At 36.9% G+C, this 72,089-nt stretch overlaps 1 protein-coding gene and 1 pseudogene across 1 annotated transcript; one reads left to right on the top strand and one right to left on the bottom strand.

The window, feature by feature from the left end:
* The first annotated feature begins 23,852 nt into the window (after positions 1–23,852).
* On the top strand, positions 23,853–37,256 carry LOC110146424 (small ribosomal subunit protein uS15-like; annotated as a pseudogene).
* Positions 37,257–63,101: 25,845 nt separating this feature from the next.
* PDHA2 (pyruvate dehydrogenase E1 subunit alpha 2) lies at positions 63,102–64,445 on the bottom strand. Its single transcript, XM_020907429.2, has one exon. The coding sequence runs from the start codon at positions 64,349–64,351 to the stop codon at positions 63,176–63,178; it is 1,176 nt and encodes a 391-aa protein (XP_020763088.2). The 5' UTR covers positions 64,352–64,445; the 3' UTR covers positions 63,102–63,175.
* Between the last annotated feature and the right edge of the window lie 7,644 nt (positions 64,446–72,089).

Raw genomic sequence — 72,089 nt, 5'->3', positions numbered from 1 at the left:
TAATTAAATGTGAAAGTGTCGCTCATCAGGTGGCCATACCATTCATAAAGACCTTCCCAGCTCATTGCACTGGACTTCTTAATTTGGTTCTTAGAGGCAGTAAATTTTCTCTGTAATTGAAAGAACATCCATTGTGAATGATTTCCAGGGGCAAGTGAACATGATGATGATCTGCTCAACTGGTCAGTGGGTGTTGAACTATTTTCTTTTATTAATTTACAATGATTTCTTCATGTCCTCTGAATTTCTAACTTGATTTCAGAAAAGGTCATTCCTTCAAAAAGGGGTGTTGTAGCTGGCTGTAATCAGTCATCTTGCTGTCAGTTTTAAGGGGGAAAAAAAGACTGGCAGATCAGGTGCACAAAGAGGAAAATTAACCTAACATAACCTTAGGTTTATGAGACTGAAAAGCTAGTTAAGTGGGCTGTGGACTGTGCACTGTAGTAAAACACCTCTGTGAATTGTAAAGTAAAATAAAATTCTCCGTGGAAATACTTCAATTGTGCCTAAAGCAAGCTATTTTACATTTTCTCCTGTGGGAAAATGATTGTGATTAGGTTTATAAGACACTTAACTCAGCACAAGAAACATTGTTTGATGATGCTTTCCAAGGTTACTGACAACAGTGATGATTCTCATTTAGAATTGGACTTCAATTCTTTCAAAATTTCAATGAATACTTCAATCACTATAAGTTAAAGTTAAGTTTCCCAGTCCTTCAAATAATTACCTGACTCAATATAAGGACTCCTTGTATTGTTTTCTTAAATTTGCACAATACCTCTCTATGGAGCACAGAGTGGTTTCCAGACCATATCTCATTAATTTTTCTAAAAGCACTGCCAGGGGAGAAGGTCAAGATAAATTAGAAAATAGTTTTTCTATGTAAAAGGAAACATATCTTCCATCCACATGTACCATCTCTGTATATGTGACCATAGCTCCTATTGTTAAGAAAGTAGAGATTGCTCCCATGATAATCTTTAAGCTTGCTTTTTATTTATGACTATAATTTAAAATAAAAAAAATTTCCTTCTGACATATCCCTTAAAGTAACAAGAAATTGAAAGTAGCCTTGCTTATATTGAGTAAAATAAAGAACATGTGACAGTCTTGTGGGATTTGTTCAAGCTAGTACAAAGAGAAAAGAAGTGCATCATGTTTATGGGAATATGAAGTTCCTGGTGAGTTACTATTGTTGCAAACACCAGTGAGGTTTCAGTTAGCTTATTAAGGGACATATGCAGCAAGTGGACAGTTTCTAAAGTAGTTAGTGATGCAGCATGATAGTGGGATGCTATCAAAGACAATCTCTCCAAACACACTGAAAAGAAATGAGATGTAATCAGGAGTTTTCCACTTTTTTAATGCCAATATTTATTTATGGAGAAGAGATGGAGGCTTGAGGACAAACTCTTGATAGCCTGCCATCCACTTCTCATCAATTCTATATGGAAACAAGTTCCAAGAGCCATTGAAGTGCCAGAAATTTTGTGAGTTATCTGCTGGTTTCAATTCAAGCATAGACCAACACCCAGTCTGAGTGATCCAGTGCTTCCTGGGAAGGAACAGTCAGTCCTCAGCAGAAGTACTGGGGATAACTCTGGATCCCAGGAACACACTGAGTTTGGAGGATCAATGGGTAGAAAGCAACAGAAAAAGATAAATAAGAACAACATCAACAAGACCCACAGAATGAGAATGTTTTGAAATTCCTTTGGTTATTGATTAGACAGGACTCAGGCAATGTTAACAAGCTGCTGAAATAAGCAGAAAACAGGCAGACTGAGACTGCAGAAGCAAAGTTCTCTTACACAGTTCCCAACTCCTCCTCCTGGCAGTAGCAGGAAGGCAAGGATTAAGGCCTCAGTCAACCTGGAGGAGCAGGATGGTGAGCAGGTCCTCAAGGAGGTGAACAGCTCTTGTCTAGGGAAATCAGTCTATGAGAACCCCTGGGAGTAGCCACCACGCTCAGACACCAGCTGTGGCAGCCTTGAGAGAGGCAGAGGGCAGGCCAGCATCTGGGAAGAGGTTCAACAGGGAAAGTCATTCTTCACTGAGAGACAGCTGGCAAAGCACCTCCCCACCCTCCCAAGAGAAGTACAGGTCCTCCTACACTGAGGCAGATGCCCAGCAGTATGGGGCTGGCACCCAGCTCAACAACTTCACCAAAACCAAGGAGAAACCATGCAGAAAACAGATTTCCTGTCAAGACTGCCCATGGGCAAGTGCCCTCTAGGAAACACAAATTGAAACGATGACTCAAATGTCACAGATGTGGAAAGAGCGTAGAATTGAAAATTAGAAGACCTTTCTTAAAAAAGCTCCAAGCTTTTCATATGTTAAAATTCTTTATTTTCAATATCCTATGGAATGGATCAAAAGAGGTCTACCACCGTTTTAGGTGAAGAGAGCATCCTGGAGAAATTAATTCAACTGTTTCAGGCATTCAATTCCCTTTCAGAAATCCAATCTCTTATTATTCGACAAGGAGGGAAATTCATGCTTTTTTATACAGAACTTGAATCTCATTTCTTTAGAGATTCAATGATACCATGTATTATAATATTGGCTCCTGCTTACCCTTTTTTTTTTAAGCATTTTAAACATCCCTGTATACAAGTTAGTAGTTCCTATTCCTACATCACTACAATGTATAAATTATTATATTAAATTGAATATATAAAAATTATATTCACATTTAATTTAGACTTCTAATTAATGTGGTTGTGACTAATTTTAGCCTTATTCTTCTAACCTCAAATATTCCTTAACTAATCTCCTTCCACCCACTATGGGCCATGCTGTACAGTGGGCCACAAAGATGAATAGGAGAAAGTTGACCCTTTCAGAAATTCTCTAGAAGGGGAGAAAAAGAGATTAAACAATGTGCTAAAGGACACCTAGATGTAATGCGTTGTAGGGTAGTAGTGGTTTAGTCACTAAGTCATGTCCAACTCTTGTGACTCTATGAATTGTAGCCCACCAGGCTTCACTGTCCATGGGATTTCCTTTTAGGATCAGATAAAGGAGAGGAGAGATTAGAATTTCAAAGTTACTGGCTTGTTTACTTAGCTGATGACTGTTTCTTGGGGATAAAACATTTTTGTCATGGAAGGTATTCCAACAGGTTCTTCACAGCCCAGAGAAGGGGTGGGGGACCCTCACGGTACATTTGGCTCCCTGTTGTAGGGGATGTGGTCTGGTTACTTCCCAGAACTACAGAATAGCTGCTGACTTTCATGCCCAGCCCCCCTCACCCAGGGCACGGCTCCTGTGTGCAGTTTTTCAGGTGACTCATAACGGTTTACCTCTTTAGCCTCTCTCCTCCTCTCAGCCCTCATTCATCCCTGTCCAATAAAATGGTGAACACAGACACAAAAAACTCTATCTTTCCTGCCCTCTTTGCTCATGCTTTCATTTGTGGCTCAGTCCAGACCCTTATCATGTGTCAAATTCTTTCCATAAAATTTCTTACCAATCTTTCTGGTAACAGCATAGTACACACCTAACATTTTCTGCAGGTCGGCAGCATTGAATCCAGGTGTCAGGTGCTAGTCTACTCTTTTCATGTCTTACCTCCTTCTAGAGTCTCTTGTTGACCAAATTGACTTGGAGGAAAACATACTCTGACAAATCCTACTAAAGACCCCTCCTCCCAAAAAGCCCCCTGATATCTTTTCTGATGAGGTAGCAGCAGATGATGGAGAAGCTCTATACAGTCAGCAAAAACAAGGTCGGGAGCTGATTGTAGCTCAGATCATGAATTCCTTACTGCAAAATTGAGACTTAAACTGAAGAAAGTAAGGAAAACCACTAGGCCATGCAGGTACAACCTAAACAAAATCCCTTACAATTACACCGTAGAAGTGACAAATAGATTCAAGGGATTAGATCTGATAGACTGCCTGAAGAACTATGGATGGAGGTTCATAACTTGTACCAGAGGCAGTGATCAAAACCATCCCAAAGGAAAAGAAACGCAGAAAGGCAAAATGGTTGTCTGAGGAGGCCTTACAAATAGCTGTGAAAAGAAGAGAAGTGAAAAGCAAAGGAGAAAAGGAAAGATATACCCATCTGAATGCAGAGTTCCAAAGAATAGAAAGGAGAGATAAGAAAGTCTTCCTAAGTGAACAATGCAAAGAAACAGAGGAAAACAATTGAATGGGAAAGACAAGAGATCTCTTCAAGAAAATTAGAGATACCAAGGGAACATTTCATGCAAAGATGGGCTCAATAAAGGACAGAAACTGTATGGACCTAAGAGAAGCAGAAGATATTAAGAAGAGGTGGCAAGAATACACAGAAGAACTATGCAAAAAAAAAATAATAATAATCTTAATAACCCAGATAACCAGAACGGTGTGATCACTCACCTAGAGCCAGACTTCCTGGAGTGAAAGGTCAAGTGTGCCTTAGGAAGCATCACTATGAACAAAGCTAGTGGAAGTGATGGAATTCCAGCTGAGCTATTGCAAATCCTGAAAGACTGATGCTTTGCAAGTGTTGCACTCAATATACTAGCAAATTTGGAAAACTCAGCAGTGACCATAGGTCAGTTTTCATTCCAATAACAAAGAAAGACAATGCCAAAGAATGTTCAAACTACAACACAATTGCACTCATTTCACAAGCTAGCAAAGTAATGCTCAAAACTCTCCAAGCTAGGCTTCAACAGTATGTGCACCAAGAACTTCCAGATGTACAAGCTGGATTTAGAAAAGGCAGGGAAAACAGGGATTAAATTGCCAGCATCCATTGGATCATAGATAAAGCAAGAGAGTTCCAGATAAACACCTACTTCTCTTCATTGACTACACTAAAGCTTCTGACTGTATGGATCACAACAAACTGGAAAAATTTTAAAGAGATGGGAATGCCAGACCACCTTACCTGCCTCCTCAGAAATCTGTATGCAGGTCAAGAAGAAACATTTAGAACCAGATGTGGAACAATGGACTGGTTCCCAATTGGAAAAGGAGTACGTCAAGGCTGTATATTGTCACTGTCATCATGCTTATTTAACGTCTATCCAGAGTACATCATGCAAAATGCCAGGCTGGATGAAGCACAAGCTGGAATCAAGATTGCTTGGAGAAATATCAATAACCTCAGAATCACAGATGACACCACCCTTATGGCAGAAAGTGAAGAGGAACTTCAGAGCCTCTTGATAAAAATGAAAGGGGAGAGTGAAAAAACTGGCTTAAAACTCAGCATTCATAAAACTAAGATCATGGCATCTGCTCCCATCACTTCATGGCAAATAGAGGCGGAAACAATCAAAATGGTGACAAACTTTATTTTCTTGGGCTCCAAAATCACTGCAGATGGTGAGTACAGCCATGAATTTAAGACACTTGCTCCTTGGAGGAAAAACTACGACCAATATAGATAGCACATTAAAAAGCAGAGATATTACTTTGCCAACAAAGGTATGTAAAGTCAAAGCTATGGTTTTTCCAGTAGTCATGTATGGATGTGAGAGTTGGAACATAAAGAAGGCTGAGTGCTGAAGGATTGATGCTTTTGAACTTTGGTGTTAGAGAAGACTCTTAAGAGTTCCTTGGACTGCAAGGAGATCAAAATAGCCAATCCTAAAGGAATTCAGTCCTGAATATTCATTGGAAGGACTGATGTTGAAGCTGAAGTTCCAATACTTTAGCCACGTGATGTGAAGAGCTGACTCATTGGAAAAGACCCTGATGCTAGGAAATACTGAAGGCAGGAGGAGAAAGGGATGACAGAGGATGAGATGGTTGGATGACATCACCAACTCAATGAACATGAGTTTGAGCAAACTCCAGGAGATGGTGAAGGACAGGGATGCTTGGAGTGCTCTAGTCCATGTGGTTGTGAAGAGTCAGACACAACTGAGTGAGTGAACAACTACCATACTGACGTGGCATGTCTAGAACTCTACTTAAAATATGCACACATATACCCCATTTTCTCAGCTTTGTAGTTTAACTTAGAGACCATGAAGGAAGCAGTAAATGATGGACAAAAATAGTTAAAGCCATAATTCACCACAGAGCATTGAAGACAAAAAGATTACTTTTTTACTGTTATCTTATACTGTTATCTTATCTTATACTGTTAGTGAGGTCACTAGGCGCGTGTACAAAGTGAAAGGATTCATATCAAGTGGAGGAGAGATTACAGGCTTCCCTGAAAAAGCATGAAATATCATGGATTATGAGGTTCTGATTATGAGCATTCCAGTCTTCTTAGGTTTGGAGCACTGATGGCTGCTGACTTGAAACCGGACATGACCTCAGAAAGGCTGACTTGGATATGAATAGACAGTATCATCAAGAAATGGAACTCCTCTGTACACATCCCTCTAACATTTTTAAAACACTGTATTTGACATAACAGTTTTATCTTAATAAAATATTAATATGTACTTAGGTGGACATCTCACTCCCCATGAAATCACCTTTTATTCAACTGGATATAGATAGATGTTTAGAAATAATTATTGTCTATAAAACTTCCAAATTTCAAAGTTTACAAAGTAGAAATCTGTTCAAAAGCATACTATATATTTTAAGTAATAAAAAAAAACAGCAAAACACTTGATTCTTTTCTCCATGAATATTTTTATAAAATAATATTTTTAAACTTTAATTTTAATTACTTTCCTTATTCTATTACATGTATCTATTATAATTTGTTTAAGAAATCCTGACTTTTAGACATCTCATCTACATTCTTTTAATCATACATTATTATAAAAGATGCTTTACAATAAATGCTGGAGAGGGTGTGGAGAAAAGGGAACCCTCTTACACTGTTGGTGGGAATGCAAACTAGTACAGCTGCTATGGAGAACAGTGTGGAGATTTCTTAAAAAACTGGAAACAGAACTGCCATATGACCCAGCAATCCCACTTCTGGGCACACACACCGAGGAAACCAGATCTGAAAGAGACATGTGCACCCCAATGTTCATCACAGCACTGTTTATAATAGCCAGGACATGAAAGCAACCTAGATGCCCATCAGCAGACGAATGGATGAGGAAGCTGTGGTACATATACACCATGGAATATTACTCAGCCGTTAAAAAGAATTCATTTGAATCAGTTCTAATGAGATGGATGAAACTGGAGCCCATTATACAGAGTGAAGTAAGCCAGAAAGATAAAGACCATTAGAGCATACTAACACATATATATGGAATTTAGAAAGATGGTAATGATAACCCTATATGCAAAACAGAAAAAGAGACTCAGATGTATAGAACAGACTTTTGGACTCTGTGAGAGAAGGCAAGGGTGGGATGTTTCTAGAGAACAGCATTGAAACATGTATATTATCTAGCGTGAAACAGATCACCAGCCCAGGTTGGATGCATGAGACAAGTGCTCGGGCCTGGTGCACTGGCAAGACCCAGAAGGAGCGGGTAGAGAGGGAGGTGGGAGGGGGGATCAGGATGGGGAATACATGTAAATCTATGGCTGATTCATGTCAATGTATGACAAGACCCACTGCAGTATTGTAAAGTGATTAGCCTCCAAGTAATAAAAATAAATGAAAAAAAAAGATGCTTTAGCAAACATCATAAAATTTTTACAAACCACAACTATTTTCTCAGCATAAAATTTTAGAAATGAAGTTTGTCAGTAAATATGTGTGCATAGTATAAGGATTTTAGTACTTATTCCTAATTACACTTTAGAAATGTATCAATCTATAACTGATAGTTCATGTAAGATAGTTCATGTAAGGGGAAGGTAATAAGGCTATCTCATTATAGTAGATGGGAAAGAAAGAGCAGCATATGAGTATATAATATTTGAGAACAGAAATTCAAAGGATAAGGATTATCCTCTCCCCATTCGAGATTTTGTAATCTTCTTTATTGAAATCTCATTTAGGAAAACTTAAGACATTACATTTTTTTAGCAAATTAAATAATATCATTCTAACTCTTATGAATGGGGTTATAATTTCTCCTGGAAAAAAAGCAAAAGTGATAGTCGCTCAGTCATGTCCAACTCTTCGCTACCCCTTGGACCATAGCCCCCCTGGCTCCTTTGTCCATGGAATTCTCCAGGCAAGAATACTGGAGTGGGCAGCCGTTCCCTTCTCCAGGGGATCTTCCCGACCCAGGGACTGAACCTGCATCTCCTGCACTGAAGGCAGATTCTTTACCATCTGAGCTCCCAGGGAAGCCCTAATTTCTCCCAGGCTAGTTATATTAAATAGATAATTTAATTATGTTTTGTTTTAGTTTAGGAGTAAAAGTAGAGTTATTCCTTCCCTTGGATTGTTTTAAAGTATTAATTAATAAAGATCATTTTCAAGGAATAAGATTATGAGGTATTTTATTCTTTATAAATTCATGAATGTTTTAATTTTTATATTTAAACAGGCATATATGCTCTCCCAATCAGAAAACATAGCATATATTACCTTTGAGTTAAATAGAAATAGGTTTGTACTCTTAAAAATTGAAACATGCCAACAAAATTTTATTGAGAAAAAAGGACAATATTGTATAGACTATTTCTTCTCAGGTTTGATGTGCAAGGCATCACCTGGAAGATTCTAAAATACAGACTCTCATGAAATATATTTCAGGTGAACCCTGAGATTCTGTTTCTAACAAGTTTCTAAGTGATGCTGCAGAGCTGAAGGCCATGATTTGTAAAGCAAGCATATAGAGATAATTATTTATTTTGGCAGCAGGCAGAGTTAGACCTGCTTCTGTTGGAATTTATTTTGTGTGGGAATTCTGTTTTGCCTTTTTTATTGCTTTTTAATCTGCCAAAGTCTTTGACAATTAAATGAGATAGTGACTATAAAATCCTTAGCTGAATGCCTGGCATGGTAAGAATCATGAAGCCTGTGATGTTCAAATTACTTTGTACTATCAAACAACAAGAAAAAGTTTATTCTTCGACTATAATTAGGCAGGAGAACCAAAGGACTAATTAAATGGAGATGAGATAATTATTCACTAATTTGCCAAACATTTTTTTAAAAAGCCAATAAAAACTTCTACAAGATTGAAGGACAAAATTAGGATATTGATATTTTAATTTTTAATTCTCCTTTCTTGATGATTCCACTGATTGGTACTGAGAAGCTTTGAAAGAGTAATGTTCTTTATGTAATAAAATTCCATTCTCTTTTAGAAGCCCCAAAGGAAGCGGCAACAGCAAAATATGAAGTAAAAGAAAATATCAACTGCAGTATACAGTGTTAATGACTTCTTGTTCTTGAGATGGAGTGAGGAGAGATGCAAGAACAAGCAAAAGGCCTTATGGTGAGCCCCACTGATCTTGCAAGGTTGTCAATAGTTTTTGAAACAGAGTATATTCCCTTGTGTTTGGCAAAGCTTCAGATGATCAGTTAAATGTTGAGATGGATATCTGAATTGAACCTCTGAACTTTTAGAGGTTCACCTATCATCTGAGAATGCATATAATTAGATCCTCTCTTTCTCTCTCTGCTTTCCCTCTGGCAAAATCTCCAGCATTAATTCCTGCCATTTTCTCATCTTTCAGAATTTTCCCTACTGCAGGCAAGGCAGCGACAGGCCAATCAAGAGCTCATTTCCACTGAGAGTTCAGGGACACATGGCATCCTACCTTAATACTTAAAATCAAAATAGACTACCCATCATCGACCTCCTAGAAATAAAACTACTCTGCTATTCTTTCTGTGAAAATTAACATTTCTTAAGTGTTGAGCTTGGCGGGCAAAGCTTCTTGGCCAGCTCTTAACATATTATTATCTTCTCCCTGTAGAGTTGTTAGGCATCCTGTTAAAATAGCACAGAACTGATTCTGACTCCCTTATGCTAATAACTCTCTGATTTTCCTTCCCTAATGAATGGGAAATAAGATAAGGGACAAAGAGGTTTTCAGGGTTTTTTTGGTTTTTGTTTTGCTATTTTGGTCTGTGTGTATATGTGTACGTGTGTGTGTGTGTGTTTGTGTCTTTTTATCAGAATCTCTATATGTATATTAATTTAGTAATTCCATCTTTGGATAAATTGATAAAGTTTTCATAAGCTCAAAGTCTGCCAGCTTCTTCTTAGGTATTGGTCTTGATAGTTTCATCAAGAAAATGCATGCAAGCCTCTTTCCTCCTGCTAGGGACACATTCTTCAGCAACATGGAGTTGGACAGCCTGGTTTTCATCTGTAAACTTAGGAAATACTGAAACTCCTTTTTTTATTTCTGAACTAGTTGTACAGTGTGAAAAAGTAGAGGAAAAGCTATGAGTTTAATACTGGCTTTTAAAATAGTTTCACAATTTGATTACTAAATTCATAACTTTTTCTATAGCCAAAAAAACATGCAGCAACTCTCTTGAATGCATTGTAAAAGGGGACCCTTGATACAGTGACTAATATTTGAAAAATCTGCAATGCAGATATCCAAGGGCCATGCTATTTTAATTGCCTTGCAACATGTTTTGCAAATTTTTTACTGGGGTTCCTCAAGGGCAAAGCCTTTACTCACTGTATCTCAGCACTGAGCCTAATATATAAGGATCTCATCTCAAAATTTACTTTTTCCATGAAATAATTACTTTGGGAAATTATGAAACCCTGAACAATGCGTTGGTAGTGAAGTAGGGAAGGGAGAGAGAGTTACAGAAGTTCTCGATTGAGAAACTAAATAAGTGCTGTGAAACACCAGCTTCCTCACAGCAGTAGCAGATCTAGCCTACGTGCTCTTAAACTCAAGAGCAGCACAAGAGAGTGCACTGCTCTTCAATTCGTCATCACTTTAGCAAAAGTCTTTGATTCCAATGTGATTGGTTCTTAGTGACATGGCTTGAGTCACATGTTCATACCTGACAGGGGAGAAAGTTACGTCCTGACTCCAAGTTAAAGTTACATCCTGATTCCAGAATTTCATCACTGAAGAAATGCTCCATGTTAGAGATGATAGGTGGAACCCTCCCCAAACCACCTGGGTTGAGAATGGAGAAAAACAGTTTCTGTCCCCATAATGTTTTGAGGGTCACTCCTGGATGTGGGATTGCTGTTGTTGTTCAGTCGCTAAGTTGTTTCTGACTCTTTGTGAACCCCTTGGACTACAGCATGCCAGGCTCCTCTGTCCTCCAGGATCTCCCAGAGCTTGCTCAAATTCATGTCCACTGAGTCGCTGATGCTATCTAACCATCTCATCCTCTGCCAACCCCTTCTCCTTTTGCCTTCAAACCTTCCCAGCACCAGGGCCTTTTCCAACGAGTCAGTTCTTTGCATCAGGTGGCCAAAGTATGGGAGCTTCAGCTTCAGCAACCATCCTTCCAATGAATATTCAGGACTGATTTCTTTTAAAATTGACTGGTTTGGTCATCTTGCTGTCCAAGGGTCTCTCAAGAGTCTTCTCCAACACCATAATTTGAAAGCATCATTCTTTGGCACTAATCCTTCTTTGTGATACAACTCACACATCTGTACATGACTACTGGAAAAACCATGGCTTTGATGATATGAACCTTTGTTGGCAAAGTGATGTCCCTGCTTTTTAATATGCTATCTAGGTTTGTCATAGTTTTCCCATGTATGCACACACACTTACTCAAACACACTCATACACAAATGTCCAGTATGATTGACATTTATTCTCATGCTCTTTCCACTCCAGTAAGAGACTGTGTGATGTCTTAGAAGTTAGATGCTGCAAAAGAAAATTACAGTGCTTACTAGTTTCTGTCTCAATTTGATTGCCTGATTTAAAATTAAGGAGAATTTCTTATGTATCTAAAAATAGTGAGCTATATTTGATTTTAAGATGAATGTGAAAGATCTGAGCTACAAAATTCTGTATGTCTGAGTGTTTGTATTTAGATCCTCTTGTGGCAGCATTCTCCCAGTTATATTAAAAAATAAATAAGTCGCTATTTACTATTCTCAGCACTGTGCCAAGCATTTCAATCTTATTTAATCCTTACAGAAACCCTACAAAAGAGTGTATTTATTTTAGCGGTAATTTTTTCCCCCAAAATACTACCCCAACTGGCATAAATAACAAACCCATTTATTATCTGAAGGAGTAAAACATATAAAGGTCGAGTGTTGTCAGATATGCTATGATCATGGCTCAAGGGATTTTCTTAATTTGCCTCTGGGTCATCTTTATCTTAAGCTACCTGTGCTCATGGTTGCAAGAAAACTGCCATTAACTATTGAAACAATATCCATCTGTGTTTACTTTCAAAGAAGAAAGAAAACTTCCTCCCTTCCAGAATAGCGAAAGAAATAAATCTTTCCTTTTATTTTGAACCATATAACTCAGATTCCAACCCACAATTTGTTTAAAGTGTCTCCAGGAGAATGTATATGCTGATTAGACAAAGCCTAGCGCAAGTCCATAAATCAATCACTGGGCTAGACAAATCAGGACCCAGACCTGGAGATGGAGGTGGAATCACCTTTCCCCAAGTCATCTGGGTTGCTTGGGGACAGGGTAGGACCTGAAAAAAATCAGTAGAAGGCTTAAGAACTGTAGCAACCATGTTATTTGTCATCAATACTGGGATACTTTTGAGAGTGACAAATGCTAAACTGGACAGAATGCCATTATAACAGACATAAACTAAAGCTATCCCATGCAAACAAGGACATATGATTACCCTACTTTTTGTACTGAGTTAACAATAAACATTTTCTACTACAGAGAGTAGTAGTATTATAGCCACCTTAGTAATCAAGGCACAAACTGTAGAATGGTCAAGCACTTGCTTGTAATTACAAAGTATTGATCTGGGATTAAAATGATCACAAGTATTTCATATTCACTTCTAGATGACTCAGTTGACCACAGAGCAGTTTATTTACCTTCTGTTCTGAGAAGAGTAGATAAGCAGCACTTTTCAAATGATGCTTCTCAAATTGATTTATTTTCATTTATTGTCTTTTATGCTAATACTTCTGTGCTATTAAGTATTTTTACTTCTAATATTGAATAATTTAATCTGCACTGTAATCCTTTCTTCTCTAGAGAAGAGATACACCTTAGTGAGAGTCAAACACAAGAAAACCAAACTATAGATTAGTGGCCTCCTAAATAGCAGCACTGTGAGACTGTACCGGCACTCTTCAGCTTCTGAGTGCATCAGATATGAACTGACAAGTGTATATGCCCTGAAATGACACGCACACCAAATGCTAATAAAGTGCTTACCTTAGAAATCCAATTAGAAGTGAAATCATACTCCTTCTTTTAATTATTTGCAGGGAATGGGTCAACCAAATATTCTCTCCTGTGGAATATAAGAAATTATTATAAGATTCACAGTGTGAATTTTTAGTTTAATAACATGTACTGCTTCCTTGGTTGATGTTAGCAAGAGAGATTTAAGAGTTTACTTTCAAATATTTACTCCCAAATCTGTGCCTATGGAACAGCTATTTCCTATCAGATACAAATAGCAAAATTTCTGTAGTTGAGAGACATTCTAAACATCTCAGGACATTTCCAGTTCTCCTCTGAGCTGGAAAAACTGTTATTTGGAAACACTTTAAAGCATAACATGTATTTCTCCAAATATCGTGGATGTCTCTTAGGTCAGTTGTTTTTTACAAGCCATTGAACACACAATACATGCAGTCGCCCTTTCCGGTGCAGCACACTTGATGGGTTACAAGTGATATAAGGTAAAGAAGGCATCTCCTTCTTGCAACTCCAAATATACCTAAACCAGTACAAACAGGGTGAAATAAATCTCTGAATATTTTCAAATGGACTGTCTGCAAAAATTAGATCAGTGTTTCTTCTCTGTCTCTGGGACCTTATCGAGAGCATTGTGAATTTTTGAGATATTTGTGTGTGCCAGTATAGCAAAATTTATGCGCCCATTACAGGAAGGAAGGGGGGTGGGAAGAGAGGGAAAGAAAAAAGAAACACATGCACACACACACACACACACACACAGAAGAATGTATATTGACAAGGGGACATCCTACTGCTCACCACCCTGTTTCGTGACACCTGGTTTATTCTGTCAACTAACAGACCTCTCAATGTCATTCTTGATTCTCCACTAAACTTTCTTTCTGTGCTACCACTTCTTTGTAAAGCATAAATTAGATCACAACTCTTTTTTAAATTCCATTAGTGCTCTGCTATTACATCCCAATGTTGAGGCCACATGGCTGAGGAAGGCCCCTGCCTATTCGTTTTACCTTGTCATCTCCCCCTCCTCCTTCCACCTGGGTCATTTCCCCTCATTTGCCATGCTCCACATATTTTGGTCTTCACTTTCTCCTTCAATCATTACCATGTCCATTTCCAACACACGTCTTTTGCATTTGGTGATTGCTTTATTTTTTCCCCTGTTTCTTTTTCCATTGCATAATTTCTAAATCTTTGTGATGTTTATGCCAGCCTGCTCCTCATATCCAGGTTTGAACTTAAGTATTTCCATTTCAGTCTCTGTTCCTGACCAACCAATACAAGACAATCAACATCTTTAAAGCACACAAATCTATTTTATCTGCTTTGTAGCACTTCTCAGTTCCTGAAATTATCTTATTTTTGCTTGTGTTATTATCCCTCACCCATGAAAATGTAATTCACCTCATAGTAAGAAATTGTCCACTGTTATACCTCAGTCCTAGAATATGTTGTTGTTTAGATTAAGTCATGTCTGACTCTTTTGTGACCCCATGGACTGTAACCCACTATATTCTTCTGTCCATAGGATTTCCCAGGCAAGAATACTGGAGTGGGTTGCCATTTCCTTCTCTAGGGGATCTTCCCAACCCAGGGACTGAACCTGTGTCTCCTGAATTGCAAGCAGATTCTTTATCATTGTGCCACCCAATGAAGCTTAAAAAGGTTTCCCTGACTGAGAGAGGAACCGGGGCCATGTGGTGAAAGCACTGAATCCTAGCCACTAGGCCACCAGGGAACTCTAGAATATTACCTGGCACAAAATAACTTTTATGAAACACCTTTGGACTATTGATTGGCCACCCACTTCTCAGTCCCACTTGACAATTAAAGTTAGTATTTCAGAATATACTCTATCAGTTATTTTCTTAGACATGCTGTATTGTTGCTGTTCAGTCACTAAGTCACGTCTGACTCTTTGTGACACCATGGACTGCAGTAGCCTGTTTCCCCTGTCTCTCATTGTCTCCTGGTGTTTGCTCAGATTCATGTCCATTGAGTCAGTGGTGCTATCTAACCATCTCATCCTCTGTTGCCTGCTTCTCCTTTTGCCTACAATCTTTCCCATCATCAGGAGTTTTTCCAAAGATTTGTCACTTTGCATCAGGTGGCAAGAGTATCGGAGATTCAGCTTCAGCATCAGTCCTTCCAATGAGTAGTCAGGGTTGATTTCCTTTAGGATTGACTGGTTGCTCTCCTTGCTGTCCAAGGGACTCTCCAGAGTCTTCTCCAGCACTACAGTTCAAAAGTGTCAATTCTTCGGTGCTCAGCCCTCTTTACGGTCTAACTCTCACATCTGTACACAACTACTGGAAAAACCACAGCTTTGACTGTATGGCCTCTATTAGCCGTGATGTCTCTACTATGTAATATGCTAAGTTTGTCATAGCTTTCCTTCCAAGCAGCAAACATCTTTCAATTTCTACAGGCTTACAGATGAGTTTTCTGACTTTACATTAAATAGTATAGTGACCGTGTCACTCTATTTAACTGATACAATATCTGATTACACTATACATTATTTAACCATTCTCATGCTAGTGAGCATTTAGGTCAGTTCAGTTCAGCCACTCAGTCATGTCTGAATCTCTGTGACCCCATGGACTGTAGCATACCAGGCTTCCCTGTCCATAACCAACTCCCAGAGCTTGTTCAAATTCATGTCCATCAAGTCAGTGATGCCATCCAACCATCTCATGCTCTGTCATTCCCTTCTTCTCCTGCCTTCAATCTTTCCCAGTATCAGGGTCTTTTCCAATGAGTCAGTTCTTTGCATCAGGTGGTCAAAGTATTGGAGCTTCAGCTTCAGCATCAGTCCGTCCAATGGGTGCGCAGGACTGATTTCCTTTAAGATGGACCGGTTTGATCTCCTTGCAGTCCAAGGGACTCTCAGGAGTCTTCTCCAACACCACAATTCAAAAGCATCAATTCTTCAGTGCTCAGCTTTCTTTATGGTCCAACTCTCACATCCATACATGACTACTTGTAAAAACCATAGCTTTGACTAGATGGACCTTTGTCAGGAAAGTAATGTCTCTGGTTTTTAATATGCTGTCTAGGTTTGTCATAGCTTTTCTCCCAGGGAGCAAGCGTCTTTTAATTTCATGGCTGCAGTCACCATCTGCAGTGATTTTGGAACCCAAGAAAATAAAGTCTTTCACTGTTTCCATTGTTTCTCCATCTATTTGCCATGAAGTGATGGGACTGGATGCCATGATCTTAGTTTTTTAAATGTGAGTTTTAAGCCAGCTTTTTTACTCTCTTCTTTCACTTTCATCAAGAGGCTCTTCAGTTCCTCTTTGCTTTCTTCCATAAGGGTGGTATCATCTGCATATCTGAGGTTATTGAAATTTCTCCTGGCAGTCTTGAATCCAGCTTGTGCTTCATCCAGCCCAGCATTTCACATGATAAACTCTGCATAGAAGTTAAATACACAGGATGACAATGTACAGCCTCGACAGACTCCTTTCCCAATTTGGAACCAGTCCATTTTTCCATGGCCATTTCTGTTTCTTCTTGACCTGAATACAGATTTCTCAGGAGGCAGGGAATGTGGTCTGGTATTCCCATTTCTTTAAGAATTTTCCACAATTTGTTGCAATCTACACAAAGGCTTTGGCGTAGTCAAAAAAGCAGAAGAGATATTTTTCTGGAACTGTCTTGCTTTTTCTATGATCCAGTGGATGTTGGCAATTTCATCTCTGGGTTCTCTGCCTTTTCTAAATACAGCTTGAATATCTGGAAGTTCAAGGTTCACGTACTGTTGAAGCCTCCTAGCTTGGAGAATTTTGAGCCTTACTTTGCTAGTGTGTGAGGTGAGTGCAATTGAGCACTTAGGTAGTTTCTAATATTTTGATACTATAAAAATTTATTCTACAAACAATATTGGTCACCTACTTTGTTTTGGTCATTATTCTAAGCATTGGGGAAACTCAATAAAAAGAAACATCTACCTTTGTGAAGGTTATATTCCCATGAAGAGAGATATGTAATAAGCATTTTATAGTATGTAAGAAGGCAATAAGTTCTATGTAAAAATAAAACAAGGAAAGGAATAATGAGCATTTGAGGCTTATAAGTTTAAAAGTTTTGCTTACCCATTTTTTAAATGGTAAAAATAGGCTTCCCAGGTGATGTTATTGGTAAAGAATCTGCCTGCTGATTCAGGAGTCCTATGAGATGCAGTCTGATCCCTGGGTTGGGAAGATCCCCTGGAAGAGGGCATGGCAACCCACTCTAGTATTCTTGCCTTGAGAATTCTTGTGAACAGAAGAGCCTGGAGGGCAACAGTCCATGGGGTTCCAAAGAGTTAGACACAACTGAAGTGTTTTAGTACAAATGCACAGTAAAAATAAGGATAAATGTAGGAGGCTAGTTTTTTTTTTAAATCTTTTGGGGAGAGACCCCTGTAAAGCTTTGAATCTGCTGCTTGTAAATCTATTATTTTTTGTTTTTTTCATTTTTATTCTGAATTCTTTTAGGACTTTATTTCCTTTGAGTTATAACATTTTATAAGGCTATTATAAGTCTATCTTTCAGGGTTCTTGCATGGCTCTCAAATTGAAGACACTTTGTTTTGTTTATTCTACTGGCTCAGAGGTTTTTTTTTCTATCATTCTTTATTTTATCCCTTCCATTCACCATATTTTATCCGATTAGAAAACTTTTGAAAAACTTTAACAAAATTTGGAATTCTTTGCTGTATTATTCATGTTTTTCATCACTTTGGCCATTTAGTTCATATTCTAGAAGAGACTCTCAATTCAGTTTCTCAGGTCATTTATTTTATTTTCTGCCACGTATCCTCCTGTTATTTCACCCATGTATTGAGAGATTATTCTTCACACAGTTGCTTCTCACTTTCTGAATGAGATTGCAGAGTCACTTCCTGTGTAGCGCTGGGAACAGATTTTTTCATTTATAAATGGGAGTAGGATTTATACCTATATCTATGGCTGTTACATGTTAACACTCAGCAACCTATAAATGTTAGATTTCTTTTAAAAGGATGAAAACAAGAGCCCATCAACAGCTATCAAAAATAATAAAGTCTCTTTTGATATGAAACAAATTAGGCTAATTTCAGATTTCCCTAATGTAGCAATGAATACCAGAACACACATTGGAGCAATGACTTTAAAATCCTTAAAGAAAATGTGACTCAATGATTTTTATTCCCAGCCATTCAAGTATAAAGTCAAGATAAAAAAATTTTTGAGCATTTAACAACTCAGTTCCTATGAGTCTTCATGAATAAACTATTAAGGAATAAGTGTCAGTGAACTAAGATTAATGGTAAAAGCAAAAGACTGTAAATTTCTAGGACTAAAAGAAATGCAAGTACTTGTATGGTTAATATTATAATTAAAAACATTGATAATGTAATATTCCTGTGACTAGCAAAGTTTGAGAATGCAAAAGTGACAAGAATTTTTGCAGTAGTTTAGACATGCCAAATTCCTCTTTTCATAAACAAAAGGTATTCATTTAAATATGATAAATCAAATAATAAATAGGGTCTTACAGAGGCTAATAAGAGCAATTAAGAATATCAACAAAAAAACTTGGAGAAAAGCACAAAAGATCTAGCTATTTCAATGAGGTAATTTTTTTTTTTTTTCTAAAAAGGAGTTACTGCAAATGACTTTAAAAAATTCTTTGGATGTTATTTAGAATGGGATAAATAAAACAGACATTTATGTGATTAAAACAAGATTTGATATAGCTTCACTACTTAAAGTTGGCTTCCCTGGTGGCCCAGACTGTGAAGAATCTGCCTGCCAAAGCAGGAGACCCAGATTCGATCCTTGGGACAGAAAGATCCCCTGGAGAAGAGAATGGTAACCCATTCCAGTATTCTTGCCTGGAGAAATCCAAGGACAGAGAAGCCTGGCAGGCTACAGCCCATGGGGTCACAAAGAATTGGATATGACTGAGTGAATAACACATAATAATTTAAGGTATAGAAATGATTAATAAAGCAATACAAATAAAAGTAATATAATCTAATAAAACTGAACAGTGAAGGGAGGGTAAAGAGGGACAAGAAGTAGAAACATACAGAGTCAGAATTTACCCATGGTACAGAAACAATAAATGCTATAAATAAAGAGATTTATATACACATTCTGCCTCTGCCATAGCAGATGGTCTATAGTTCCTAATCAGCTAAAGTCCTCCTGTATTCTACTTAGTTACAGAGCATTAGTTAAAGATTGGTGTGTTACAAATGTATGGAAATTAATAGTTTTAAAAGAGACATAATCAAGTTTCTGTGGGGCAGGATGTTAAGAGCAGCGCAGTGGGCAGCAGTTCTGGGTTTCTCATGAGCTTGTATTCAGACATGACCTGTCGCTGCAGTTGTCGTTAGGCTGACTGGGTCTTAAGAATCTTTTCTCAGGGTAATTCAGCCTCATGGTCGTCAAGCTGATGATGGCAAGTTGGTTTCTTTGAATGGTGAACTCTCCATGAGCCTGCATGAGTGTCCTTATAACAATGGCTGGCTTACCCACTTCAGTACTCCCAACTGTCCAAGGCAGGAGTTAGAACACCCTGATGTAGTCTAGGTTAGACACATTCCCTTCCACTGTGCTCTGTTGAATACACAGGTCAGACCTTTTTTTTTTTTTTTTTTAAATGAGGAAAGGGCTGAGGTGAGGGTCACTGAGACCCACTTCAGAGAGTGAAAAACCTCTCGAGATTTGTTCAAACTGGGCACACGGTGAATTCTGTTGAATTCAGATCATGAGGCCAGCCCAGATTCAAAGTGTGGGGGAACAGGCTCCACATTCTAATGGAAGGATATCTAAGATCACATTATACAGAATGTAGATATCAGGAGGGTAAAAGTTATGGCCATTTTTTTGCCAAAAATCTATCAAAATTTCCTACATAACCTAAATGTAAATGAACTTAAGATGATACTTATAACTCAGCTGATAATTGTGAGAATTGAGAGAAGAGAGATCCAATGGTTAGTTTGCACAACTGTGATGTCTGTCTTATGTGACTTATGTTGTGCTTCTTAATGCACTTTCATTTTTCAAAAGTGTTACAATAAATTGGTGCTTTCACTATCTTCCACACAATGCTAGAGTAATTCCCAATTTGCCTCTTTGTGAAGATTAAGTTCCTGATCACAAATTTTAAGGTCTTTCACTAATTGGAAAATTGACAGTTCATCACTTCCCAATGGCCACTTAATTGACATATTGTCACTTTACTGTTTTGAAAGTCACAGAAAATAAAACACATTGAAAGTGAAAATGTTAGCTGCTCAGTCGTGTCTGACTCCTGGCAACCCCATGAACTGTAGGCCATCAGGCTACCGTGTCCACGGAGTTCTCCAGGCAAGAATACTGGAGTGGGTAGCCATTCCATTCTCTAGGGGATCATCCCTCTTCAGGGACTGAACTCAGGTCTCCTGCGTTGCAGGCAGATTCTTTACTGTCTGAGCCACGAGAGAAGCACATACAACACATTACTGAAACACAATCAAATATAAATATCAATCCTCCCTGACATATAATAAAACTCAAGCCTTTACTGCTAATACCTTCTTCGAATGAATGTACATACACATGCACACATGCCCATACATCTCTGTATGTAGCCAGATTTTGTTTTCTATGAGTTTATGAATTCTAGTTATTTATAGTTTCATTTTGTTTTTCCTCCTATTTGATTTTTAGGTGAAGGGTGTGACTATTTTAAACTTCCTAAAATGGATCAAATGGACCTTATGAATAAAAGTCTCCTAACAAATATCCAGATATCCTAGAGGGTGAAGTCAAGTGGGCCTTAGGAAGCATCAATACAAACAAAACTAGTGATGATGGAATTTCAGCTGAGCTATTTCAAATCCTAAAAGATGATGCTGTTAAAGTGCTGCACTCAATGTGCCAGCAAATTTGGAAAACTCAGCAGTGGCCACAGGACTGGAAAAGCCAGTTTTCATTCCAATCCCAGGTAAAGGCATTTGCAAAGAATGCTTTAAGTACCATACAATTGGCTCATTTTATGTACTATTAAAGTAATGCTCAAAATCCTCCAAGCTAGGCTTCAACAGTACATGAACCAAGAACTTCCAATGTTCAAGCTGGATTTAGAAAAGGCAGAGGAACCAGAGATCAAATTGTCAACATCTGCTGGATCATAGAAAAAGCAAGGGAGTTACAAAAAACATCTACTTCTGCTTCACTGGCTATGCAAAAGCCTTTGACAGTGTAGATCACAACAAACTTGTGGAAAATACTTAAAGAGATGGGAATAATACCAGACCACCTTATCTGTTTCCTGAGAAACTTGTATGCAATTCAAGAAGCAACAATTAGAACTAGACATGGAACAACAGACTGCTTCAAAATTGGGACAGGAGTATGTCAAGGCTGTATATTGTCACCCTGCTTACTTATAGGTAGAGTACATTATGAAAAGTGTCAGGCTGGATGAATCACAATCTGAAATCAAGATTCTAGGGAGAAATATCAACAACCTCAGATATGCAGAAGATACAACACTAATGTCAGAGAGTAAAGAGGAACTATAGAGCCTCTTGGTAAGGTGAAAGAGGAGAGTGAAAAAGCTGGCTTAAAACTCAACATTCAAAAAATCATGGCATCTGGTCCCATCACTTCATGGCAAATAGATGGGGAAAAACTGGAAACAGTGATAGATTTTTATTTTGGGGGGCTCCAGAATCACTGTGGATGGTGACTGCAGCCATGAAATTAAACAGCCTTTGCTCTTTGGAAGGAAAGCTATGACAAAGCTAGACAGCAGTATTAAAAAGCAGAGACATCACTTTGCTGACAAAGGTCCATCTAGTCAAAGCTATGGTTTTTCTGATAGTCATGTATGGATGTGAGAGCTGGACTATAAAGAAAGCTGAGTGCTGAAGAATTGATGCTTTTGAATTGTCCTAGAGAAGACTTTTGGACTGCAACGAGATCCAATCTGTCCTATCTTAAAGGTAATCATCCCTGAAAATTCATTGGAAGGACTGCTGCTAAAGCTGAAGCCCCAATACTTTGGCCACCTGATGCAAAGAACTGACTCATTGGAAAAGGCTCTGAAACTGGGAAAGACTGAGGGGAGCAGGAGAAGGGAGTGACAGAGAATGAGATGGTTGGATAACATCAACATTTTAAGTCGCTTATTTGTGTCTGACTCTTTGAAACCCCATGGACTGTAGCACACCAGGACTCCCTGTCCATCATCAACTCCCAGAGTTTACTCAAACTCATGATCAAAGTGTTAGGTAGGTAGAATAGGAAAAAGGAGTCCAGAATGGTGGTGGCTAAAAGACAAAGAAGGGAAAAGCCCAAGAAAATAGAACAAAGGAAGGTCTGAGGACTGGAGTGAGAACCTCAAGTAAAACAAAGCCCTCCTGGCTAGCCCAATTTACATAGGGTAGGCTCAGGGGGAGAAGAAAAAAACATATTAAAAAGTGGAGCCAAGATTGAGCCAGAGGCTTCTCTTCTCTTTGTGTCTTTTGGATCGGCCTGCCCTCATGCTCCAGGATGTATTGTAGCTCAGCTGGTAAAGAATCCACCTGCAACGTGGGAGACCTGGGTTCGATTCCTGGGTTTGGAAGATCCCCTGGTGAAGCCAAAGGCTACCCACTCCAGTATTCTGGCCTGGAGAATTCCATGGACTGTATAGTCCGTGAGGTCACAAAGAGTTGGACACGACTGAGCGACTTTCACATCACTTGCTATATAACACGGAGCTATAACACTGGTCCATCCATGGCTTCAAATTTTTGCTAGAGCAAGACAGAACTGAGGAAATTACAAACTACCCCCCACCCCTCAGCCCGACAAATGGATATGAATTTGAGCAAACTCCAGAAGATAGTGAAAGACAGGGAAGTCTGGCGTGCTGTAGTCCATGGGGTCATAAACAGTTGGACATGGCTTAGCAACTGATCAACAACAATAACAAATGTAGACTGATTGATTTTAGGCTGCATCTCTTATAATTAAGATGACAAAGATTGAAGCATTGGAAAAACTGAACAAATTGATAAAAATATGACTACTACTGGGTTTAGCACTCTGTCTTTATTCAACAGACTATCACTTGAGACAGTTCCACTATTTAAATGAACCAAGTTAACTTTTGTCATTTTGATTCATGGAGAAGAATTCTAGAAGAAAACAAAATAATTAAACATTTTTATCATCTTCCTTGTTAGACAAACTAAGATTTTTTTCTATCAAAATCCTCATGAGTGATAAACACATATACCTGGAAAAGACTTAATAGGTCATCAAGTCCAGGATTGACAAACATTTTCTCAAAGGTGCAGACAGTAAATACATAGGCATACAGGCTATATGGGCTCTGTCATAGCTACTCAAATTAACTGTGAATTAAGTTGTAGACCACATATAAATGAATGAAAATGGATGTGTTTCAATAAAACCTCATTTACCACACCAGGTCCAAGGGCCTTACTCTGCTAACCTATGACCTAGTCCAACATTTTCATTTTTCAAACGTGGAAACTCTCATACAACAGTGAAATGAGTTACCTAAGGGTACATAGTACTTATAAAAGAACTAGAAAAAGAACAGGCCTTTTGGACTCCTACCTAGGAAGATATCAAAGTTAAATGCCAAAATGTATAGTTTAAGAATGTATTTGGCACATGCCTATATGTGTATATGTGCCTGTATGTTTGCAAGTGAGTATACATGAGTGCCTGCTCAGTGGCGCCAGCAGCAATAGTAGCTTTAGCAGTAGTAATCGGAGGAGGTGGAGGAGGAATAGAAGAAGTAATCGTAGGTGACATCTAGCAAGAGCAAACCATAGGAGTAAAATATAAAAACAGTGTAACTACACGATCTGAGAATGCATTTTCCTTGTGTGGCAATTCTTTTGGAGAGATATTATAACTTGTCCCTGGAGATTAATATAGATACTCACTTCTTTATGTTGGCTTATTTGATGTTTTGGAAAGTACTGATTTGTTCTGCACACCAGAGTGAGAGAGGGAATGGCTCCTCCAGGGCTTCCATGGCTGCCAGTAGACTAATCCTGAGCCTTGGAGAAGCGTATTTTTTTTTTCTTTAGAATAAATGTTCAGATTAAAGCCCTTTTAGCTCTAGATATGGTAAAGATAAAAAAAGAGAAAGAGAGAGAAAATCTTCTTGACAGAGTTAAGTATACCAGAATCACAGATGAAGAGATTTTAGGTCAAATACCTACTACTGATAAATCAAAGGGAAAATGCTAATGATAGTAATTTAAAATTGGTGGATAACGTATTAGGTGATTGTTCCAGAGTCATATAATTTGATTAAGTTTGACCTGAGAAATTCATGTTTCAGTTATTCAGTGAATCTGTTTATGTGAAGAAAAATTTAGTAGTAGTCGTCGTCCCCACTTTTCTCCACAATTTGTTAGTGGAAACCGTGTCATATAAATGAAACTTATTTCTCATGGAAAAGTTATAACTAAATGTTGTCTTCCTAACCAATGTCTGAGCAACAAATAAATCATATATATGCCCAAAAGTGTCATAAAACTAGAACTATTACATTTATAAAAATCTTAATATTTTACTGAGTAAAATTATGCAACAAATATTATAAAATGGACACATGTTCAATGTACACATGTTGTTCAATGGTTTCTAATTTAAAGTTTGGATAACAGCCCATAAATACACAACTTGGTTACATTGGACAGGTAACCCCAAACTATTATGTTTCTGATAAGTAACATTAAACATTTGATTAACAACTCTTTTTGCCCTCATAGAGCTTAGAACTCTGTTGGAAAATTACTTATTATAGGTATATCTCTCCAAATAAAATCTATACTCTATTCCCAAGCTATATGTAATTACTAAAGGATACATTCACAATACTTTCAACATCTTCAGGGTTTCTGTCATTATTCTTAGCAAATAGCATATATCTCCATAAAAATATGTTTCTAAATATAAGTAATAATCTAATTTATATTCTCTTTACCTTTTCCTAACTCTTCATTTTATCCAAAACTGACCAATCTCATTCAAATAGAAGGCCCCAGTGAATAATAAAGTGGTGCAAAGCCTTGGTTTGTTGAGCTATCAGAAAACTTCACTTGAGCTACAGAAGCAAAGATCAGATCATCATCAGGGGATTTTCAAACCTGAAATAAATCTTGGAGAGCTGCTGCTTCTGCTGCTGCTAAGTCGCTTCAGTCGTGTCCAACTCTGTGTGACCCCATGAATGGCAGCCCACCCGGCTCCCCCGTCCCTGGGATTCTCCAGGCAAGAACACTGGAGTGGGTTGCCATTTCCTTCTCCAAGAGAGCTGCTAGTAGAGGGTTAATATATTGTTATAGAACTGCAACCATGCTTTAAAATTTGGTATTAGAGAAAACGTGAATGAAAAATTCAAATATTTAATGGATGGATGTTAGGCATTAAGTGCACCTGTTACATAGCTATTAAAATCAAATCATGAAAAGTAAATCTAATGGGACTTCTGTCCACAAGAATGCATAGATCTACTTCTCCTAGCTCTTTCCTGCTAAGCATAGCTGTAAATCCAAAAATAACTTACCTGACAACAAAGGGAGAATTCTGAAAGATAATGAAAATGCAAACGGGTTTTGGACCCTAGGATCAGAGGAAAAACACAGCAGCAGGGTGTCTTATGTTACTTCAACCAAACAAAAGGACCCTTACACTCAGCATTTGCCAACACCAACCTAGCAATGGAAGGCAGTGCAACTTGGCCCATTTTTCTTCTGAGATCAAATAAGAGTCCTCTGAGAATACTAAACAAGACTGACATCACAAAAAGGGATCAGTAAGTAACCCCACCAACAGAAAGCACCCAGAGGAAGCACTATCCTCCACCAGACTAAGACTCTCGTCTTCCTCTAAGCATGCTGGGGACAGTGGGCAGAACCAGCAGGTTCTTACAACAAGAAGCCGGGCTTAGGAAGACTCTTTAATCCTGAGATACTGCTTTTATTCCCAGCAATACTGGGTGGTGAAGAGAAACCAGTAGAAACAACGAGAGGGACCAAGCGATAGCAAGTTTTCCCAGAATGTCTCTTTTACCAGATTGCCACTGCCTCTCCCCTACAGGAGAAGTGAGGTCAGGTGGGCAAGAGACAGAAAGGACTTCTGTAAACTGAATGTTTGTAACCCTTCAAAATTCTTTGGTGAATCTCTTAACCCCAGTGTGGTGATATTTAGAGGTAGAACATCTGGGAGATAATTAGGTTAAATAAGGCCATGAAGGTGGAGCCTCCATGATGGGATTGGTGTCCAGACAAGGAGATAAAAGGACCAGCGCTCTCTCTCTCTCTCTACCCTGTGAGGAGACAGCAAGAAAACTGCCACCAATTAACCAGGAAGAAGGCCCTCACCAAGAACCAGACATGCTGGCACTGACGGTAGAACTTTCAATATCCAGAACTGTGAGAAATAAATGTTTGCTGCTTAAGTCACTAAGTGTATGGTGTTTTGTTATAGCAGTCAGAAAAGAAGAAGACAAAGGACCCAACCACAATAATCAGCTGGGCCCAGGAAACCCCTCCTTGTCCTGAGGCATTAGGTCTAGTGGGCAGGGTGAGCAAGATTCACCCAGTTACAAGTTGCCAGACCTGTGAAGTCTCTGTTACACTGTAGGCCTATAAATCCCTTTCCTTTCCCAGAAAAACTGGGAAATAGGAGGCATGAGTAGGGGATCCCATGCCAGCCTTGTCTATTTTGAGGTACCCAACAACTGGGATGAGAATCCCATTCTACACCCTCAAGCAGTATCAGCAGAGACAGTTGGGAACCCCAGTGGCACCAATAAACCAAGCAGACCAAATTAACACCACAAAGGCTCTGAAATTTAAACTGCCATTAGAAGTATAGCTCAAAAGAGTAGGCCAAAACTTAAACTACTTATTTAAAAATAAAAATTAAATAGAACTCAGAGTTTCCTCAACCCAGTTAAAAAGTGGGCAGAAGACCTAAATAGACATTTCTCCAAAGAAAACATACAGATGGCTGATACACACATGGTAAGATGCTCAACATTGCTCATTATTAGAGAAATGCAAATCAAAATTACATTAAGAAATCACCTTATACAGTCACAATGGCCACCGTCAAAAAGCTACCAGCAATAAATGCTGGAGAGGGTGCGGAGAAAATAAAATTCTCTTGCACTGTTGGTGGGAATGCAAACTGATATGGCTACTCTGGAGAACAGTGCAGAGATTCCTTAAAAACTAGGAATAAAGCTACCATATGACACAACAATTCCGCTCCTAGGCATATACCTTGAGGAAACCATAACTGAAAAACACACGTGTACCCCAATGTTCATCACAGCAAAATTTACAATAGCTAGGACATGGAAGCAACCTAGATGTCCATCAACAGAGGAATGGATAAAGAAGCTGTGGTACATATACATGATGGACTATTACTCAGTCATAAAAAGGAACACATTTGAGTCAGTTCTAATGAGGTGGATGAACCTAGAGCCTATTATACAGAGCGAAGTAAGTCAGAAAGAGGAAAATAAATATTGTATATGAATGCATATATATGGAATCTAGAAAGACTGTACTGATAAACCTATTTTCAGGGTAGTAGTGGAGATGCAGACAGAGAACAGACTTGTGGACACAGTGGGGGAAGGAGAGGTTGGGACAAATTGAGAGAGGACCATTGAATCATACATGACCATATGTCAATTAGATAGCCAGATGGAATTTACTTTATGACACAGGGAGCTCAAATCAGATGTTCTGTGACAACCTGGAGGGGTGGGGTGGGCTGGGAGGTGGGAGGGGGGTTAAGGAGGGAGGGGACATATGTATACCTATGGTTGATTCATGTTGATGTATGGCAGAAATGAACACATAATTGTAAAGCAATTATCCTCCAACTAAAATAAATAAGTTTAAATTAAAAAATTAAATAGAACTCAGAATTTCCTAATGTAACAGGTAAATTTTTCAGGATACAAGAAATCATGTGTTGCACCAAGAAATGAGACAATCACAACTAAAATGAGAAAGAATGATCCAATGTAAGTGTTAAGATCAGTAAGATGCTGAGATTATCTGATTAGAATTTTCAGTCAGCCATACTTCAATAGTCAATGACAAACTATTTTGAACCAAATAAAAAATGAAATATCATAGCAAAAGAGAGAGAGAGAGAGACCATGTACATGAGATTTTTTTTTAATGAAAACTATAGAAATAAAAAACATCATAATGTTTAAAAAAAAAAAAAAAACCCTCACTGGATGGGTACAGTAGTAGAGCAGAGATTAGAGATAGTAAATTGAGAACAGATCATGGAATTCTCCCAATCTGAACAACTAAGAAAAAAATAGACTAAAAAAGTTGAGCAGAGATTCAGGGCCTGTGGGACAATACAAAAGATCCAATATTCATATCATCAGAGTTCCAGAAGGAGAAAAGAAAGAGAGGCAGTCTAAAAGAGTACTTGAAAAAGTAATGACTAAAAACTTCCCAGATCTGGCAAAAGACACAAACCTACAGATCCAAGAAACTGAGCAAACTCCAACAAAACAAATCCAAAGAAATTCATGCCAAGACATATCTTTAACTTAAAAGAAAATAAAGACAAAAATATTGAAAGCAAAGAGAAAGATATGCAATATTAACTATACAGGAATATCAATTCAGATGATGCTAAATTTCTTATCTGAAATTTTGGAGGCCAAAGGGAGTATATTTTTTTAGTACTGAAAGAAAAAGCTGTAAACCACAAATTCTATATATGGCAAAATTATCCTGCAAGAACAAAAAAGAAATAAAAACATTCTCAAATGAAAGAAAACTAAAGAATGTATCGCTAGCAAATCTCCCCTTAAAGACTGGCCAAAAGTTCTTCAAGGAAATATAACAAAGTAAAGAATTTTGGAACATCAAGAAGGAAGAAAGATCAATGCAAAGAGAAGCAAGATGCATACATAGATAATCCTTTCCTCATGAGTTTTATAAATCATATTTGCTAATTTTTAAAAATTATAATATCTGAAACTCAGACATTGATATTTAAGACTGGGAAATAAAGATACTTAATTGGAAAAAATACTTCCACCCTTCACTAGAAGTAGTTAAAAGTTTATACCAGTAGATTATGATAAGTCATGCCTGTGTATGTGTGTGTATAGTAATGCTTAGAGCAACTCCAATAAAAGCAGTACAAAGAGATACACTTAAAAAAAACTACAGATAAATCAAGATTGAATCCTTTAAAATGTTAAAGTAATTAACAGGAAGGCAGAAAGGAGATATAAGGGAAAATGAATGAGAACCAAATGGGATACATAGAAAACAAATACTAAACAGCAACATATCAATAATTATTTTACAAGTAAATAGATTAGGACACTAATCTAAACACAGAGATTGTCACAGTGGATAAATAAACACAATTCAATCTTATGCTGCTTGTAAAAACTCTTCAAACTTAACATAAGTAAAAAGACAAAAAATATATGTATATGGTTAAACACCAATTACAAAAGGCAATAGGGGCTGTATTAATATCAGATAAAGTAAACTTAGGAGCAAAGAGAATTACTGGGGACAAATATGGACTAATATATACAAGCATATAAAAATAATAATATAATGAAAAATATCAAAATATCAATCTACTAGAATGAATCAAACAAAAAAGTCTGAAAATGCAGGAAGCAAAAACTGATATTGCTGAAAGAAGAAACTAACCCACAGTTATTATAGTTAGGGACTTACACAGCTCTCTATCTCAAGAATAGATAAAATTACCAGACAGAAAATCAGTAAGAAAAAAGAAGATTCAAATCATGTAATCAATCAACAGAATCTAATTCACATACATAGCACAATTCATGTAATAATAGTAAAATACACTTTTTTCATGCACTCATGATACAAACACTCACCAAGACAGACCATATCCTGAGTCATAAAACAAACCTCAGCAAATTTAAATGAAATGCAAGCATCCAGAATATGATCATAATAGAATAAAATTAGAATTCAATAACAGAAAGAAAACAGACACCTAGAAATTAAACAATGCAATCACTTCTAAATAATACATGGATCAAAGAGGAAGTTGCAAAGGAAATTAAAAATATGTAGAATAAAATAAAAACAAAAGTACAACTTATTATATTATATATAGCTAAAGAAGTACTGAAAGTGAAATTTATAGCAAAATATACATGAAAAATTTTAAAAGATCCTAAATCAGAAACTTTTGTTTCTGCCTTAGGAAACTAGAAAAATAAAGAGCAAAATAAACCCAAAACAAGTAGAAACAAGAAAACCTAAAAAGACAATAGCAGAAATTAAAAAAATGAAGATAACAATACAGTAGAAAAAGTCACTGCAGAGGAAAAAGCTTTTTTTTTTAAATCGAGAAAACCCTTAACAACAAAGACAAAAATAAAAAGAAGACACAAATCTCCCAAATCAGGAATCAAATAGGGGATATCAGTGTACATTATGCTGTCATTAAAGTGATAATAAAGTAATACTGTGAATGGGTTTTGCTCGTAATTTTGACAACCTTGAAAAAGAATATTGTTATTGTTACTACAGATACCATCCAGATTTTTGTGGAATTTTGATCAGTAAATATCTGACAAGTCCATTTCCTTCTCGCCTTCCCTTCTGCCATTACTTTGATCTACATGTCCATGCCTTCTACCTGCATTGCTGCAGTAATCTTCTACATCGTTCTCTTGGCTTTAGTCTTGACCTCCTTCCCTTGGTTCCCTCTGTCTCCAAATTACACTTCCTGAACAAGGAATAATCATTCCTTACCTTTCTTGATACTCTTCCGTGGCTTTCTTTCTCCCCTGTGATGAACTAAACAATATTTAAAATTTTATAAAGAGCTACTCATGGATCTTCCCTTAATTTACTTTTCTAGCCTCATTTCTTGCTACCTTTGAAAATCTATTCTGCCTTCTTTTTGTTGTTCAGTCACTCAGCCGTGTCTGACTCTTTGAGACTCCAAGGACTGCGGCACACCAGGCGGCCCTGTCCTTCACCATCTCCTGGAGCTTGCTCAAACTCATGTCCACTGAGCCAGTGATGCCATCCAACCATCTCATTCTCTGTCATCTGTCCCCTTCTCCTCCAACCTTCAATCTTCCCGGCATCTGCCTTCTTATCCAAAATAAAAATACTTCATTTCACTTTCTTGAACACATCATGCTTACTCTTCATTAGAGATTCTTCTGTGTGGAATAATTCTCTCTTCACATATTTCTTGGTTAGCTTCAGTTCAATACTTAAACATTATTTAATATTAATATTTAAACATTATTTCTCCAATACCAAACATGGGCTCCCATAGCCACATGTACTCTTCCCATTGGAATACAGATGGCAAGGCAGTTGCCTGTTTGCAGGTCTTTCATTGCCACTAAATTGGAGACTCTATGAAGGCAGGGTCTCCTAACCTAACACATTTTTAAAAATAATTGTATGTATTGATTTATTTTGGTTGTGTGGGTCTTCATTGCCGTTCAGGCTTTTCTCAAGTGGTGCGCAGGGGCCACACTCTAGATGAGGTGCCTGGGCCTCTCGCCACTGGCGCCTCTCGTTGTGGAACACAGGTGCTAGGCGCTCAGGCTTCAGTAGTTGTGGCACGTGGGGTCGGCTGCAGCTCCCAGGCTCTAGAGCACAGGCTCAGTAGCTGTGGCGCATGGGCTTAGTTATCCCATGGCATGCGAGATCTTCCCAGACCAGGGATAGAACCCGTGTCCCTTGCATTGGTAGGCAGATTCTTTACCACTGAGCCACCCGGGAAGCCCTCGCACACATATTTTGATCACAGCTCCTGGTGCACTAACTGGCACCTCGTGCAATAACTGGTGTCTTCAGTATGAACTGACCGACTGAGTGAATCCCCACGCACTAGGGGAAAATTTCACCTAAGGCTCCAATGAATCTGAAATACCACAAATCAAAGGAAGCATTAAATTAGTCATCGGAAGTGTGTTTCACTTATATAATTTACTCTTCTGGGTAAGAAGTGGCTCAGTCAGGCTGAGAAATAAAGAAAGGAACACAGGTGGATAAATTAAGTTCTTAGAAAACCATAACAATTCATTGAAGGAATGACATAATTTGAGGGGTATATTGGGATTTTCCATAGAAATAGCACCAATAGGCTATACACAGAAATAGATATGTGTGTGTGTGTATATATATACATATCTATACATATGCATACATAAAATAGAATTAATAATCACAAAAGTAAATAATGATGGTAGTTTCATTTTATAAATGCCTATTTGTTTAGGGCTTGTGCTTAACATTTTTTTTTTCCTCACAACAACCCAAAAACAGTTTCACTATCATCACACCCCTTTCAGAGACATGAAGACTAAAGACAAGGTTACTGAGTAGTGGGACTTGGACATAAACCCAGCTTTGGTCAGCTTCAACTTCTACACTCTTGACCCCCGTGCTGAAAGACACACTAGTGCTTGGTACATTCCTCACAGAAGCAGCTGAGTACAGCTAGCAAATATTCTGAAACCAGTTAGGCTGGAAAACTGAAGATGCTCCCCATTTAACACACTGACATCTCCCAATCCTAATTCTCTTCTATGCAAAATGTGTGCAAAACAGAGAGGATGGGTGGAAGAACAAGAAACTCTGCTTGTCACTTAATTATTAACCATAGTAAAAAAGGAAAAATTTTTCAAAACGTTAGACATGAAAATTTTGCCACATTTCAACAAAAAATTCAAGTCTGTCTATTCCAAAAATTGTTTACTTTCTGAAGAGCTTGGTAATCACACCATAAAGTTCTTAGTCCCACCATCCAAATTTACAATCGGGTATTACATAAATATATATGCACCCAAAACGTGGGGGAAAATCCATTGCATAATGCAGATTCGTTTAACTGTTCTAGTGACTACTTTATGACAGTGACCTACATGGTCTGAAAATGTAATGTGACAAAGAATATATCTGCTTTCCATCCCAAGGACATTCTTGAAAATGAGCTGTAATATTTCAAGAGTTTCATCCTTGTGAGTAAAATGTTAATAAATAGATAAATCTTTAACACTTGCCAAGTCATGAGCTTGTATTCAGTATAGCTAAAAGAACATGTCTTAGGGGACAGGACTAGAATATAACATTTTTTAATATTGTCACCACTATAGACTTTTCCCCAATCTGGGAAGTTATTCCTGGCCAAGTGTTGAAGGACATCACAATTCGAATAATTTATTGGTATGGATCTATTTAGAAAGAGTCAGACCAAATAAACCACTCATACCAATGATGCAATGTGAGATTCACAATGGATTTCTCTCTAGATTGACCTGGAGGAATACGGTGACTGGCTATGAGCCATTTTTCTGCTCATACTACATGACAGAGAATATCAATTAGGCTAAAAAGAACATCTCAGAAAAGAAATAAATGCTTTTCAGTAGGCTTACTGATGAATTATTTGAGATAAATTATTTGATTAATATTTTTAGTTGGTTTTGAAAATACTTTGTCTAAAAATTGTATTAGTATTTATATTCATCTTCATGTGAGATTTTAAAATGTTTTTGAAGTATCTAAAGTGTGTTTAGTTGGTGATAATAATAAGATAGCATGATATTTATTTAGATATTGCTATGTACACTAAGTGGGTTTCCTGGTGGCTCAGACCATAAAGAATCTTCCTTCAAGGAGGGTGAACCAGGTTCAAATCCTGGGTCAGGAAGATCCCCTGGAGAATGTGTACACAGAGTACTTTTTCTATACTTAGTCCTCTCAATAACTTTATGAGGTGGGTGCTATTATCATAACCATAAGATCTTTACCCACATGAAATCCCATAATAATCCATGACATGATCTTATTTTCATAGCCAGTGTTTTAAAGATAAGGAAAGTAGATTAAGAATAAGAAAGTTGCAACAAGACTCACAGTAAATGATGAGATATGACTCCAAACCAGGATCTCCTGAACTCAGAACTTCTGCTCCTAACTATGCTGCTTTCCATCTCTTTATCCTATATATTGTTTAAATAGTGACATTTTCTAGGAAAATACTGACCATAAGAAAAACTAAGGGGCTGGGCCATAGACTCAGCATTCTTCAGACAAATGAGTATTTACATATTTCTCCTGAATTGCTTGTAGGAACTCACCATTCACCATACACACTCACAATACATACACACACAATCCACATACTCTCTCAAAGGAACCACCATATTATTTAATTATTTCTAGGACAATAGTCATTCAGTCATAAAACAAGCCCCTTTAAGTTAAATCCTTATTTCCCATAGTCACAATATTATATATTAAAGTTGCAGTACTCCAAACCCATTTTGAAACATAAAATATGTTTAAATTGTCTCTCCAAAATAAATGAGTAAAATCACACACAAATACCTGTTTTTAAAAACATTTTAAACACCTCATTTAATTGCTACAGTAGAATATTTTAGCTTAGACTTTAGTGGTTCAGATTTCTTAAAATAGTATAGTTCATTGAAGTTTGTTCTGATGACACAACCATTTCTGATAAATCATACAGTAACTGTAAATCTCTGTTGTTCCAAGAACCAAAAATCTTGTTTAGTATAAGCATCATCAGGTTCAAATTTCCTTTGTTTCTGATTCAGTGAATGTTGATGCATTTCTCTATATTTCTTTGAATGCTAAGCATAAGAGTATAAGTTCTTTCTGTGAAGATGTAGAGAATAATTTCCTCAATGAAAGTTAGTTGATTATCCACTGACTTACACCAGTTTCTCCTTATTTCCAGACTCTTAGTTCACTTCACTGTTCAAGTGTTTGTTTTACTGAGCATCTACTGGATGCCAGGCACTATCCTTATACTGGGAATACAGGAAATAAAGGTGTCTCTTTCTTCTTATAAATGTTATGTTGTTCCTGGTCAGAGATTTGTAAATATTTGCTACGAGGAGTTTTTAAGTATCATCATTTCATGACATTTTCCTCAAAGCAAAGATTACAATCACTACAGAAGCACATGTGTGTGTGTGTGTGTGTGTGTGTGTGTGTGTGTTGCTCAGTGTGTGTGACTCTTTGTAACCCCGTGTCCTATAGCTCACCAGGCTCCTCTGTCTGTGGAATTCTCCAGGCAAGAATTCTGGGGTGGGTACCATTCCCTTCTCCAGAGGATCTTCCCAACCCAAGGAATGAACCTGGGTCTCCTGCCTTGCAGCAGATCCTTTACTATTTGAGACACCAGGGAAGCCCTTAACAACTCTTTTATTTAAGGCAGCCAGCCGTAATCTAGCACAAGAAAGCAAGCAAGAGTGCGTGCCCAATCGTTTCTGATTCTTTGCAACCTCATGGACTATAGTCCACCGGGCTCCTCTGTCCATGAAATTCTCCAGGCAAGAACACCAAAGTGAATTGCCATTTCCTACTCCAGAGGGACTGAACCCCATCTCTCGCATCTCCTGCACTGGCAAGTGGATTCTTTACCACTAGTGCACAGTAGAATGTGAAATACAAAGAAACATATCTGAGCAGAGAATGAGGCACCCTTAATATCTGAAAAAAAAATACTATATTTCTTTTTACTCTAACAGTTTAACGAAAATCTGAGTTCAGAGACATATTTACCATCTTTTAACCATGTTTTAGACAGTCTGTGCTTTAGTAATCACATATATCATCTTCATGTCATTGCAAAAGTTAGGGGGGAAACATATATTCATCAGCAATAATTATTAGAGCAAAGATTAATTGCTACCAATAATAATTAGTCAAGTTGATAATTAATGACCATGGTATACCTACCACAGCATTAAAAAGGCAATTATGTTACTCATTGCTACATCTCATCTGTATCATCTAGCAAATTACAATTGTAAATGATAATACATATTGAGGATTTTATTGCTGCATAATTAATTGTAGAAGTGTTACCAGGCCATGATTCACCCACTAATTGTTTGCAAAAGATATAATGCAAATAAAGGATGTAATGTAAACTTACTGTAGTAAATTTACTCCAATAAAATTCAACAATCCTATCTTGTTTAAGGAAATTTATATAAATATACTTTATAAAATTAATAGATGTAGCTCTTATTCCATCTGTAATTCATAATCACAGAGATGAGCAAGAGTATAATTCCATGTAATTCAATTCTTTTTTGTAAAGATAAATATGGAAGCAAGTAGCATTTGAAAGTTAAGAACATTGAGAAAAGCTATATTAATTAAATCTAAAAATAATACAACTTAATAAAATCTCATAAAATATGTAAAAGTCAAGCATAAAAATAATAAAATATGTAATATATCTCTTATCCCTTCACAAATACATATTTTACCAAGAAGAGGGAGAAAAAAGTCCTAATAGACTTCAAAATGGAAAGAGCATGATAAATATCTATTTTATTTGAAAATACAGACATGAAGAAAATAAGCAATGACAAATGGAAAATTCCACCATCAAAAAAGGGAGAAAAAAACTCAGAGTGGGAGAAAATATTTGTAAATCATATATTTGACAAGTTACCTGTATCAAGAATAGAAAAAGAATTCTTATAGCTTAATTATAAAAGACAACCTCCTTTTGCCATCACGTCGCCGCCATCGTGGGTCTCATGCTCGCTCCCGGGAAGGGCTTGTCCCAGTCGGCTCTGCCCTGCCGCAGCGAACCCACCTGGCTGAAGCTCACTTCTGACGACGTGAAGGAGCAGATCTACAAACTGGCCAGGAAAGGCCTGCCTCCCTCCCAGATCGGTGTGATCCTGAGAGACTCTCATGGTGTGCACAAGTACGTTTTGTGACAGGCAACAAAATCTTGAGAATTCTTAAGTCCAAAGGACTTGCTCCTGACCTCCCCGAGGATCTCTATCATGTAATTAAGAAAGCTGTTGCTGTTAGAAAGCATCTGGAGAGGAACAGAAAGGATAAAGATGCTAAATTCCGTCTGATTCTGATTGAGAGCCGTATTCACCGGTTGGCTCGATACTACAAGACCAAACGAGTCCTGCCCCCCAGCTGGAAATACGAGTCATCCACAGCTTCTGCCCTGGTTGCAGAAATTTGTCTATTGTACTAAAGCAATAAAATCATTGTTTAACAGAAAAGAAAAAAAAAACAACCCAATTGAAAAATAAAAACATATTTGGATAAACACTTCTCCCAAAAAAGGTAAGAACCAAAAACCACACGAAAATATCCCCAACATCATTAGTTATATATTCAAATTAAACCCACAATAATAGATTATTCCATACTCACTAGAATTGCTGTGAAAATTTGGAGAAATGGAACCCTCCTACAATCCTGATAGGAATGCAAAATGGCCCAACTGCTTTGGAAAACTCTGGCAATTTCTCAAAGAGCTATCTAAGGAGTTACAAAGTGACCTTGCAATTCTACTCACTCTAGGCATATACGCAAGAGAGCTAAAATCATATACTTACAAAACACTAGTACATGAATGTTCCTGGTAGCATTGTTTACAATAGCCAAAGTGGATACAACTTAATGTCAATTGGGAATGGATAAATATAATATAGTCATACAATGGAATATTATTAAACAATAAAAAGGAATGTGTTCCCAATGCATGCTATACATGGATGAGCCTTGAAAATATTATCTAATTGAAAGAATCTAGTCACAAAGATCACATATTTATATGATCACACTTACATGAAAAGCCCCAATTTGGCAAGTCTATAGCTAGAGAGCAAATTAGTTGTTGCCTAGAACTGAGGGTTGAAGGAGAGAATGAGGATAGGAGTGACAGTAAAATGTGAGGAATTTCTTCTTGGCATGAAGTAAATGTCCTAAAATTAACTTGTATTTATGATTGTGCAACTCTTTGCATATACTGAAAATCAGTGAAATACATACTTTAAATTGGTTCATTTTACAGTATATGAATTATATGTTAATAATGCTATTAAGAAGAACTCCCCAAACAATAAGAAATTATAATGTAAAGACTCAGAGAAATAATTTTAAAATACTGAATGTGTTTTAAAAAGTGGACTAAATAAGTAATGAATAATGTGTCATAAACCCTTTGTCGGCATTGAAAACTCATAGTCATCCACTAGTATAACTGAGCAAATTGTGTCCCTTAAATTATTTAGAAGGAGAACATTTAGAAATTCAGAAAGTATGCAACTGAGGGAGAGAAGGATTTTCTATTTGGTGTTTGGTGTCTTTAGAGAAGAGTTTCATGTAAGAAAACTCTAATTGTTTCTGTGTGCTGCATGTTGCTAAAATGCTGAGTGGTGGGGTTTTTATACCCATGACTCTTTCTTTTCAGAAATAAATAGACCCAAATTCCCATTTCCATCGTCCTTGTGATGGGAGGTAGGCCTCTGACAGGTTGATTGAGTTCAGGATCGTAAAGGACAAAGGGAAGAAAATCTGAAAAATGAAAGCCTCCTGCAAATTTTTTTCTATCTAAGTTCAGCACTGAGTGTCTAAGAAATTGTGATAAGCCACCAGTGATCCATTTAGAATGGGCAGGCATTGGCCTTAGCATGCACAGATGATTTCCAGTTCAATTTGGTTTCCAGGCTACATTAGAATACTGCATATCTAACCTTATGATAAATCCCTTCAGCTTTTGTAGTGTTTCCAGAATAGTTTTCAAAGAACAAAGAACATCAAGGTCAAGTTGATAGTGGCCTCACAATGAGAAATACAAGCAGGACAAACGAGAAGGCATGTAAATATAACCTGAATTTGAAATCAACTGATTTGTATCCCCTGTTTGTGTCATTTACTCTCTCTCTTCACTCTCACATGAATTTTGGAACTATGTTCCCCAAGTTCTTCCTCATACAAAAGGTTACAATAATAAATTCATTCAATTTCCATTATGCTAAATGACCCTAAATCCTTTCAGCAACCTCTTACTGCCAGTATACACCTGGGATTCATTTATCATGTTATTTAATACATTATGAAAATAACTGAGTTACAGACTTTGTATAGAAATCAATTCCAAATGCAGATCATTTCTGTGGTGGTAACAGAACAAGATAAGACATGCTTGTAATCCACAGTGCAATAATACACAAAAGAAAAGACTGTTATTGGTCACCAAAAGTGCCCCCACCTACAAAAGGATGATGAAAATGATAATTTACTTTGTGCCATGCCTTATCATAAGCTCTTTATAAGTATGAGCTAATCCTATAATAACCTTAGAAACTAGGATGATACATAAATCAGGAACTGAGACACACAGTTTCAGTAAATTGGTCAGATTACTCAGTATGTTACAAAGCCAGAATTCCAGTTGGAGCAGTTGGGCAAGAGAGCCTGAGTTCTTCACCATGATATCTAGTTCTGTGTAATAAGAACAGATGGTGTATATTTCAAAAGAATAATGTTAATCTATTTTTAAAAGTCTATCAGTTGCACATAGCTAAAGGTCATTCTATGTCATCTGCCATTTCATGGAGTAGTCACAGAGTGGTATATATACGTGACTATATATATGTGATTATATATATATATATATATATATATATATATATATATATACATGCTGCTGCTAAGTCACTTCAGTCTGACTCTGTGCAGCCCCATAGACAGCAGCCCACCAGGCTCCCCCGTCCCTGGGATTCTCCAGGCAAGACACTGAAGTGGGTTGCCATTTCCTTCTCCAATGCATGAAAGTGAAAAGTGAAAGTGAAGTCGCTCAGTCATGTCCAAATCTCAGCGACCCCATGGACTGCAGCCTACCAGGCTCCTCTGTCTATTAGATTTTCCAGGCAAGAGTACTGGAGTGGGTCGCCATTGCCTTCTCCATATATATATATATATATATATATATGTATATATATATATAAAATTTATACACAGGTTAAAACAAACCAGATCAGGGTAACTTAGTTACTTAGTAGAAACAAATGAATAAATAACATAATTTTTAAAGCATTTGTGGAGAGGAAAAAGATTTAACTTTTATTATGTATTTCTAAAGTTTCCTCATCTATACATGAGAGAACTGGAATATTTGACTATATATTAGCTATAAAGTTGTTTCTATGATTTACTTCAAGATCCTATATTCATATCCTCTACTTATTTTTCTAAGGGCCTGTTTATTTCTTCTTACACATTTATAATTAATATATTTAAAAGTAGAATTAGTTATTAATAGCATTTATGCCCCATTTGTTATTTTTCTTATAATTTACTTTGTGCTCCTTTGCCACTTAAAAATTTAAATAATTTTACATAATCATGTATATCATTTATTTCCCTTCTTCTGGTTTTCCTGTATTATATTTTCACAGACATTTCAAACATTAAAAAACAAGCTTTACCCAGTCTTTTCTTCCACTTTATAAGGTGATTATGTAAAGCATTTGATCTTTTATTCATTCAGAATTTTTGATACAAAATGAAAATCAATTGTAAATCAACTTCTCTTTCAAGGAGTCAGTAAGTTATCCCAATATCACTTATTAAAGCTTCTACCACTTTCCCAACTGATAATCTTCTAAGGAAACCCAAACATGGTCATAAATTACATTCGCAAAAGAATTGAGGTCACTTTATAAAGTCTTTATTCTGTCTCATGGAACTGTCCATCTATTCCTGCACCAGTAATACACTGACCAGTAAAAATAAGGAAAGATTCTTACCTTCAGTTATGGTAAAAAGGTAATAAATTAAGGTAACTAGACTACCGCACAATTGCACTCGTCTCACACGCTAATAAAGTGATGCTTAAAATTCTTCAAGCCAGACTTCAGCAATACGTGAACCATGACCTTCCAGATGTTCAAACTGGTTTTAGAAAAGGCAGGGGAACCAGAGATCAAATTGCCAACATCCACTGGATCATCGAAAAAGCAAGAGAGTTCCAGAAAAACATCTATTTCTGCTTTATTGACTATGCCAAAGCCTTTGATTGTTTGGATCACAATAAACTGTGGAAAATTCAAAAAGAGATGGGAATACCAGATACCTGACCTGCCTCCTGAGAAATCTGTATGTAGGTCAGGAAGCAACAATTAGAACTGGACATGAAACAACAGACTAGTTCCAAATAGGAAAAGGAGTACACCAAGGCTGTATATTGTCACCCTGCTTGTTTAACTTATATGCAGAGTACATCATGAGAAACGCTGGGCTGAAGGAAGCACAAGCTGAAATCAAGATTGCCAGGAAAAATATCAATAACCTCAGATATGCAGATGATATCACCCTTATGGCAGAAAGCAAAGAAGACCTAAGGAGCCTCTTGATGAAAGTGAAAGAGGACAGTGAAAAAGCTGGCTTAAAGCTCAACATTCAGAAAATTAAGATCATGGCATCTGGTCCCATCACTTTATGGCAAATAGATGGGGAAACAGTGGAAACAGTGGCTGACTTTATTTTTCTGGGCTCCAAAATCACTGCAGATGGTGATTGCAGCCATGAAATTAAAAGACGCTTACTCCTTGGAAGGAAAGTTATGACCAACTTAGATAGCATATTAAAAAGCAGAGATGTTACTTTGCCAGCAAAGGTCCGAGTGGTCATGTATGGATGTGAGAGTTGGACTATAAAGAAAGCTGAGTGCTGAAGAATTGATGCTTTTGAACTGTGGTGTTGGAGAAGACTCTTGAGAGTCCCTTGGACTGCAAGGAGATCCAACCAGTCCATCCTAAAGGAGATCAGTCCTGGGTGTTCATTGGAAGGACTGATGTTGAAGCTGAAACTCCAATACTTTGGCCCCCTGATGTGAAGAGCTGACTCATTGGAGAAGACTCTGATGCTGGGAAAGATTGAGGGCAGGAGGAGAAGGGGACGATAGAGGATGAGATGGTTGGATGGCATCAACAACTCAATGGACATGGGTTTGGGTATACTGTGGGTGTTGGTGATGGACAGGGAGGCCTGGCGTGGTGCGGTTCATGAAGTCACAAAGAGTCAGACATGCCTGAGCAACTGAACTGAACTGATGAACTTTTATCTCTCAGATAGGCAAAAATTTATACTTTCAATACGAATATTGGTCAGAATGTCAAAACCAGTCACGCCAAAAATTTGGGTCGAAGTGAAAATTGTTCAACCAGTCAGCATCTGCAAATATTTTAAATGTATATGCTCTTTAACTTCACAGAGTAATTCTCCATTGTGTGGTTTGAGGTTCAGTGTGATTCATGGGGTCACAAAGAGTCGGACATGACTGAATGACTGAACTGAAGGGACCCCCAAGATATTTTCAAGGGATTTTGTTACATCAAACGCTTTTCATAATACTAAGATATCATTTGCCCTTTTACACTATGTAAACATGTGCATTTAGAGTTTAAGAGCAATGATGGGTAAAAATGCTGTCACTTTAGCCACAATAAAGGCAGTGGCAACAAATGTTACTAATAGTCATTTTATTTTTCTCCCTAATGCACACAGTTACACACACACACACAAAAACACACACAGAGCCTCACTCATAATATCCTGATACGCACTAAAAATGATTAATTTTATTAAAACTTTACTGAATATGTTTGGTAAAATACTTTATACGATGAAATATGAGGTACACAGTAAGCACTTCTGTTGCCTAGTGAAGTATGATGGTTGACTTAAGGGAAAAGCTCTTGTATTAGTTGAACCAGCTCCTTATTTCATGGAACATCATTTTTACTAGAAAGAATGACTAACAGATGAACTATGGCTATTCAGACTTGAATATTGGGAAGATTTTTTTTTCCTAAAATGAACAATAGGAGTCTCATTTGAAGAAAAACAACTGACACTATTTGTTGCCAATGATAGAATTTGAGTTTTCAAGCAAAAATCAGAATTTTGGAAAATTATATCCATCACCAAAACTTAACAGCTTCTACATACTTAAAGACTTTTGTGTGGTGATATTAACAAATGTATTTTTTTTTCATATTATATATCAAAATGTGAATTGAGAAACCTTAATAACTCAGGGAATCAATATTTTCAAAACAATCCATGCATGGGTAAAAGTGTCATTCAAAATGCAAAACACAAGACAAATTTTAATGTTAGAGTATGAACAATTAATTTGGTTTAAGATTCCACACTGCAACTAATCTTTAAGAAACTTCCACTTGCCAAGTTTTAGTGTAGCATCAAAAAAGAATATCCAAAATTTTCTGTAAAGGCTACTAAAATAGTCCTCTTTTCCAACTTTCTATCTGGGTGGAGCCAAATTTTCTTCATGTACTTCACCAAAATTTCAGTACACTGATGTCATAATTCAGTTGTCTTATGCTGTCAGACATTAAAAGATTCACAACGTTTAACTAATGTCATTCTCACTAATTTTTGTTTTGGAAAATATAGCTATTTTTCATAAAAACATGTTATGTTGACATCAGGTTTGTTACTATTTTAAGTCAACAAATCAATAAGGATTTTGAATTTTTTTCCATTTTAATTTCTAAAGCAACAAACATTGATAGACATACCCTACATTTTAAAAAGTTCTTGGCTCTCCTCAATAATTGGAAACCACTGACGCTGAAAATCCACTAATAGAAAGTCACCTTGGATAAGTACATAAAATTACTAATGAACTAGTAACTGCTAGATAGTTCACATTTCGTTTTTCCTTTCCTCACTGGAAGTTTTTAATTGAGATTATTGTGGCTAGGACAGTAAAATATCTACCTACAACGCAGGAGACCTGGGTTCGATCCCTGAGTTGGGAAGATCCCTTGGAGAATGGGATGGCAATCCATTCCAGTATTCTTGCCTAGAAAATTCCATGAACAGAGGAGCCTGGCTGGCTACAATCTATGGGGTCACAAAGAGTCAGACATGACTGAGCAACTAACACACACTCTCACATCTTAACCCTACTCCATATTAGTGCTGGGAGAAGATATTTTGCTTTTTGGTCCATGGTTAACTTCAGAAGATAGAATGGGAGTTCAGGGCATTACACATGCAGGAACATTTTGCTAAAGGGTAGACTAGTGGTAGAGGCTACTAGCTATCCTCCTATCTGTTTTCACTTTCTTCCCAGTAATAGGCCCCATGAACTTAAGCTGGGCAAGTAGGTTGCCAAAAACACATGATTTGCTAGCTTTTTTTTGCAGTTAGATGTGACCGGTGAAATGCAAGCAAAATGTAAGCAAATTGCAAAATGATTTTTTGCAGTTATATGTAACCAGTGAAATATAACACAATTTTTATGAAGATGTGTATGTGGATACAGTATGTAGAATTATAATAGATCTCTTGCACAGCAAGGTAGAAGTCACATGCTAAAGATGGTAGTATACAAAAGAAGCTTCAGTTCCTAGGAGAACAGGGTCACCTTATTAGTCATGGTCTGCCAGTATTTTTGTAAGTGAAACAAATTTCTCTGTTGAGTAGGCAGCTATAATTTGAGATTTTCTGTTACTCATAATTGAACCTAATTTTAACTCAGAATGACTCAGCAGTGCTATTAAAGAAATAGGACTCTATTTTGTCTATTGATTTGTTCTCTTTTCCTAGTATAAGTGATTTTCTATTAGCACTACCCATGAAGTTTCTCAAGATAGTTAATTACTACTGAAGTGAGGGTAGTAACTCAAATTTTCTTGGAATATTTGGTAATCTTATTTCTAAAGCACGTGTCCATAAAAAGCTACTGATATTTTTTAACTGACGGGAATATTTCAGAACTAATTCACACTCTTATTTGCATGAGTTCATGATTGCTCAGTCATTTCAGTTGTGTCTGAATCTTTAAGACCCTGTGGACTGTAGCCCACCAGGCTCCTCTGTCCATGGGGTTTCCAGGCAAGATACTGGATTGGATTGCCATGCCCTCCTCCAGGGAATCTTCCAGACCCAGAGATTGAACCCAAGTCTTTTATGTCTCTCACATTGCATTGGCAAGTGGGTTTTTTGCCACTCAGCCCATCGGGGAAGCTCCTTATTTGCATATGCATGCACAATACCTTATTTTGCCTGGTTCAGTGAGCAAAATACTTTTTATTTTTAAGTTAATAATGATTCCAGTAGTAACTAAACTAAGATTACTAGCACAGGAAATGAGCTAGGTGATACCTCTCTATTATAGTGATATATCTATGTATAATATAGATCAGTATATATTATATATAATTATATATAATTATATTTAATATAATTTATATTATTATATATATATTTATATATTATATATTTAATATAATTTATATAATATATATAATTATATTATATATAATATAAATCACTATATATAATAGTGATACCTCTCTCTTATAGAACTATGAAATGTTTGAATTAGAAGATATCTTGGCAAACATCTAATTCAACTCATTCTTATTTTCAGATGAAGATACTCAGAGCCACAAAATAAACATTACAAGATCACAAAAGTATTTATAAAGCAGTGATTTAAGAAAAAAAAGCACCAATTAGTCTCTAGCACACTTATTGTAACTAGTAGGAACCACTGTATCAGCTTGAATACTAAATGAATGACATTTCCTTTCTTTTTTAATTTAATTACTGATGATCCTACTGCCTTTGTTAGGAAGATCATCAGTCTTTTTTCCAAATTGCTATAAAATTCCATGACTGGGGCTTCCCTAGTGGTTCAGATAGTAAAGAATCTGCCTGCAATGCAGGAGACCCAGGTTGCATCCTTTGGTCAGGAAGATCCTGGGCAGAATGAAATGGCAACCCACTTCAGTATGCCTGCCTGGAGAATTCCATGGACAGAGAAGACTGGCAGGTTATAGTCTGTGGGGTTCAAAGAATCAGACACAACTGAGTGACTAACACTTTCACTTTTCCATGATCATATTCTGCTGTCAGATTTTACTTAGCTCTCAGTGTGGGGAGAAGATTAGAGAACCTGATTAATTCACCCACCAGTTTCACATTTTCTCTTTGATACATGGGTTCTTGACTTTACATATAGCTTTTATACTGTGATAAGGATTTCAGTGGTAATTAGTTTATCTAATAACACTGTTAACATTAGTGGCAAATTACATTTGAAAATGTAAAATGCATAAGATGTAAGAAAAAATTCCACTTGTGTTTCTTTAATCCAAGCATAATTCTTTGATTCCTCCTTAAAAGTAAGATAGAAAGTAATTTAGATGATATTTTAAGACTGACTTTAGGAATTTTAGGAAACTTCTGGAATCTACCTTTTCTAAATTCCCTAAAGGACATCTCTCTAAGAGATTGCTTTACCAAAAAAATCTACTTATGCACACAATCCTTTAAGGGGAAGTTACACTTTAATTCATTATACCACTGGCCACTGCATTGATCTTTTGTCTGTTTCTGTGCAAGTTAACTTATTTTGATATTTTATGTCATGAATCACTATAGGAATTTAATTAAATTGATAAATTAACTGTGCTGTAATTGCCACTAAAGTATTGTAAACGTCATTCTGCTCTCATCCCAGATCATGACTGGAAATAAAATGCTGCAACTCAGATTCTGTTGAAGAGAATCTCTTGTACAAATCAAGTGAAGTCACTCAGTCATGTCCGACTCTTTGCGACCCCATGGACTGTAGCTTAACAGGTTCCTCCATCCATGGAATTTTCCAGTCAAGAGTACTGGAGTGGGTTGCCATTTCCTTCTCCAGGGGATCTTCCCAGCCCAGGGATCAAACCCAGGTCTCCCACATTGCAGGCAGACGCTTACGGTCTGAGCCACCTGGGAAACCCCATATCAAGAGATGTGTACAAAAAGAAATAACCTAGAGATATCCAGTTTTACCCAAGACTTGGAATTTGAACTCTACCTCTCACAAACAAATGATAAATATCTCCGCAGAATATTTGATAATTTATCTATACTTTTTTTCATTTTTTTCTAATGTTCCAATGTTTAATCCTCTTCTGTGTTCATGATCCAATCATTGGTAAATTGCTTGTCAGTAGGCAAGCTACTCACTTTTTAAAATTCTAATTTATTCAGCACTTTTTCGAACATAAGTTAATTTCATTTCTGTTTTCACTGTGGGTATATTCAAAACCTCTCCTGATAATTTACTTTTAAAAGTTTCATCCTACATATTATCAATGTAAAATTTGTATAAAAATGAAATATATCATTTAGCAAATTCATCATCTGAACAAACAGAAGCTATGATTGTACATCCTGAGGCATTTATCAATGTGGCAGCATAGATACTAAATGGTGGAATTAACTAGCCAGAGTGTTTAAGATAAATAAACTTGCAGTTAATAAGGGAGAGCACTTCATACACTACTGATAAATAGTTAGACTGAAACAGTAACATGTTACTTTGTGTAATAAATGTTTAAATACTTCAAATGTTTAATATTTTGCTTATTTAAAACTTATACTATTGTATGCAATCAGAAACAAAAGTCAAATCATATTAGTCTGGATCAACCACCTATACCAAAGGTCCTATTTACTTAAACTATATGCAAAATTAACTTAATTCCCTCCAAAAAATAGATGAATTATAAGCAAGCATTATATACAGTTTTATTTAATATTTTATTATAAAAAACTATTTAATATCCTAAATTTCTATATAGTTGGCATTTTCTTCCTCACTCTTTGTAACAGGCCTTATAAATCTGATAATTAAATAGTTGGATGGCATCACTGACTCAATGGACATGAGTTCAAGCAAACTCTGGGAAATAGTGAAGGACAGGGAAGCCTGGTGTGCTGCAGTCCATGGGGTTGCAAAGAGTTGGACATGACTGAGTGACTAAACAACAATAAATCTGTTAATGTTTCCTCTACTTTAACAACCCTCAAAAGTGTAGTATACAGCATCATAAATGAATATTTGGGAGAGAATTAATGCAATACTAGGATAAACACTAAAATACATTTTTGGATTTAAAGTTCAATAAAAAGGCTGATTCCTTAAATGTAGAAATCAATTATTTTATTCATTCTAAAAGATTTTTGGTTATCTTTATATACTTCATTGTTTACAACAGTGTTAGATTTCTAGAAAAGATCTGTAGTATATAAAGTTCCTATATACCTCACTCAATTTCCCCCATTGTTAACATCTTCCATTAATATGGTACACTATTAATGAATCAATACTGATCTATTAGTATGTATTGTTAACTTGCATTAGTATGGTCACAATTAATGAACCAGTATTGAAACAGTATTATTAACTTGCTTTTGTGCTTTATTATGATTTCCTTATTTTTTATCTAATGCCATTTTTCTTTTCCAGGTTTCCATTCAGGATATCATGTTACAAGTCTCTATATTCAACTCTTGGCTAGTATCAGATATTCCTTGTTTTGGATGACCTTGATAGGTTTGAGTAATACTAACCAGTCATCAAGATTGCCAGGAGAAATATCAATAACCTCAGATATGCAGATGACACCACGCTTATGGTAGAGAGTGAAGAGGAACTAAAAAGCCTCTTGATGAAAGTGAAAGAGGAGAGTGAAAAAGTTGGCTTAAAGCTTAACATTCAGAAAACTAATGAATGTGGCCCATCACCTCGTGGGAAATAGATGGGGAGACAATGGAAACAGTGTCAGACTTTATTTTTTTGGGATCCAAAACCACTGCAGATGGTGATTGCAGCCATGAAATTAAAAGACACTTACTCCTTGGAAGGAAAGTTATGACCAACCTAGATAGCATGTTAAAAAGCAGAGACATTAATTTGCCAACAAAGGTCCATTTCGTCAAGGCTATGGTTTTTCCAGTGGTCATGTATGGATGTGAGAGTTGGAATGTGAGGAAAGCTGAGCTCTGAAAAATTGATGCTTTTGAACTGTGATGCTGGAGAAGACTCCTGAGGGTCCCTTGAACTGCAAGGAGATCCAACCAGTCCATCCTAAAGGAGATCAGTCCTGGGTGTTCATTGGAAGGACTGATGCTGAAGCTGAAACTCCAATACTTTGGCCACCTCATGCGAAGAGCTGACTCATTGGAAAAGACCCTGATGCTGGGAGGGATTGGGGGCAGGAGGAGGAGGGAACGACAAGAGGATGAGATGGCTGGATTGCATCACCGACTCAATGGGCATGAGTTTGAGTAAACTCCAGGAGTTGGTGATGGACAGGGAGGCCTGGCGTGCTGCAATTCATGGGGTCACAAAGAGTCGGACAAGACTGAATGACTGAACTGAACTGAACTGTACCAGGCATTTTGCATAATGACCCTCAATAGGAATCTGATGATTTTCTCATCATCAGTCTAGTGTTGCAAGTTTTGGGAAGAAGACCCCAGGGTGAAAGTGCCATTTCCATCACATTGTATGAAGGGTAAACACTATCAACATGATTAATCATTGTGCATGTTGACCTTGATCATCTGATTTAGTTTCTCTAGTATAAAGTTATGATGCTTCGCTTTTATAATTCTATACTTTTTGAAGTGAAGTCACTATGCATAGCCTACATTTAGTAAATTGGGAATTATAGTCTACCCACGTGAATGTAGAGTATCTACAGAAATTATTTGTTTTTCTGCTCTGAAAATTAACCTATTCTTCTAGTTTGCCTGTTTGTTTGTTTGTTCAAGTATGCATTCAAATCAGAATGGAAGAAAGTTTAATTAAAATTGATAGCATCTAGTACCAATGATAACCATTGAAATGAAGGGATCATTCAAAAATCTTTGTCTAAAAAGAAAGTATGACTTTCTATATGTTAAGTAGTTAGAATAGGAAAAAGGAGTCCAGAATGGCAGTGGTTAAAAGACAAGGAAGAGGACAGCCTATGAAAATAGAACAAAGGAAGGTCCAAGAAATGGAGTGAGGACCTCAGATAAAACAAACAGCACTCCTGGCTACCCCAATTTACATAGGGCAGGCCCAGGGGGAGGAGGAAAAACATAAAAGTGGAGCCAAAGGGCCAGGGTTCTCTCTCTCCCTCTCTCTTCTCTTTGTGTCTTTTGGGTAGGCATGCCCTCACGCCTTGAGGATGTATTTTCCTTTACTTTCTAAATAAAACTGAGCTGTAACATGGAGCTGTAACACTGGTCCACCCAGGGCTGTAACACTGGTCCATCGCTTCAAATTTTTGTTGTGACGAGACAGAAGCGAGAAAATCACACACTCTCCTGACACATATATGCTTTTCTAGCATATGGTTTGCCAAGTTGCCTCTGGTACTATTATGTACTGTGTGGTGTGTGCTCAGTCACTTCAGTCCAACTCTGTGACTGCTATGGACTATAGCCTGCCAGGTTCCTCTGTCCATGGGTTTTCCCAGGCAAGAACACTGGAGTGGGTTGCCATTTCCTTCTTCAGGGGATCTTCCTGACCCACGAATCAAGCCCACATCTCTTTAATGATGGTTAAAATAGTCTTAGGTACTTCTTTGATTCTCCCTTCATCTTTAAAAAATATACACCTTTACCAGTATAGGAAGAAAATAAAAATCTTTTCTCAGTTCCTCTTTAGAACTCTTTAGGAAAAACCAGATGGAGAAAGCCAGTTTCACTTGAGTCATTTTTTAAAAAATTTTCCCCTTTTCTAACCTACATATTCAGTTTTCCTCCCTTTTTAGTAAAACTATATATTTTCTTTATTTACTCTTTATTTATGGAGCACATACCATGTGTTCTGTGCTGAGGATAATGAGCAAGTTTGCTATATTTGATTCTCACATAACATCTATTATAATTAACTTTGGTTCATTTGCAGTTAAATTGAGGAAAGCAATGATTACATATAATCAAACCACTGCATTTTTTTAACCATGTGGCCACTCTAAAAGTACTTCATTTTCCTTATTACTTTATGTAATTAAGTCGGGTAACTTGGTTCAAATATTATGCACCTTCTAAGACATGTTTGAAATCTTCAGTTCAATACCCTAGAAGGCCAAGGAAATCATAATTGGCCAGTCACAAGATAAATTTCAAGAGAATTTTCCTGCAGAGGTACAGATATTTCAATTCTCTGCAAGTGTAAGAGAGTTGTAGTGACCCCAGTTTCTGTATTATTTGCACATATAAAAGATTAACGTATGTATTGAAGGTTAGCTAAGGCAACGTTCTGATTAGTTTGTACTGTGTATATATTTGCTATCCTCAAAAAAAAAAAAAAAAGAGAGAGAGAGAGAAAGAAACCATAACCATGATTGCACACATTCATGTCAGAGACCCTGTTTTTTTATATACCAATTCAATCCAAATTTATTATACTTAAAAAAAACAAAAACTTATTTTAAAAAATGAATTAAGAGGCTACTGAATACTGGCCAGAGAAATTGGTTTTACATCAAGAATTAATGCTCACTATTATTTAACTGTGTTTACAAAACCATGCTGTGACATATGGTCATTAGTGTCAATTTACATTTCCAAGAATCCTCATCCAAAATTGTTATGAAGTTGAAAAAAAATGCAGTGAATTTTGCCTACACATTGAAACCGACTCTTTTGCCCTTTTCCGATTCTCCCATTTCTGTCCCTCTCTGACCCCAAAAGAACCTAATTATAGAAATGAGATCACTAGGAAGTTTAAACTAACTCCTCACTTATGCACTCCTGAAAGCACACTGTGCCTTACCTAACCTTTTGGTTCTTTTCCTAGATAAAAAGAACGAGAATGAAGAACAATGTAGTTAAAGAAAGGCTTGCTGTCTACCCCCACAACCCCTTTAGCAATCCTGAATGCAGATCACTTGGGCATGATAACATCGGAAGAGAGAGCCAAGACAGAGCTAGTCAATCCATATGTAATGGAAAACAATGCAGACCCCAAACTCCTACCTGGGTGATTCACAGAGATTCTCCATCCCCACCGCATTTCCGCTTTAAAAACTGTCATGGCTGGGCAAAACCTTTGGAGCTGGTCTTAGGACATCATGAGCCCATCTTCTCCCCAGATTCCTGGCTTGTCTGAGTAAAGCACCTATTCTTTTTATTGACACTTTCATCTTGAATTATTGGCTTTTGGACATTGAGCAGTCAAACCTGAGTTCAGTGACAACTTCAATGCAGTGAAGTTTGCCTATATTTCAGTTTTCAAAAACTAGTCATCAATCATTGGGTTGACCAACCTACAGTAAATTGAAAGAACAGAGAAAATTTCACATGTAATGAAACTCCAGAAATATCTTACTTGAGCAAAATATTTGTGAATCAAATTTTTTGTTGTATGTGTCGAAGCCAAAAATACTGCTTCCTAAAATACTGTTGTAGATAAATATATTGACCAGTATTTTATCCCAATTTTACTATATTTGATCATCTTTGAAATCCTGTGTGATCCAAACATGTGTTTCTTTTAACTGTAGTACAAGGCCTTTGTATATCACTTTCTTCTGAAAAATATTTTCTTAGGAATTTAGGTAAAGAAAATGAAAAAACAATTACTAAAAACATTTGATATTTGATTAATTAGGCTGAATTGAATAGAATATCAAATGGGAAAAGAAAAACTTTACCTGAATACCCATGTAATCATTGAGAAACAATTATGTGTGGCTACAAAAACCATAGTTTCTCATTTCTATTACCAGACTCTATAAGTAAATAGTGATATACTTTCTTTTACAATAGTGTGTTTTTAAAGATGAATGAGGTGACAAAAACAGATGTTTACATATCCTCAAGCCATCTATGTATAAATAAAGCTATCCTAAATACACATACTGTTTTGCTAGCATGCACATAGGTTAATTTATAAAAGAAAAGGCAGTCTTGAATCAAAATATGATTAAAAATGTAATGTCTGTCTCTTTATCTATCAAAATGCTGAAAGTTATTTCATCTTACAACTTTTATAGTGTTTCCCTAAGTATAGCTGCAGAGAGATAATTTACTCAGCAAACAAAGACTATAAATTCTATGGGACAGAATAGAGTCAGCAGGTTGACATCTGTGAATTATGCAAATAGAGGAGTAGAAAACAACCATATCCTAACAGGCAACTCCTATTCAGATGGAAAAGGAGAGTGGGAGAAAGACTCTTCTCAGATAATTATTAAGGTTGGGAGGGCACTTATTCCCAGGGTGCATCTCAGGGAGGACTAGTTTGTTTTGGCTTGCCTCCTCAAGTGGCGATTTAAGTGTAAATTAAAAAAAGACATGCTGAGTCTGAGGATCAGCTCCTTCTTTTTGCCAGAGAACAGCACTGGATAGAGGGCAACATGTCATTGATTTTGAAGTTCCAATGTGTGCTTTATACCCTTATGGTGAATAGTAAGTAGTGTAAGACTGTTTAGGATAGAAACTGTGAATAATGTTAACAAATAGAGTGTTCACACTACTGCTCTTTTAACTTGGCAGAATGTTGCCACCTGCTCTTCAATATTTTTGATGAACATGAAAATAAATCCTTAATATATTAAGGAATAAAAAGAGCAAATTTATTCTCTATGGAAACACTGACATATATGTAAAGCTTATAGTGCATATGACAAATTTCTTTCTAAATTAGCTAATATATGTAAGATTCACAGCATATTAGAGATTTGAAAGGTCTCATGCTAACAAGATCTTTGTGACAAGTGCTATGTTTCATATTGAAATCTGACAAAATAAAATGCAATAAGGTTATGAGAAAACAGAACCATTCAAAGAGAATAAGTAGTCTAGATAATAAGTATAGGTAAGCCACACTCTTAGCAGCACATGCCTACACACAATATGCAGTAAACTCAATTTAGAGACCAGGTGACATTTAAATTTTCCACTGATGACCTGTGTAATGCAATAAGAGCAATGCTTAGTGAATTTCTGGAATCATTGAATAAAAATCATGACTAAACTTTTGGAATGACACATTCAAAATCTAAATGACATGTGTGAAAGAGAAGAGACAATGTGTATGTGTGTGTTTATAAAGGTTTGTGATAAAAATCAAGCTTTTAACATAAGACAAGGGAAGAAGAAGAAAAAGGAGAAGAGAAGGGAAAATGTAAAGGACCATTTGGAACGCTTAATACTTGGCAAGGATTATAAAGACTTTGTGATGTTGTTTCTAATCTTCACAACAACACTACAGGGCAAGTGTGACACTTCCCTTTTCCACAGAGTAGTGAAGAGTGACTGAGAAAAGAACATAACTCAACCAAGATGACACAGCCAGAAACATCAAGAGTTAACTTCAGTTGGGTCTGACCTCAGATATATTTGAGAGTTTTTGGTTGAAATCTCAATGATTCAGGAGGATATAGGAAAATACATGAAGGATCAAGAAGAACATCAAAAGATATTGTGAAGACTGACAAAGGATTTTTGAAGATAAATTTAAATTACTACAAAAGTCACCTCTACAGGAACTGAGTTCATAATGTATTTTCATACTCGTAGTAAACTCTGGTGGTTTGGTTCCAAATTATGTGATATGCCACATGATTTCTACAGCCTTCTGTGTAAGGGAAGCTGTAGGATTTTACAAAATATCAGTGAAGTAAATCTCTCCAGTTCTTGGAACCCAGATATAGCCCCAAGGAAGTAATGAAGTGCTCACCTAGCAGCACAGCAGTCCATGTGGATGGTGAAGGAGAAATTCTCTGGGTGTGATTGGAAAGTTACTCAAAGTCTCTAATGGAAGCAAATTATATACTTTCTACAGTGACAGTATCACTCTAGCAATGTGCAGAACACTTTATGTGTTTCAGTGAAATCTAATCACTCAAACTCACCAGAAATATTATTCAAGTAATTGCTTCCTCCTACTTTTTTCTTCTTCTTCTTCTTTTTTTTTTTTTTTTTGGCAAGGTGCTACTTTGTATGGCAGTCAGTTTTTAAAGAGAAGGTAACATAAACTATAGCAGGACACAGAAACTACATAAGCAATGTTCTCCCTCTTTAATAATTCTAACATATGACTGCTGAAATAACACTGCAGCCTGGAAAGCTGCCTTCTAATAGAACATTTGTGGATAATTGAACTCCTGCTCATTGTTCAAAAGGTCAGGAGGTTTGAGTGGGCTCTTTTTCTTTTGGTAAATTATTCAGCTTGAGTATTTATTGGCCTGTCAAAAGGAAAGTATTGTATGAACTCTCTTTGTTGCTCTTCACCATTTCCTAATTTGATTGTGTTCTATTCTGTGCATAAAACTTGGCAGAAAATTTCCATCTCTCTTTCTCAAATTCAAGTACAGAGACCTCTCATCTTTGATCTTTGCTATACAGATCAGCCTCATGGATCAAATAGACATGAATTAAGTCAGTGAGATAGAATTATAATGCTGATTGAGAATTTTGGTTGGATTTTGTTTCAAGTCTGATGAGATCACTGTTTTCATTAATATCTGGGAGCATTTTTAAAAGGAATCTAAGATAGAAAGAGTGGGGTAGTTTTAAAGGAGTCACTAGTATTAGATTGGTGGTGGTTTAGTCACTAAGTCATGTCCAACTCTTGCAACCCCACAGACTGTAGCCTGCCAGACTCCTCTGTCCATGGGATTTTCCAGGAAAGAATACTTGAGTGGGTTGCCCTTTCCTTCTCAAGGGAGTCTTCCTGACCCAGGGATCTAACCCAGGTATCCTGCATTGCAGGTGGATTCTTGACCAACTGAGCCACCAGGGAAGCCCTCTATAGTCATTCATATAACAGAGTGGCAAAATCTGTATTCCCCAGGCCTGATTTGACCAAAGTAGTATCTTCATAAATAGTTCAGTTGCTCAGTCATGTCCAACTCTTTGTGATCCCATGGACTGCAGCAAACCAGGCTTCCCTGTCCATCACCAACACCCAAAGCTTGCTCAAACTCATGTTCATCGAGTCAGTGATCCCATCCAACCATCTCATCCTCTGTTGGCCCCTTCTCCTTCTATCTTCAATCTTTCCCAGCATCAGGGTCTTTTCAATGAGTCACTTTTTCACATCAGGTGGTCAAAGTATTGGAGCTTCAGCTTCAACATCAGTCCTGCCAATGAATATTCAGGCTTAAATTCCTTTAGGATGGACTGGTTTGATCTCCTTGCTGTTCAAGGGACTCTTGAAAGTCTTCTCCAAAAGCACAGTTCAAAACCATCAGCTCTTCAGTGCTCAGCTTTTTTTTTTTTTTTATGTTTTAACTCTCACATCCAAACATGACTACTGGAAAAGCCATATCTTTGACTATATGGACCCGTTTTACTGTAATTAATAGAGCAATAGTCTCCAATTCTGAAGAAAGTTTGGATGCAAATGGAGCAGTTCCATTACTCCTACATGATCTTACTGTCCAAACTCTCTGGCCCTTCATTACTATTTTCTATATCTACTGCTGGCTGACCCCATAGCTCAGTGGTAAAAGAATCTGCCTGCAATGCAGGAGACAGGAAACACAGGTTCGATCCCTGGGTCGTGAAGATCCCCTGGAGTAGGAAATGGCACCCACTCCAGTAGTCTTGCCTGGAGAATCCGACGTCAGCAGAGCCTGGCAGACCACAGTCCATGGGTTGCAGAGAGTCAGACACGACTGAAACAATTGAGAACACATGCATGCACTGCTGGCTGAAGGAGAGTGTTTGTCAAATGTGAGAGTGTCATGATATACCAAAGAGTGGCTAAAATTTCAAAAATATACTCTACATGCAGCTCTAGTTTTCTTCTAATCACTATAATCCTTATAACTAGCTATTTGTATAAAATTGAAGATCTAAAGTTTGTTTCAGATGAGGTCGAGTGACTCAACTTTTTGTCTTTTTTCTCAGTGAACAATTTTCTGTTGCTATGGACCAGAAATTTCAATTTATTGATCATCTTTGGTATAACTGGAACCATGTTAGATGTTACTTTGCTTCTTTAACCTTTACAACAGTCATATGGGTCAACCTTATTACAGATGAAGAAGTGGACATACAGAGTTAAGTCACTTTCTTGAGGCAGCATTTTTCATAGGTGACAGTGCCATGATTTGAACCCAGATGTAAATGACACTGAAGTCCAGACTTTATTTCCATGTCACCTAAAGACAGGGTTGCCTTAAGACCAAGTGATACTGATCAGACTGCATTAGGTTCTAAATGGCCTGTCATTACATGAGAGGCTACTGATTCAGTTCATCCAATGGATGTTGACTTCCATGATAACACAAGGTCACCAATGAGCAAACCTACTACTTATATTCCCCTTCACTTATTTGTTACATATCGACCTCCTTTTCCTGGCCTCTGGTTTAGTCTAATGTCTCTCTCCTTGTCTGTACCTACCAATCTGATTCAGTTCCTGACTTTACTGCAGCTTTGCCTCTCAGGTTCGGTTCATCTTGAGCCCATAGCTTCCTGGATTCTTCCCATTGGGTAGACTCATCATGAATAGCTGTGAACTCATAACAACTACCTCACATATTGCTTTGACATTTCAAGTGCTGGCTTTGCCTTATCAAGGCCTACTACTCACAAATCAACAGAAAACTTCCTTCTGAACTCTAGACAATCTCAGTTGATGAAATTTCAGGTTCAGTGCAGTGTGTTTATTGAACAAAGGTTGACAATATTTTACTGTAAAATCCTCAAAACCAAATGTTATACTTTAGTTCATCTAAAAACTACCCTTGATGGTGGAAAATATATGTTGAGCAGTTGTATTAATAATTTTGTTCCTAGACTTTATTTGTATTGAAGACTCATACCATTTCCTTTGCTCCTTCTAAATTGTGAAACTCTGCACTAATATATTCCATGGACTTTTTTTTATTCCAACTTGGTTTACTAATCCTTACCTGTTCTCAGACACACCTGAATTGGACTAAGCAATATAATAATAATAAGCAAACTATCGCACAAATGCATTCACCTCACACACTAGAAAAGTAATGGTCAAAATTCTCCAAGCCAGGCTTCAACAGTACATGAACCATGAACATCCAGATGTTCAAGCTGTATTTAGAAAGGAAGAGGAACCAGAGGTCAAATTGCCAACATCTGTTGGATCATAGAAAAAGCAAGAGAGTTCCAGAAAAACATCTACTTCTGCTTTATTGACTATGCCAAAGCCTTTGACTGTGTGGATCACAACAAATTGTGGAAAATTCTTAAAGAAATGGGAATACCAGACCACCTCCTGCCTCCTGAGAAATCTGTATGCAGGTCAAAAAGCAACAGTTAGAACTGGACATAGAACAACAGACTGGTTCCAAATTGGGAAAGGAGTACACCAAGGCTGTATATTGTCACCCTGCTTATTTAACTTATATGCAGAGTACATCATGAAAAACGCTGGGCTGGAGGAAGCACAAGCTGGAATCAAGATTGCCAGGAGAAATATCAATAGCCTCAGATATGCAGATGACACCACCTTTATGGCAGAAAGCAAAGAAGAACTAAAGAGCCTCTTGATGAAAGTCAAAGAGGAGAGTGAAAAATTTGTCTTAAAGCTCAACATTCAGAAAACTAAGATCATGGCATCTGGTCCCATCACTTCATGGCAAATAGATGGGAAAGCAATGGAAACAGTGGCAGACTTTATTTTGGGGGGCTCCAAAATCACTGCAGATGGTGACTACAGCCATGAAATTAAAATATGCTTGCTCCTTGGAAGAAAACCTATGACCAACCTAGACAGCATATTAAAAAGCAGAGATATTACTTTGCCAACAAAGTCTGTCTAGTCAAAGCTATGGTTTTTCCAGTCATGTATGGATATGAGAGTTGGACCATAAAGAAAACTGAGGCTGAAGAATTGATGCTTTTGAACTGTAGCATTGGAGAAGACTCTTCAGAGTCCTTTGGACTGCAAGGAAATCCAACCAGTCCATCCTAAAGGAAATCAGTCCTGAATATTCATTGGAAGGGCAGAAACTCCAATACTTTGGCCACCTGATGCAAAGAACTGACTCATTGGAAAAGACACTGATGCTAGGAAAGATTAAAGGCGGGAGGAGAAGGGGATGACTAAGGATAAGATGGTTGGATGGCATCACTGACTCAATGTACATGAGTTTGAGTAAACTCAGGGAGTTGGTGATGAACAGTCCGTGGTGTTGCAAAGAGTCGGACACAACTGAGTGACTGAACTGAACTGAATATAATTTTCATTTCTGCTGATTCTATTGCTATGTAACAAAGTACCTCAACAGTTAAACTGTTTAAAGAAACCATGTTGTTTTTCTTGTGCTTCTGAACATTCAGAATCTGGGCAGAGTTTGACTAGTGATCCCAGTGTTCCTCAAGACATTGTTGTCTTTCAGCTGGCAAATGGGCTATCTGGAGGGACCAAGAAGACCTTCACTCACATATCTGTTGTTTCTGTAGGTTGGGCTGAAGGTTGAGCTCAGCTGGGACTAGCAATCATTCTCTAGTAGGAGGTTCTCAGTGTATTTGAACTTCTTAAACAGAGAATCAAAACTCCTGGAGGGAGGTTCCAAGAGATGTGAAGCAAAATCTGCTTGATTCTTATGTCTTGGGCCCTGACACTGCACAGCATCATTTCTGCGGCTCTATTAGGCCGAGCATCCATACGCCTGCCACACTGAAGAGGAAGGAACACAGATCCCACTTCTCAGTGGGAGGAATACATTACAGGCCTGATATGTGCCATAGCAAAATGTAAACATTATGCTAAGTGGAAGAAGACAAAGAAAGCAGAGCACGTGTGGTATGATTTATAGGAAATGTCCAAAAGAGGCAAATCCACAGGCAGCAAGTGGACCTGGCCTTTCCAGAGGATGAATAGAAACTGGAAGTGACTGATAATGGGTGTGCGTTCTCTTTGGGGTGATAAAATGTTCTGGAGTTAGACAGTGGTATGGTTGCACAACTCTGTGAATGTACTAAAAGCCACTGAATTGTACACTTTTAAAAGGATCAATTTTATGGCATATGACTTATATTTCACATTTTTAAAACTAGCTTTCTCACAAAATATCAGATTAAATTTCACTAACATGTACTCTGTTTTTTTGTATACTGACATATCAATTTAAAAAAAAATTATTCTAACGTTGTAAATATTTCTTTTATCCATTTAAACTCCTTCCTTTCTCATCCTATCCCACAGATATGCATACTGTCCCTTACCTTTACAGAGTTATCACTAGGAAATCTTTCTTCTCTCAGATATTCCAGCATTGTTGTGACAGTTTAAGTTTTATGGCCATGATGGGGTGTATCTTCTAATATATGGATAAAATAGTCTAAGGGGCATAATACTTTAGACAGGAAATAGAATCCAAATGCTGGATTTCTACACCCCTCTGATTCACATCTTGATAAATAAACTGTTATTATAAATTTATTGCTTGACATAAATCAAAACAGGATTTTTTGTTTGTACTTTTTTTTGCATCCTTACAGAATTATGTGCAACAAGTGATATGATTAAATTACAGTCATGACTGTACCCACAAATGTCTATAGATTTTTTAATATAGAAAACATTCAAAACTCTTTGCCTTAATGGGATTTGATAATGTATATTGTGATAAATGTATCTTTTTATTCTGCTATAGTAAGATTGGACTTTTTTCCAGCACTATACTTGTTCTCACTTCAGTCTGGAGATACCTAAGACCTCCATGGGATCAGGACTTAGCAACTTAGCAAGTCTCACCTTGGAGCTAGATGGGGAGAAACGTGATCATTTCCTGATGTTCATTGTTTGCTTATTCCAGGATATTTCTTCTTCAGATTGTTTTACTCTGAGTGCTAGTGCTTAGTTGCAGAGTCGTATCCAACTCTGTGACCCCATGGGCTGTAACCCGCTAAGCAACCTGTCCATGGGATTCTCCAGGCAAGAATACTGGAGTGGGTTGCCATTTCCTCCTCCAGGGGATCTTCCTGACCCAAGGATTGAACCCGTCTCTTATATCTAACCTGCATTGGGAGGCAGGTTCTTTACTACTAGCACCACCTGGGAAGCCCACGTTGCTCCGAGCCATTTTGTTTATTTACCAGAGTACTGTATTAGGCTATTGGCAGTGTTTCCAAAACCAAATGTTTCTTTTTTGTGTTTTTAACCTTTAATATTTAGTGCAATAGAAGGTGCAAAGATGTGCCATTTTATCTACAAAATGGAGTTTTGGATAACAATAAATTCTAGTTTAAAGACAAAAAGAAAATAGCTTTGAGCATTTTATCTTTCACTTGCAAGTTTATGGAATTATAAGATGTCAAAATAAATAAAAGGTAGAAGACTTCTTTGTCATTCAAAGGATGTGATTATTTTGACCATCTGAAGAATTACTTTTTTAATGAAAGGGATTCAGTCAAGATATACGTGGACTGAAGCTGCATAACCAAAACACACTACCTAGCAATATCACTGATTAATAAACAAATTCAATGCTTATCTCTGATTTCTGAATGTAGAATGATTAGGATTACTTTTTAAAACTTGCTTAATTGAAGGTTTGGAGATTAAGCCACCACATGTATGTTCATATGTTCATGTACTCTCAGGCTGCTAAAATTGTGGTTTTTTGTTAGAGTTCTTAGAAAGTATCTACACTTTTCTTTGTAGAAGTAGGAGCTGTAAACAAAAGGTTTTAACCTTTCTGAAAAAAATTGAGATATAATTGACACATAATAGGATATTATTTTCAGGTATACAACATGATGTTCAACATCTGTATATATGATTAAATGGTAACCACAGTAAATCTTGTTAAATGCCATTATCATACACAGTTACAATTTTTTGTGTGTGTGATGGATTTTGACCTTTAACAACTGATTATTTTGGCACTGTCTACAAACTATCTTCAATCACAGGCAAATTCTGATTTCAGTGAATCTATCTCAAAGGAGTAAGATACGCCAAAAATCAGGCTCAATAGGACTCTAGGACATTAGTTAAATATAACCAAGTAATGATGTTTTCACTGTCATCTCTTGCTAACTGACTATTGTAGAGAAAACCAAACCTGTATGATCCAAGTTCAATTTTTTCTTGGTAAAAGTTACCTGTGAATGTTCAGTACTGGCCAAGGCAGATTTTACTTGCAATTTTTTATTAATATCACCTCTTCTGCCTAATTTCTTTGGTGCCACCATATCTTTTCATTTATTTTTCAGTCTGAAATTTACTGAGTTCTTTAAAATACAGAATAATAGTATAAATGAACTGTAACATTAACTTGAAGGGAACAGCAAAATGCAGTTTTCCCTTAGATTTTAACTTTGCTTACATTTTTACTTCAAATTAATACACTAAAAATACTGCAATTAAGTACATGAAAAAGTTACCTTGACATATTTCCCCCTGCTCTATTAAATACCATGTTTTATTTGGAAAAATAGTCATTGCTAACTGATTCTAACATCAATATTAAATATTTATGCATATATACTTGCAGATGCATACTATTTAATAGGGTATGCTATTGGTTGATTTTAAATGGCATTGCAGTAGGGGTCCTGCTATTTGGTGTGGTTTGAAATTACCTCTCTACTTCAGAATAGCAACTTTACACTTAAACCTCTGGCAGGGTGGAGCAGGAATAGAAGAATTTTTCTTTTAAATCAGACTATTTACTAAAATTATATAATATAAAGCTAAAAACAAAACTATTATAGGAAATAATCTGAGAAGTTAAATAATCCTTTCTCTGTTTTTCCTATTTTACACTTGTATAAATTTAAAATAATCCTTAAGATATCCACACCGTTTAAATAATTAAAGAGGCAATCAGACTAAGGTGGTTCTAAGGCCTGCATCGCCTATGTAAGCAAACCAAAAAGTAACCCAGAGTCAATGCCCTCAAATCTAAGTAAATGAAACTTAAGAACCACCAATCACAAACAGCCAGCTAGGCTTTCCCAAATAAGGCAACTAAGCTATCACCAATCAAATAATTTCCTTGCTCTGCTTCTCTATAAACCTGTCCCCCAGCTCCTGTTGTTGGAACACACTACCTTTGGTTGGGACTGCCTGATTCTGATTGATGTATGCTCAAATAAACTCTTGAAAAATTTAATGTGCCTCAGTTTATCTTTTAATAATACTGAATGATTAACTAAATACTATCTTTTAGTGCAATACAATTGAATGCAATATCCCTTTTAGTCAAATGTTTATCCTTCTATGATCTTTTTTAATCTCTTTCTATAAGATCTTAATTATCTAAAATCCCTTTAATAAAAGTTTAAAAGACTTTTGTTTTATGGGTTTATTCCTCAACAAAATTGGGTACATAGCTTCTTAAGTTGCCAGGAATATATTCTCCTTTTAACTGATTGACTGAAACTTGATCCACTGATTTGCACCACGAATATCAAAAGGTGGATTACTGCTGTAGATGTGATGGCCTAATTCTTCCAAAGGTGGTTCTGGATCAGTCATAGCAAATTGAGCTGCATCATCAATTTCTTTCTTCACTTCAACATCAATTTCCTTCAATTCTTCAACACTGGCAAGCTTGTTGTTTACCATTTTATCTTTGAGAAGCATAATAGGATCACTCTTACTTCTTACACTCTGAATTTCTTCTCGTGTACGGTAACTGATTCCAGGATCACTCATACTGTGTCCATGATAACGGTATGTCAGCAGCTCCATCAGTATGGGCCCCTTTCCAGATCTACAATAGTCAGCTGCAAACTTAGTTGCCTCCCGAACACATAGAATATCCATTCCATCTACTCTTAGACCAGGGATAAAATTGCCTCTCTTGTAGTAATCAGTGTTGGCTGCAGCTCTCTCCACAGATGTTCCCATTCCATAGCGGTTATTCTCACAGATGAAAATGCAAGGCAAATTCCACAAAGCCGCCATATTGTAAGCTTCAGATATCTGACCCTGATTAGCAGCGCCATCGCCATACAGAGTCAAACACACCTCGTTGTTCCCCTTGTATTTACAGGCCAGAGCAACACCAGCTCCCAATGGTCCCTGGGCGCCGACAATGCCATTGCCCCCATAGAAGTTCTTGGCATACATATGCATGGACCCTCCTTTTCCTTTAGCGCAACCACCTCTTCGTCCTGTCAGCTCTGCCAAAATTGATCGGACAGTAAGTCCCCGCGTATAACTGAAGCCGTGAGCCCGATAGGACGTAATGACGTGATCGGTGGGATTTATCCCAGCCTCAAGACCCACACAACAAGCTTCCTGACCATCACACAGGTGACAGAAACCACGAATAAATTTCTGCTTGTACAACTGATCTGCCTTCAGTTCCATTCGACGAACCGTCTGCATCATCTTATAGTATTTGAGTCCATCCTCCCGGGTGAGCACGGTGGTGACTGGCGGACCCTCTTCCAACCGATAAAGACCGCATTTCTTAATCTCAAAGGTAGCATTGTTTGAATATTTACAGGAGGCCGCAAGCACTCTGCTAGCGGGCTTCTGGGTGACGCCAGACAGCACGCGAGAGACAGCCTCGGTCAGCATCTTCTTCATGGAGCGCGGTCAGGGCGTTTGTGAGTCTCCAGCTCCCAGGAACGCCTGTGCCCCGCGTCTCCCGCCGAGCCCCGAGCCCCCTGAGCGAAGGTCGGACGCAGGCGGCGCCACAATGACCGCTCGCCGGCCGTAGAGGTGAAGTCACGCCGCGCGTGGCCGCAGCCTGTAACCAACTGATTTACGGTGCCTTCCAACGGTAAAGTTAGGAATACAGTTGGCTTCTCTTCCTGGACGACTTGGCTGAACTACTGTCTGCTTCCAGTTAACGCCATCGCTACATCATAATCTGAGTCTCTTTTCCCTGCTAAACGCTAACGCAATGCTTCTTGAACATGGTATAAGTGGAAGAGAGGAAATATAATCTCTAAGGCACACGAGTCTTACTAATATCTCTTTAAAGTCTTTTTAAAAATGTATAAGTATATATGAATATTGTATCCTATTCCACAATACATCATACTTATTTTAAAGTAAACTAAAGGTGTGAATCATTTGTGGCTTAACTTAAAAAAAAAAAAATACTTTCATAGAGTAGGAAATGGCAACCCACTTCAGTATGCTTGCCTGGAAGATTCCAGGGACAGAGGAGCCTGGCAGGTTACAGTCCAAGGGGTCACAAAGAGTTGGATGTGACTGAGCAGACATATGGGGCCTATTAGGACAAAATGTGTGTGGAAGGAAAGTAGATGATGTTTCTTTAAGAATTCAAATTTTAGAATATTTTAAAAATAAAGTTTCAAATTGTTTAAAAAAATACTTTAAAAAAATAATTGGTACACCAGAAGAATATGCACATTTATCCTATGGATTTAACCCTTGTATCATTTGATTGGTGGTGGGGAGGACAGTACACACCTCCCCACATTTGTGATGGTACACAAATGCCTACCTGAGATTAGAAGTTTAAACCCAATAGCAGGTTTGTCTGTTGTGAGAAAATTGAAATCAAGGTTGAAATGGCCTAAAGGTGGATAGAATGGATGCTCTGTGTGTTCCAGAGGCAATCGGAGTTGAAATAGCAACTAACAAGTTTTGATGTGGTACTTTTCTTGCCCTTTATTGTAATCCTGAACCCTGTTCAGTTTTATCCCTATTTCCTGACTAAAATTTTTATAGGGGAAGTAGTCTGTTCCTATAATGTCTCGAACAGGTTTTCGTAGGGGGAAAAAAATATCAAGATTCAGATGGTTTTGTTTCTTGCTTTTATATCAATCTAAACTGAACCAGCCTTAGTCTGGGAAATCAAGAAGCGTATTCTCATAACATCTCCTTATATAGTAAACATTAGAAAGCATAGCTTCTCATAAAGTGACCCACTGAACAGTACATAGCTTGGACTGAAGAGCAACAGAGTTTGCTTAAGCAGTTGGTTTAATCACAGGAGAAAAGAAGTCTTAGGCCTAGCGTTACAAAGATCACATATCATTTTCCTCTTCCGTGCTTTTACTAGGAAGGTAATTTTGTACTCCAATAAACCAACCATCCAGAGGGATCCTGTTCTATTTAGACTATTAAAAAATTCACTTTAATGCATGCTCTGTTTCATATCTACCCAGGGATCAAACCCTGGTCTCTTGCATTGCTGGCAGACTGTTTACCAGCTGAGCCACCAGGAAGCCCCTTCGTATCTACCACCTGCTTGCAAATAAATAAAATACAAAAACACCCATTTGTAAATAAATTCTCACTCAGATCTCTATGACATGTTCAAAGCAGCTGCCTTCTCTAATCTAGTTATAAGTACTACTGTGGATACTTCTAGTATTCAGGTGGGAAAAAGAAAATAGCTTGTTAAAAAGTCATCTCTTAAAACTCAATCCTCCTCCTACTTTTCCAACCCAGCCTTCATAAATGGACTTCATCTTGTCACTTAATTTAAAATTCTGCTTTTGGAATTCATGGTCTTGCTGTGCTGTTTGCTCCTTCTCTGATAGTCAGTCTGTCTCTGCTGTTCTCTTTCATTCCTGCAGGTACTGGAGATCTCCAGGGAGCATTATCTCCATGAGAATGAGAAAAATGACACTGCATGATGGAACAGTAGTGTTAATGGGTCCCGGAATGACAGCTGAGCCTTCTCTCAGAGGCATCAACCAGGCTAGCACTGCCAGAAACACAAGAGCTATACAGTAAAGTGTACCAATTTAATCTGGTCACGTGTAGCCTGGGCTGCAAAGATAGAGCTCCCCTTAAAAGCCCAGTGTGACAAGGCTAAACCTGACTCATGCCAGAGGAAAACCTGCAAAGATGCTAATTGCAAAATACCTGTGCTACAGGTTGCCACCGAAGACAGCCCTTTTATTGCAACAGGCTCTGGTTAAGATAATAAACAATTAAATGTGAAATTTGTAGGGATCTTTTGGACATCAGTTACACTGTGCAACCTAAGTTCAGCTTAAAGATAGATGAAATCATATTTGACATGATGTCAAAAGTATTTCCATTAAACTTTTTAAACCTGATGATGATTTTTCTTTAATTTTTATCTTTATTGTTCCTAAAACTCATCCACATTTTCAAAGTAAAAGTAACATTTGCAGACAGGGTAAAAGTTTAAAACCCCTAAGGAAATCCTGAGCTGTTGAGCCTCTCCTCTTATCTGCCCCTGACTAGACAGGATTTAACAGACACGGACAATAGATTCAATGAGGCTGTACTTTTCTGTGAATGATGTATTTTTTATCTTGTAATTGTTTGATACCATGTTTATTAACAAACAGAAGTAAGTCATCTACATGCTCACCACTGAAATGTTTACAATTAAAATCCTCATAAATTCAAAGTTTTTAATTAACATGAAATGTCACTTTTAATCTATTTGAAATTAAAGGAAAACAGATGAGCACTTTTATAAGGCCAATGGTAGATTTTACATTAATTAATAAAAATCCTAATAAAAGGGGAGTCAATGATTATAGTAGCAGTCATTAATGTCACTGTGACAGAATTTCACATTCCATGTGTAATAGTTGTTCCTCCAGGAGCATGTATGAATTTATCTCAAATGTGTCACCTCCAGAGCATCAATAGCATATAAAATATTTTTAATAAGCGACAAGAAATATTTAAAAAGAGCAACATATTTGAAGAATATTTAAATTCCTCCAGTAATAATTATACATTTTCACCAAATGTTAAATAAAGAAAGCTGTTAAAGAATGAATATGTTCTACATAAATAATATCAGATCTCATTATATGATTAATGGCAATGTATTTTTTTTCATAGCTGTAAGATTTGGCAATTAAAAGTGATGAATAAGAGAAGTTGGTAAAAAAATTAAGAGTTATATATAACTGAGAGGAGGATTTTTCCCATTGGTCTATTTATCTCCCTTGGAGAAAAGGGAAAATGTCAGTACCATATATTCTACAAAATAATGATAATCAAGCAAAGTCCCTCATTAATGTTATAATATGTGAGTTTATGTCAGAACAGTTCAGAGCCCTGTGCAGACAATAGTATTTTGTTCTCCTCACTCTCATCATAATTCTGAATTATCATTAAATGAAAATTCAGGGCCAGTTATCTTGAAGGAAGACTTGATTGAAAATTAGAGGTAAAGTGAAGGTGTTCCTATTCCCCTCAAATAATGATGGTATAAAGAAAGGAGAGACATTATGAGTTAATTTTTAGTAGCAACTAATTGGAGCCACCATCTTCTGCTGGATGAGCAGAGTTATCAGAGTCATCATGCCCACAATACCCAACACTTGTCCCTAGAGTTTATGACCAAGGTCTAGAAGATAATGATAAAAGGTGTCATTACACAAAACTGTAAAAGTTTCCAAACATTTCAACAAGCTGAATTTGACCTGGGCTAACTGAGATAAGAAATAAAAATTCATGTGTAATTTGTTGTCAGAATTTACTATGGCCTAGTGTCTCGACTAGTAGAGAACTAGTACAGAGGTCAATAGCTGTAAAGTGATTTCTGCTCAGTACTTGGAGTTGACTTGTAAAATCATAAACACCATTCAAAATAAAAATCATAAATTCAATATCTGTTTCTGACAAGTCAAAGCTATCAAGAAGCCAAGTCAGGTCTGTTTGTCTTTCCTCCAAAAATTATTATTTACACTTTTTAGGAAAAATTTTTTTGTTCAGAAGATTTTAATTCTCAGATACTTAAAAAACCATATGTCATATTTTTGTTCTATAAATAAATATATATATTTATCTTTAGTAGCTTTAACTTTAATAGCAATAAAGTATACATTAAACATAAGTAAAAGTAAACTTTATTTAATAGTGAAATAATGGCTTCTTTCCTCTGAAAAGTCTTTCATAAAATATTAATTTCTTAACTGTACCATTTCATAATATTTTCTATATCAATGCCCTCCAACAACACTTCCCTATAACAACTTTGGTAGACTATTACCTTTTCCAAAAATCACTATGTGATAACAGAATTAGCACATTTATTTCCTTTGATTTTGCTTCTTTGAAGATCTGAGCCACTGAATTAAGGTTTAAAGAAACAAAGGATGTTGGCAAAACTCCAGGACACTGCTGCCCCCTAGAAGAAAGTCTGAGCAGCACAACTTTCTGACTGTTACAGACAAATCTTGAGAAGAGTCTGAGATTTCACCCCCATTTTAATAACCTAGTGTTGGCTGCATCACTGGTTTTCTGTACCTTCTTCTTAGCTAAGCTTGGGTATAGGATTACCTATCACATGTTCAACTTAGATCATAATACATTCCATGGTTCTGTCCAGAGATCTCTGTGAATATGTACAGTCATAAAAACAAACTTTTTCTCGGCTCAATAATCTTTTTAAAAATCATGAAGATGAAATTTGAAGCTGTAAAATGCATTAAGTTTGAAGTTTAAGGAACTATTATAAACATTGTCCAGGTTTATGATAAGCTTGCATATCTTTGCTGGGGATTCAAAGTTTGCTCATTTGATTCTTACAAAGACTTCAAGGCAATTTCTTATCATACTCAATTTCTATATGAGGAAACTGAAGCCTGGAGAGTTTAGGTGAAAGGCGAAAACAAAGTTAGTAAAAAGTATAATATCTATTCTTTACTTATTCAGCACATATAATGAAGTACATTCCTTTTATATGTCCCTTTTCTGTGCTAAGCAATAGAAATAAAATGCTGATGCACAGTAAGATTGCCCTCTACTTAATCCAGTTTATATGGAGGTGTTATGCTATGAGCTCTCCCAGATTTTCTGGCATTGCACGTAGAAAAGGACACATCATCACTGGATGACAGAGGAAGCGACGCATGAACAGCTGTTACAGAGGCAATAAAACTAATACATTGCATTCTGGGCAATGGTTACAATGACAGTTTGTCTTTATTAGGATCAATGATGAACAAATTAAAAACAGAGTACTGTCAAACAGTAACACAAAACAGAATGCTCTAATTTCGTAAAGTTGTGTTATCTCCTTTAATTTGGTAATACAGCAGAGCTGAAAAGGCACACTGGGAAATATGAAAATCAGGATCTCGTAATTATGCAATACATTATGAATATGAATGCAGTTTCTCCAAGCAACCTAAGACAATGCTGTAGATGTTTTATGGAGCTTCTTGTGCGTGAGAATCTCTCTGTTCCCACGGACCCACTGTGCATCTAGATTCTAAGATATTTCCATAGTACCCAGTACTGTATGTCTAAAAGTCTACCATTAGAGAAGATTCAGATAGTTTTTAAATGAGACGTCTAATAAACATCATCCACATTGCTAAATGAAGATAGTGTGTAAGAAGAGTTTGTAAATGCAGACATGTTAAGCACTCATCAAAAGTATCATATTCAGAAAGCAAGATTGTTGGAGGATTGTCAGAGGAATTTAACAAGCTTCTGTCAGGGCTACCAGCTCTTCCATTCTCTTAGGCTATGAGCACTACATTAAAATTTATGATGAATTTCTTCAAAAACTCTTAATCTTTATCCACCTTCATCTAGCCCTCATCTATCTTATTTCCTGATAAATTACTCTACTGATTCTGCATTACAAATTTTTAAGGGATTTCTCATATTTTATAGAATTTTTCTAATTCAAATGGAAAATTATATGGAATGCATAATATCCCCATTGGTTTAAGGAGAAGCAGACTCAACAAGGTTAATAAGTCCAGCAAACATTAGTTCTCTAATCATGCATCTCATTCACGGAGATCCAGGCTCATTTGATCCAGTGCTCCTTGCCTTCACATACTGCACTGCTCCTCCCACCCTAGCTGTTTATCTTCTGATGAAGTTTTACATCTATCAGAACTTCCTTCCCACTAATCTTAGTGGAAGAGTTTTCTTCTTATCTAGAAATCTAATCCCTGAGCTCCTGCTACAGAACCTACTCCTGGCTCACAAAGAGACACTGCTCTTACTGGTCTATTCCCCACCCCGCCCCTCCACCAGACAATCATCAATTTTTGTCTTCTCCTTTGGAATTCTTTCATGCTCATATTTCCTCAACTCTGAAAGAAGATACCCAAGTCTCCATTGCCTCTTTTAGATCTCATCCTATATTATTCCTTTTATCTAGTCAAGCTCCACAAACATGCAGCCTATACCCACAGTCTCCATTTACGTTCCTCTAATTGCTTCCATATGCTTCTGCAATCTGTGTCATCAACAATGAGCTGAAATTTCTCACATCAAGGACTTGGCTAAATTTAATGACAACTTCAGTATCATTCTCTGGAACTCTCTACCACATAACAAGTGTTTCTCCATGGATATTCCCTTACCCTAACTTGAAAAAACATGTTCTTACGCTGCTTATACTGCAGACTTCATTTCCTGATATGTCAACCTTGACCCAAAAAGTAAATGTAGGTCTAAAGTTTAATATCATATGCTCTTTTGCTTGCTAGTTAAATGATTATCCACAGAGATGTATGTGATTTATTGGTTTAATTCTCACCAGTTGAGTACTGCCTATTATATTTTCAACATTAACTTTCCTTCATTCTTTCTAATCTACTAGGGGGAAAAAATGTATCTTAAATTCCTGTAATTAAATTCAAAAAATTCTAAAATGAAAAAGTTCTACCTTTTACCCATTCAAATAAAAATATCTTCCTTTCCAATTTTCTTGTCTTCATTAGAGTCCTGTTGCTGGCTTATAAATTGATCATATGCTTTGACTACTTTGTCTTTTTAAAAATTTTGTCCTGTAAATGCAGAAAAGTGCAAATATAAAACATTTAAGTCATCTCAAGATAATTGCTGTCAAATTTTGATTTACTTTTGTATTATTTTCTATTTCTGATATAATCAGGATCACACTGTGCATTTTATATCTTTAGATTTTTTCTTAGTACCATAGTGTAATTATTTTCAAAATAATCAAAAACTATTTAAAAGACAATTTCAGCAGCTGCTGAAAAAATCTCCATCATATGGATGCACCATGACTAACGAAAATGTTCCCCTAAGACTGAACACTTGTGTTATCACTAAGCTCATTCTATTTTCTTGGCACTGTGTATTAAGGAAAGTATTGCTTTTAAAATTTAGTTCATAAAATTTTTAACACAAAAATATAAGGTAGTCAATGAATTAATCTCTTTTGTTATAGTTTCACTCTTTGCACACAATAATGAGTTTATTATTACTTATTATTTAGTCTTCGAGTAAGTAACTACTTATTTTATTATTTAGAGTTTGAGACATCTGGAAGTTAGACAATACAGAGAGGTGATATTCCAATTTTATTTTGTCCACTCCATTCTTCCACAGTGATAGATTTAGTAGTCTATATTTG

This window comes from Odocoileus virginianus, chromosome 21 (genome assembly GCF_023699985.2).
Source record: "Odocoileus virginianus isolate 20LAN1187 ecotype Illinois chromosome 21, Ovbor_1.2, whole genome shotgun sequence".
Lineage (NCBI taxonomy): Eukaryota > Metazoa > Chordata > Mammalia > Artiodactyla > Cervidae > Odocoileus > Odocoileus virginianus.
The sequence above is the reverse complement of the archived record's forward strand: the minus strand, read 5'-3'. Positions and strand labels throughout refer to the sequence as shown.

Excerpts from the sequence above, each read along its gene's own strand:
- PDHA2 (XM_020907429.2), bottom strand. The coding sequence starts at position 64,351 with ATGAAGAAGATGCTGACCGAGGCTGTCTCTCGCGTGCTGTCTGGCGTC.